The following is a 55,960-nucleotide window of genomic DNA, read 5'->3' as shown; positions in this document are numbered from 1 at the left end:
TAAAGATATGGGTAAACTGTGTGGAGCTGGGTAAATAGAAATAGGATAGGTTACATTGGCACCTGTGCCATGGCACTGATGTTGTACGGCTGTAGTATAAAAAAGATTTGTGGGCACTTTTGAGTCCTCCTGATTACCATGATCGCACTCTGTCCACACAGATTTAATTGTAAGTACAAGGCATAGTGTAATTAGATTCATGTATTAAATTAAGTGAGTACACTCTACACTTTCCTTATCTGGTGAGGTAAAAATTGACCATAAGAGCCTAAGTGTTACCCTAGGACTTGGATTGCAGGAACTACTTGAATCACAGCTTATGATTCAATGTACCAACTCAAATACAGGGCTTAGCATGTGACATCATACTCTACTCCATCTCTCACTGCCACCCAGCCTCATTTTCACTTGTTTAAAGTCCTGACCATCAGCCTTTATAGGTTCATTCAACCCATCCATCTACTTCCTCCCATTCCCATGCTCTCAGTCCTGGCACTAGAGATTAAAAAGTATTTTGAAGATATCTACTTTTATCTATTCACATAACAGAACTAAACCAGCTCAAGTTGGCCATTTCTAATCTTCTTCCCAATCCTAGCCATAGCACTACTATCCTGTTATTAAAAGAAGCCTTTGGTATATGGATAGAAAGACTGTGCCATTTAATTTCTAAACTTATTATATTCCTTTCTGTTCTCATCTCTCTTATTCTGTTCTTCACTCCAGCAATCACTATGCCACCCAAAAACCACTCCAAATCAACGGATTATTCACATCAATGGACACCATTACCCCCCTTTTAGTCCGTTGATGAGAGGTAGTACTGTACGTAAATTCTGAGCCATCTCTCATTGTCATTTTTAATTTCTCCCATTTCTTCTTCTCCATCTCCAGTTTTTCTGCCTTTCCTTTCTTTCCATTTCTCCCTCATTTGCCTTTTGTATTCCCTAGCCAGCTCATTCTTCATCCATTTTCCCTTCTCTGCATTTATGCCCAAGCTTCTTTCTCTTTCCCACTTTCAGTCCAAAGTTAACGAGTTGATAAAATCTACCCCCTCTCAACATTCTCACATCCAACATCATTCTCGTTGGCTTTTGATCAATGACGTGATTATTGATACTTTATACACCTTTATTATGCTTCCATGTATCACTACAATCAATAAATAAAGAGAAAATGTCAGGAGAGACACTATTTATTTTCATAAGCTTACAAAACTTTGTCTCCTTCAAAATAATTGCCTCTCGCATCTACACACTTCTGCATGCGTCTCTCCCAATCCTGGAAGACCTCCTCAAAGTCCTTTTTCAGTATTCCCTTCAGTTAACTTTCCAATGCCTCTTTCAGCTCCTCTGTTGACTGGAATCTGGTTCCCCTAAGGCTGTCTTTCATGCATGGGAACAGGAAGAAGTTGCAAGGGGCTAGGTCAGGGCTGTAGGGTGGGTGTTGTACCACTTTCATTCCCCCGTCGGCCATCCAGGTGGTCACCAGTGTTGTCAGTGCGACATTCCACACGAAACTGCCTCTGGTCGTCGGAGAGGATCTTTGGCACGAACTTGGCACAGAGTTTGTGGAGCTTCAGATCTTTGGTCAGAACTGTCTCTATTGTGCCAATACTAATACCAACAGCTTCAGATATCATCCTCACAAATATTCAACGGTCTTGCATCACTGACCTTTGCACCTCCTTAATGTTTTCCTCCTTGCGTGCACTTTTCAGTGCTCCAGATCTGGGTTCATCCTCAACCTGTTCATTTCCTTCAGAAAATCTGTTAAACCACCGATAGAAACTTGCTTGGCTCATCTGTTCATCCCCATAGGCCTCCTTTAACATTCCATAAGCTTCTTGCTTGGTTTTCATGAGTTTAACACAAAATTTGATGGTGTAACGTTGCTCCATGTTTCCCTGCATCTTGACAAGTGTTCACAGATCAGCAAACCGAATCAGACTGGTTTCACCACATTCACCACTGTTTCACACTAAAACTTCGTGGACTGTCGTAATCATGTATTTCAACCTGCGAGTATTACAAATATTCTTACATAAATCCACAGTATACATAACGTGAAAAGTATTGAAACCAAACAAAAAAACAACAACAACACTCGTACAATCTACATTGAAATTAAATGAACATAATTCTCTAAATAGCCATCAATAAATGTTTTGAATAATTGTAACTACAATGACAATAATAGCGTGAAATATACAGACATTAGTAACAAATAAGAAGTCCAACATTCCTCTATGGCTAATTACACGATTATAAATTTCACAACTTAAGCTATTGTAAGTATTCATCTAAATCATATTCTATACAAGCAATATATTGAAATCAGTATTATTGCGCAAACAATCTATTAACTGTAATATAACGCTCCTATCACATCTTACATAAAATTTAGAAATAACTCACATTAGTGCTCCAAGCTTTCTAGTGTGAAAACCAAACCATCACCCGGGCAGGGACCTAAGTCCTCACATTTTCACCTCGGTCGCTGGTCCCTCAGCTGCAGCCCACCTCACACCTCGAAATCACCGACGAGAATGTTGGTGTAATGAGCGTCACCTCCCTAGTAATATCCGCGTGAACAAACGCATAGCGATACGCGCAAAAATGGTTCCCTACACAAATACAGTATACAAGATCCCAAAGGAATAAACATGTGATGCATTTATTCAATAATTACAGTACATTAAATAGATACAAATAACTTTAATCAATACAAAATAAACGTACAAATGCACAAGTCATCCTAAATGGTTCGTACAAACAACTTGAACCAATATCATCGTATAGTGATGATACAACCACTACATTCAGACCTACGAATATAGAAAGTTGACAGTTATTTTATAGAATATATGTATGTGTACCTCACCATAAAGAAGCATTTTGATCATTTTCTCATTACTTACTGAACATACCTTGTATATTTGTGTACAGTATTATTACTTTTTTTTTACTTCTTTACCTTAGTGCTGCCAACAACCATACTTCTTGCAATAGTCAACACAATTAAATTTAACCCACAATCCTCAAGCAGCCTGGGCACCCCAAAACAGCCAGTCACTACCTTGATGCACTCATTACCTATTCTTTATTTATATTCCATAATTCTATGGCTTTCTTTTCCATTTTAAGAGTAATGTAAATAAAACAACAGGAACTGTATTTCAGAAGTTAAAATAAATGGTTTTCCCTTTCTTGGAGTCATTTCCTGCCAAGTTAACAGTATTATAATTAATTCTTTGTAAAGGGAAAGCAATCTGACACAAAAATTCACCTCATCACTTAGATTTATTTTTTCTACTTTCTTAAGTTAGGGTTGACGAAAGTGCTGGTTGGTGCTTTATAAAGTGGGTTGTTTTCCTGAAATTTAATGTTGTAGAAAATTAGTTTTAGTATAAGTATTCCTGAAAAGTTAGGGAAATGGTAAAGTTTATATGATTCATCCACCGTGTATATATATATATATACATACATACATATACCAAGGCTTTTTCCCCCTTACAAGGGAGGTAGCCAAAAAGGGAAAGGCATAAAAACACTCCCACCCACTTCACCCCCACACACACTCCACACCCCTCCCACCCTCCCTCTCATCTGAGCACCTCCTGGATGACGGGTCATCCCTGCACCCTGCCCACCGCCCTGGGTCAGAAGCAGTGTCGCAAGACACAGCACATCCACAGCAAGGCCGCTTCATTTAATCGGCGACCCCCCCTCTCCGTCCCCCCTTGCATATAAGGAGAGGACGGGGAGAAATCCCTTCGGGCTGCGTCAAAATTTACTCACACATACTACAACACCCCCCCGCCCATTCCTCCTCATGCAATCACAACATCATCCATATACAACCATTCTCCACTCACCTCTGTCTTCCGTCCTCTCCCTTCCTTCCTCAACAGACATTCCCCTCTTCCCCAAAGCCCCCTTCACCCCATCCATCCACCTCATCCTAGGACGTCCCCTCATGTTCACTCCCTCCACATCTGCCTTCCATACCTCTTTTACTAGTCTTTCTTCACTCATTCTTTCCATGTGTCCAAACCATCCTAATATTCTTTCATCAACCCTATCTCCCAGCTCCTTTTTCACCCCTGTTCTCCTCCTCACCTCCTCATTTCTCACTCTATCCAGCCTAGTAACCCCCACCATACTTCTCAGACACCTCATCTCAAACACATTCAAACTCCTTCTCTCTTCTTCTCTTATGTTCCACGTTTCTGCCCCATACAGTGCTGTTGGCACAATCACTCCTTCATACAGTCTCCTCTTCGCATCCATTCCCAAATGTCTATTCCTCATTACACTCTTTAATCCACCAAGGCATTTACTCGCTTCTCTCAATCTACATTCTACCTCCACCTTCACTCCACCTTTTCCTGCTACACTTGCACCCAAGTATCTAAAACTATCCACTTCCTCCAGTCGCTCTCCCTTAATGTTCACTTCCAGTCTACTGCCACCTTCACCCCTTGTACATCTCATCACCTTACTTTTACCTACATTTATCTTTAGCTTTCTTCTATCACATACTCTCCCAAACTCTGCCACCAACTTCCTCAATCCCTCCTCTGACCCTGCCACAAGCGCAGTGTCGTCCGCAAACAACAGCTGGCTCACCTCCCACTTTTCTCCATTTTCTTTAACCATCTCCAATCCCTGACCCACTACCCTAGCATTCACCTCTCGCACCACCCCATCCATGTATAAGTTGAACAGCCAGGGCGACATAACGCATCCTTGACGAAGTCCCACCTTTACCTCAAACCACTCACTCTCTCCATTTCTAATCCTGACACAAGCTCTACTACTCTCATAAAAACTCTTGACAGCTCCTAGAAGCTTTCCTCCTATCCCATAAATCTGCATAACCTCCCACAGTGCCTTTCTGTCTACCCTATCATAAGCCTTTTCCAGATCCATAAAAGCCCAAAAAACATCCTTCCCCTTTCCTATAGCTTTCTCACATATCTGTCTTACCACAAAGATCTGATCTACACAACCTCTACCTGTCCTAAATCCACACTGTTCCTCACCAATTACTCCCTCTGTTCCTCTCCTAATCCTCTCAATTAAGATCCTCCCATAAGCCTTCCCTACTACACTTAACAGGCTAATCCCTCTGAAACTACTACATTCACACTTGTCCCCTTTTCCCTTGTAAAGAGGAACTATACAGGCACTTCTCCAGTCCTCCGGTACTCTACCCTCTCTCCAGCAAACATTAAATAACCTCACCAACCAGTCCACCATCACTGAACCTCCCTTTTTCAGACATTCTGCATGGCATCCATCCAGACCAGGTGCCTTACCTGCTTTCATCATCTTTACAACTGCCTTCACCTCATCCTTCCTTATTTCTCCTCCATTCTCCTCACTCATCACTCTCATTTTCTTCGCATTTCCCACTGCAGCTATCTTTCCTTCCCTATCCTCCTTCACATTTAGCAACTCCCTAAAATATTCTGCCCATCTTCCCCTTACTGCCATCTCTATATTGTATATATATATATATATATATATGTATATATATACACATCCATACATATACCAAAGGCTTTTTTTCCCCCTTATACAGGAGGTAACCAAAAAGAAAAAGTCATAAAAACCACCCCCACCCATTCCATCCCCTACATACTCCACTCCCCTCCACCCTCTTCCCTCCCTCACATCTTGGCACCTCCTGGATGACGGGTCATCCCTGCATCCTGTCCACTACCCTGGGTCAGATGCAGTTTCACAAGACACAGCATATCCACAGCAAGACCGCTTCAGTAATTCGGCGAACCCCCCTCTCCGTCCCCTCTTGCAGAAAAGGAGAAGACGGGGAGATTTCCCTTCGGGCTGTGTCAAATCATTTCTTATACATGCTCCCTCACCCCCCCATCCCCCACCCCCTCATGCATCACAGCATCATCCATACACAACCTGTCTCCATTTACCCCGTCTTCTGTCTTCTCCCGTCTTTCCTCAACAGATATTCCTCTCTTTCGTAATGCCCCCTTTTACCCCATTCATCCATCTCATCCTAGGACACCCCCTCACATTCACTTCTTCCACCTCTGCCTTCCACACCTCTTTTACTAATCTTTCTTCACTCATTCTTTCCATGTGTCCAAACCATCCTAATATTCTTTCATCAACCCTATCTCCCAGCTCCCTTTCCACTCCTTTTCTCCTCCTTACATCCTCATTTCTCACTCTATCTAGCCTAGTAACCCCTACCATACTTCTCAGACATTTCATCTCAAACACATTCAAACTCCTTCTCTCTTCCTCTCTTATGTTCCATGTTTCTGCCCCGTACAGTGCTGTCAGCACAACCACTCCTTCATATAACCTCCTCTTAGCATCCATTTCCAAATATATATTTCTCATTACACTTTTTAATCCACCAAGGCATTTACTTGCTTCTCTCAATCTACATTCTACCTTCACCCCCACTCCTCCCTTTCCTGCCACATTCGCACCCAAGTATCTGACACAATTCACTTCCTCCAGTCTCTCTCCCTTAATACTCACTTCCAGTCTGCTGCCACTCTCTCTCCTTGTACATCTCATCACCTTACTTTTACCCACATTTATCTTCAGTTTCCTTCTTTCACACACTTTCTCAAACTCTGTCAATAACTTCCTCAATCCCTCCTCTGATCCTGCTACAAGCGCAGTGTCATCAGCAAACAACTACTGGCTTATTTCCCACTTTTCTCCATTTTCTTTAACCATCTCCAACCCCTGACCCACTACCCTTGCATTCACCTCTTGCATTACCCCATCCATGTATAGATTGAACAGCCAGGGCGACATAACACATCCCTGATGAAGTCCCACCTTTACCACCATTCACTCTCTCCATTTCTAATCCTGACACAAGCTCTACTACTCTCATAAAAACTCTTGAATGCTCTTAACAGCTTTCCTCCTATCCCATATATCTGCAATACCTCCCACAGAGCCTTCCTGTCTACCCTGCCGTAAGCCTTTTCCAGATTCATAAAAGCTCAAAATATATAATTACCTTTTCCTATAGCTTTCTCACATATCTGTCTTACCACAAAAATCTGATCTACACAACCCCTACCTGTCCTAAAACCACACTGTTCCTCACCAATTACTCCATCTGTTTCTCTCCTAATCCTCTCAATCAAGACCCTCCCATAAGCCTTCACACTCAACAAGCTGATCCCTCTAAAACTACTACACTCACACTTGTCCCCCTTTCCCTTGTAAAGTGGAACTATACAGGCACTCCTCCAGTCCTCTTGCACTCTACCCTCTCTTAAACAAACATTAAATAACCTCTCCAGCCAGTCCACCATCACTGTACCTCCTTTTTTCAGGCATTCTGCATGTCATCCATCCAACACAGGTGCCTTACCTGCTCTCATCATCTTAACAGCTACTTTCACTTCATCTCTCCCTATTTCTCCTCCATTTTCCTCACTCATCACTCTCATTTTCTTAGCGCTTCCCACTGTAACTACCTTTCCCTCCCTGTCCTCCTTCACATTTAGCAACTCCCTAAAATACTCTGCCCACCTTCCTCTCACTGCCTTCTCTTCCATTACCATCTCTCCATCTGTACCTTTTACCTTTTCTTCTCTACTTGATTCGCCTCCTCTTCCTCTTTTAATTTCTTTCCAAAACATCTTTTTTATTACATACATACATACACCAAGGCTTCTTCCCCCTTACAAGGGAGGTAGCCAAAAAGGAAAAGGCATAAAATCCCTCCCACCCATTCCATCCCTGAATACACTCCACACCCCTCCACCCTCCCTCCCATCTCAGCACCTCCTGGATGACGGGTCATCCCTGCACCCTGTCCACCACCCTGGGTCAGAAGCAGTGTTGCAAGACACAGCACATCCACAGCAAGGCCGCCCCATCAAATCGGCGACCCCCACCCTCTGTCCCCCATGCATAAAAGGAGAAGACGGGGAGAAATCCCTTCGGGCCGCGTCAAATTTTGCTCACACACACCACCTCACCCCCCATCCCCCTGCCCATTCCACTTCATGCATCACAACATCATCCATATACAACCATTCTCCATTCACCCGTCTTCTGTCCTCTCCCGTCCTTCCTCAACAGACACTCCCCTCTTCCCCAAAGCCCCCTTCACCCCATCCATCCACTTGATTTTTGAATTTTGAAATTTTGAAAGTAATAAAAAAGATTTTACTAAAAAAGTAAAATCTTTTTTATTACTTTCAAAATTTTGTCATACTCTTACCCCATTTCTCATCTGCTCTCCTCTTTGCCTCTTTTATCTTATGCTTGACCTCCCTTCTCTTTAACTTGTGCCTCTCATATGATTCCCTCATGCTAATTTGTAGCCAATCTATGAAAGCCTGATTCTTCTCTTCTACACCCTTCTTTGCTTCCTCATCCCAGCATTCACTACCCTTCCTTCTATTTCCTCCTGCCCTCCTTATTCTATATAGCATCTTTGCACACCTTATGACTTCCTCCTTGAACCTTTTGGTATTTGTATGTACACAAAAAACACACACACATATTCATTGTATTACAAAGGCACACTCATTACTGCCTCACCTGACTCCATTGGGCTTTCTTCCTTTCTTCCTCAAACTTGGCATATTCTTTGCGATCTTGAATGCTAGTTGCAATTTTCCATATAATCAAGGTCAAAAGTCCAACAATCACAATAGCTCCAATGATACCAAATACAAGGGCTAGAAAATGTATCAACAAGTAAGTCATCAGACTGATTATATTCTGTTTACAAATGCCCACCCCCCCTTTGTCACTCGAATATAAAATTATTTTCAATCTGCATACTAATAAAGAGCACTTATACTCATTGTCCAAAGATCTCATCCATTAATGATAATGATGATAAACAGTAAAATTTATTTTATCTGACCTTGGTGGGACCTGCCTTAGGTCGGATATTTGGAAAAGTCGGATGTTTGGATGTACACTAAAATACTAAAGAAAAATAAATTAACTCACTAATTTGAGGCATTTTTACTTATTTACAGTACAATAGAGCACAATAAACAATGCAGCAGAATGAAGGAGAAACAACCACCAAAGGCAAATATAAACAAACACTGAAATGCCAGCGAGAATAAGAGCTGATCTGGGCGCCATGAGTCAGTAGCGGCGATAGGAGCAAATAAACAACCACTTGATGGTCGGATGTTTGGACAAATTCAATTTTTATCCGACTTGGCATATTGAAGAGAAAAGTCGTATGTTTGGACTAGTCGGATGTTCAAAGGTCGGATAAAAGGAATTTTACTGTATTAACATAATAGTCATGATATGATAATAACTGATGGATGTTAATGTGCTTATGCAATGATGTACTAACCTAAGACATTAAAATCTGGTGGACATTCCATGAGACTTTGAGCTTTGATGCTGTATGTCTCACTGGCTGGCATGTACAAGTATGTGAATTTGAATTCACAGTTGTTTGACTCATCCACAAATGAGCACAACTGAGCACCTTTATCCACTTCACCTGTTTTGTTGAAAAAAAAAAAAAATTATATATATATCACCAGCATTTACTTGCAATGAAGTCCAACAGCATTGCTTATTACTCTGAAACTTCTGATTCTAAGTTTGTACATCAATGTGTTCAGGGATGGTGCCCCAAGGTTAGAAGAAGGCTTATGTTCATACAGGAGGAAGAAATGTGAAACACCTAAATTATATCTTCCAATCTGTCTTGTACAGTAGTTTCTTTTTCTGCTGCTCCATGATCTTGCTAAAGTTAACCACGTCCTATTGGCTAAAAAAAACAACTTTCTTAAACATCTATCAATTCACCCATCTTTTCCTCATTTGGTTTGATTCTGGCATTGTTTTCCTTTATTATAATCAGTAAATCCTTTTCATCTGCCAGAATGTTGTTTTTATTTTTAAGGTGGATTGTTTCTCATTTTCCATGTTGAAGCTTCTGCCAACGATGCACTGCTTAGCGCATTCGGAGCATCTTTTCGCATGTCCTACTTCAACCACTGCTAATATGAGTGTCTGATGGCACTTGCCTGCTCACTACCAAGTCATGTGTTTAGCAACTGTGGGTCTGTTTCTGTCACTGGCTCTTAGGAGAAGGAGTAGGGTAGGGGTTGCTGGTTGTTTCCTCTCTCTAAACAATTATAACTGATAATCTAAATGTGTATTTACCTAATTGTAGCACACAAGAAAAGAGGTATACTCATGAGGTCCTATCTCTAATTCTCTATTATAACTAGCTTTAAATACATGTATGGTTCTAGTTTGGGTTATTTCATTGTAGTAGTGCCCCTGGTGTCAGCAGACATGACTTGCCCAACATCAAAACTCTGAGGGAGGAAGGGGCCTTCCATGATAGAGCCAGATGGAGGAACATGCTGGGACCATTAACAGGCATAACCCTTACTACTGGGAGCTAAAGTAAGAAGTAAGTGCCTCTGGTAACCCTGTGAATATACAAGGGCTTACCTTGAAGTGATTCAATACCCTCAGGTATGATGGTGCAAGTGTCACAAGCTGATCCTTTTAACTTCCCCGTGCCAAAGAGCTTACACTGCACACAGTCCCGATACTTCAAACATCTTCCTGTTTGGCATGTCTGTATGGATACCCAAATCATAATTGAGAAGCTGATTTTACTCATTAATGTGAGTCACAGAAATGTTGGAATGTTTACAAAAGAGGAAAAAAAAATTATACTCAACCAAATCAGTAATACTTACACGGCACTCTTCACAATATTTGCCAGAATATAAAATGCCATTTTTCTTTATACAGGTGCATTTTCCACAGTTACACGTGCCATGTCCAGAACAAGCTTCCACCCCTCCTGTTGAAATAATGGGAGAGAGAGTCAGAATGAGGAAGAGAGAGAGAGAGAGAGAGAGAGAGAGAGAAAGAGAAAAACAGAGTGAAAGAAAAAGGGAAAATTTTACTGGAGCTTCATGTTACATATCTATGAACCAATGCCATTACATAATAAAAATATTACTAACACAGGAATGAAATTATAATGCAACTGGAATCTAAATCCTGTAAAGAGCTTTGGTGCTCCTAAATTTCATAACTCATTAATGATTGAAGAATACATAGGTGTCAAATACCATAAACTAAATCATTAGCATTAGTATGCTGACGAATTTGTTTTCCTTCTTCAATTTCTAATACAGTGAGACCTCTCATTAACAGACGTTAATTAGCTGTGTTTGCGGTGTTTTTGCTGCGTTTTTGGTGTTTTTGGTGTTGTTGTTTAGTGCATGCAATCACTATGCCACCCAAGAACCACTCCCAAACACCGAAAACACAGCAAAAACACCGCAAACACAGCTAATTAATTTCCGTTAATGAGAGATTTCATGGTATATACAACATAAATCTCAAGTACTGTTGTCATGCAATGTTGTAATGAATACTAAAAGAAAATCATAAAAACCATTATAAAAAGCAAAGATTACAAACACATGAATATATCTATACCTGTTCACAAATATCATGGTTATCTTAAGTTATTTACCTGGTGCTACACAGACCTCATCTGTCTGACATTCACAGAAGGTACTTTGCCAACCTTGGTGACATAGGCATTTGTCACAGTCACATTCACCATTACCTGAGCACACAATTTTAGTCTCTGGGTCACGGCAGCTTCCACGGTTACACTCACAGTAAACACCAGTTATATCCTGCATAATCCATGTAAGAAAAATGAATATTATGAAATATTTAAAGTAAAATATCTCAATATTTCTATTATGAATATATGTAGGTATTGATTAGGAATAATGGAGAAAAACAGGAATGCAGTATATGAATATAGTACATTTCATGGAAATGTACATACCGTATTTTTCGGACTATAGCCCGCACCGTTATATGACCCGCACCCCCTTACACCTTAGTGCAAATCCACACAAGACCCGCACCGCTGTATGACCCGCAGTCATATGGCGTGCGCGGCAGTGTAGATCCGACGATGTATACTACCCATGCATGGGTGGCCACAGGCACAGCTCACGGCGGTTGTTGTTACGGCCGGCCGTTGACATGGTGATCAAAGTAATTTCAAAGCTGAGGCTTTCTAAATTTTCTGTCTCATCAATGCTTATGTGATTTATAAAAAAAAATATATGTTTTCCGATATTAGCAGGTTTCTTGGTGATATCTTGCTTTTCAGGATTCATCACAATTTGGTTTCTGAAGCTGCCACTAGATGTAGTGGTAGCTTCGATGAAAGAGGGGTGATCCCGAAAATGTGCAACTGATCTTACGATGCCTTTGGGATGGGTCGAAGACGCGGCATTGCGATTCATGATCATGATACTAGTATTCCTCCAGTCCTATTTATTTCTGATTGTGATGAAGATGAAGAATAACCAACAAATTAATTTCAATATATTTTATTGCACTTATATATATATATATATATATATATATATATATATTACAAAGAACCTTAAAGGTCAGATATCAACAGATATACCATTCGCTAAAAATCATCATATTGCTCGAAAAAGTACTTTTTAAAAGCATACAAATAAAGTTTACCTATTACAGAAGAATTTATTCAGAAAATTCACTTTTAATTGCGCCTCGCATACCACTTTTCCGAAGTCTAGTTATTCAGAATAACAATATTGTTTGTTTGGCAACTGTGACGTCACGAACGCGGAATTCCCCGAACCTTTCCCGTAGCGCACGGGCGGAATGTTTCGAATAGCAGACGACGCAGTGAAATGAAGACAAAACTGTTTTTTGCCCAATTTGATAAGATGTAGATGGTGGAATTATATAGAATACTGTCAGTATGTTTTTTTTTATGTACATTAAACTGTAAATACAAAAAGTTATTGAAGTCTTGATATCTGGCCTTTAAAGGTCAGACATCAAGACTTCAATAACTTTTTGTATTTACAGTTTAATTTACATAGAAAAACATACTGACAGTATTCTATATAATTCCACCATCTACATCTTATCAAATTTGGCAAAAATCAGTTTTGTCTTCATTTCATTGCGTCGTCTGCTATTCGAAACATTCCGCCCGTGCGCTTCGGGAAAGGTTCGGGGAATTCCGCGTTCGTGACGTCACAGTTGCCAAACAAATAATATTGTTATTCTGAATATCTAGACTTCGGAAAAGTGGTATGCGAGGCGCAATTAAAAATGAATTTTCTGAATAAATTCTTATGTAATAGGTAAAAACTTTATTTGTATGCTTTTAAAAAGTACTTTTTCGATGATTTTTAGTGAATGGTATATCTGTTGATATCTGACCTTTAATAAATTTGTGTAAATAATGCCATAAAACCCTGTTTGATTGTTTACCAGTAATTAATCAATTGGTTTATAAATGCCATACAAACACTGATAATTAATTTTTAAACCAAACAATTTCCAATGGTTAGTTTTCAATAGAATAGAACAATAATAGAGCACATTACTGAACTGTTATGAACAGAGTCAATGGAGCACATCGTTATTACAAAAAAAAAATAGTGATCACAGACGACAGTCAATGTTTATGAAGGCGTATCATCGCTCACGAAGCCATCGAATTCCTCATCCTCTGTATCGTCATGGAAGAGGTTGTGGTATAAATCGGCCAATTCTAATGCAGTGACCTCATCCGTTTCCATTTCGATTTCGGATTCGTCCGATTCCTTTTCCGAGTCGTAGCATGCATCGAACATTGCAGAATGGCACGTTTCTGATTTACGGAAACCGTTCTGAATAGTCGATTCTTTAATTTTCTTCCATGCTTGAACGACCCACATGTAATGCACAAATTTAGCATTAAGGAATCAGGTACAGTTTGTAATTTGTAATTGCGAAAATGGCCGCCCGCTTGTTTTTGTTTGATCGCGACACAAGAGCATGTAAAGCGGGTAAGACAAATCCTACCTTCTCTTTGTCGTTTGTCTCGATCGTACGCGCTGTATTATGACTTTAATCAACTTTCATACGACGAATCCGGTCGGTCCCCCCCGCAAATCCCCGATCCGAGAGGGCACCCAGCTAAACTAATCGTTCATTTTTTTTTCACTGCGTAAGAGGGCAATTTCTAACCAGAATCCACAGATGACCCGCACCTTTATATCACCCGCACCCCCGAAATTTGGCCCTTTTCTGAGGCAAAAAGCCGCGGGTCATACACCGAAAAATACGGTACATATATATATACATACACCAAAGGCTTTATTCCCCCTTATAAGGGAGGTAGCCAAAAAGAAAAAGGCATAAAAACCACTCCCACCCATTCCATCCCTATCACACTCCACTCTCCTCCACCATCTTCCCTTCCTCTTATCTTGGCACCTCCTGGATGATGGGTCATCCCTGCATCTCACTCACTGCCTTGGGTCAGCAGTGTCACAAGACACAGCACATCCACAGCACGTCCACTTCATTAAATTGGCAACCCCCCTCTCCGTCCCCTAATGGAGAAAAGGAGAAGACAGGGAGAAATCCCTTTGGGCTGCATCAAATTATTTCTCACACATACTCCCTCACCACCATCCCCCACCCATTCCACCTCATACATCACAGAATCATCCATATACAACTATTCCCCATTCACCCCTGTCTTCTGTCCTCTCCCATCCTTCCTCAAAAGACATTCCCCTCTTTCCCAAAGCCCCTTTCACCCCCATCCATCCATCCATGGAAATGTAACTTACATTATATTTGGAAGGCTGAATGCAACTGCACTGTCCACATTGACATGTACCCTGGCCTGAACAAACCTGAGTTTCATTTTCATATCGGCGGCAGAGACGATCTTCATTGCTGGTGAGAAAAAAACAATTATAGTACAAAAGGAATGAATATATTTGTCAATGAATACAGAAAACACAAATATTTTTTATGACATGTCTAGAATAGTAAGGGATAAATGCCACACCTTGGTACAGAAATATGGTTCTTAGAGAGTATGATGTTAAGAGGCAAAATGGCTTACGCCTTTCTATTCTTGACACCTCATGTACAATATTTTTTCACAGATATTTAATCTTTCCCTTTGAATGGGAACTATATAAACACCTACTGGTGAATTATCTAGTCCTACATTTGTATGGAAAGTGGGAGGTTAGCCAATTGCTGTTTGCTTACAACACTGCACCTGTGGCAGGGTCACTGGAAGGATTAAGGGAGATAGTGATGGAGTTTGGGAATAGGAGAGAGATGAAGGTACATATGGGTAAAAGCAAGGTGATGAGATGTACAAGGGTAGAGGATGGCAGTGAGTTGGAAGTAAGTATAAAAGGAGAAAGGCTGGAGGAAGTGAATAGTTTTAGGTATTTGAGGTTGCATGTGGCAGGAAAGGGAGGAGTGGAGGTGAATTGTAGATTGAGAGAAGCAAGTAAATGCTTTGAGGGATTAAAAAGTGTTATGAGAAATAGGCAACTGAGAATGAATGCAATGAGGAGATTGTATGAAGGGGAGATTGTGCCAACGGCATTGTATTGGGCAGAGACTTGGAATTTAAAATAGGTAGATAGGAAAAATTTAAATGTGATTCACCTTGGTCTTTGGATCATGGGTTGGACTCATGATTGACAGCTATTTCCCTCCCAGAAGAGAGCTCAGAGCTCGTATGACTGATCTATGGGTAATGCTGTGACCTTACACGCACACGCACCCCCAACTTCCCACCCACGAGAGTTGGAGTAACGACTCGAAGCACAATGATACTGAAATTATTTCAGCCCTGGGCAGGATTCAAACCCGGACCGCCATAGTGACAGTCAGAGACTCTACCAACCACGCCACCAAGTCGTGTCTGAGATGAAATGTCTGAGAAGTATGATATGGGTTACTAGGTTGGAGAGAGTGAGAAACGAAGAGGTGAGGCGAGTAGGAGTGGAAAAGAAGATGGCAGATAGGGTTGATGAAAGATTATTGGGATGGTTTGGACACATGAAAAGAATGAGTGATGAGAGATTAATAAAAGATGTGTGGAAGGCAGAGGTGAAGGGAGTGAACTTGAGGGGACAACTGAGGATGAGATGGATGGAGGGGGTGAAGAGAGTATTGAGCAAGTGGGGAATGTCTGTTGAGCAAGGAAGGGAGGAGGTAGGAGATAAGGATGAGTGGAGATTGACTATGTATTGATGATACTGCTATGCAAGGAAGGGAGAGGCGATGGATGGAGGGTTAACGGGTACTTATGTCTGAATGATATTTTGATGCAGCCCAAAAGGATTTCTCCCCGTCTTCTCTTTCTCTGTATGAGGGGACATGGGGGTGGGGTTGGGGTTGGGGGGGTTGTCACTGATTAAGTGAAATGGCCTTGCCGTGGATATGCTGTGTCTAACTGCATTGCTTCTGACCCAGGACAGTGGACGGGATTCAGGGATGACCTGTCATCCAGGAGGAGCTAAGATGAAAGGGAGGAAAGGGTGGTGGATGGGAATGCAATGGGTGGGAGTGGGTTTGTACCTTTGACTTGGCTACCTCCCTTGTAAGGGGGAAAAAGTTCTCAGGATATAGGTAGATAGACATTTATAAAGAAACTTTCAGATGAGTTTAAACATCATTTATGATGTTCACAAAATAATGTTCTGTGCAAATGTATGAAAATTCAACATGTATGTCAAAAATTGTACAAAACCCCTGGCAAGCGACACCTACACAATATCAGTATCCAAGTTTTTTGTGTTACACTGACAGTGTTTACCATATGATTGATCAAGGCAATCACACACTCCACACTGATAGGTTCCAGATTTAGAACACTTCTTTGAGTGTATCATTCTACCCTGCAAAATAAAAAATTATTTTCAGTATGAAGATATGATTGTTGCTGATGCTCATAGTAGAAAACAAATAAGGAAATTTTATTAAATGTACAATGTTTTGTTTGTTGAATCTTTTTCAAGTACTTGAAAAATCTTCAACAAGCAAAATGTTGTACATTTAATAAAGGTTCTATCCTCATATGGTGTGTACTCTGACCATTCTGTTGACAATTGCCATTTTAAATCATTGTTGTTGATATTGAATATCAACATATGCCCAAACCATCTTGACACTCGTTGATCTAACCTATGTGACAGCTGCCATCATTGCCCTCTGCTTCACCTCCATATTTGTCATTCTACCCATCCTTGTAACACCTACCATAATTCTCAAACCCTTCATCTCAAGCATGTTTATGCTCTTCTTTTCTGCATCTTTCAAATTTCAAGTCTTTGCTCTATACAGTGCCTTGGGCACAATCACTTCCTTGCACAATCTTCTTTATGTGACCATCCCTAGATACCTATTTCTCGTAACACTTTTCATTTCCCCCTAGACCTTTACTTGCCTCCCTTACTCTACAATTCACCTCCACTTCCATTCCTCCATTCATTGCTTTATGTGACTCCAAAAACTTAAAGTTCTCCACTTTTTCCAGTCTTTCACCCCTTGAATTAATCATTTTAATGATCTTACATGTCTTTTAATGGTGGCATGCTTTGTTATTGACTTTATTGAAGATGGGAAGAAATTCCTTTTGATGCAGCCCAAAGGGATTTCTCACCATCTTCAATGTTTCTGCATAAGGAGATAGAGAATGGGGGTCACCAATTGAATAAAGCAGCCTTGCTGTAGATGTACTATGTCTTGCTGCATTGCTCTTGACCCAAGGTGATGGGCTAGATGCATGGATGACCAGTCATCCATGAGGAGCCAAGATGAGAGGGAGGGAGGGGTGGTGGATGGGAGTGGAGTATGTGGGGATGAAATGGGTGGTAGTGCAATTATGCTTTATGACTTTGGATACCTCGCTGGTATGGAGGAAACAACCATTGGTATATGTATGCTTTGTTATTATTAAATATTATTCTCCACTAATGTAAATTATTGAGGCAATTTTGCATCCAATTGTAATACATCAAAGTTGGAATGATTGTATACTGTATGCACATCAACTTCATATAAGAATGAAAAGAATTATAATGCTACCACTACTTACTGGGGCACCCGGCTTTTCACAATCACACTCACAATGTACATCAATATCAATGTGAACATTCTCTAAATTGGTTGTGACATCAATCCACATTTTTTCCTTATTTTCTGGACATCCTGCAGCCTGAAACAAAAAGCACTGATGAAACTTCTAAACAGTGGATAGGAGACTGGGATGACCTTTCATCCATAAGGAGCTAAAATGAGAGAGAAACAAAGGGTGGTAGATAGGAGTGAAATGGATGGGAGTGGGTGTGTGTCTTCACTGGATACCTCCTTTATAAGGAGGATGAAGCCCTTGGTACAATAATTTGTATTTTTCACCCAGCACCATTCCGCTTCTATGATGGGAACTGTCAGTTATCCTTTATGAGAAAAAGGAGTATGGAATAAATGTCTTTATCAACAATACTATTTTTGTAACGAAAAACTAAGCAGGCAGTGTCCATGAATGACAACGGGGTGCAATTATATAATCTCATCACAACTGTAAACATCTGGCACAAATAATTGTACACATATTGATACAGGAACAATGCAGAAATACTGCAATATATCTATGAATGGATAAAGACAATAGGAATTATTTTGATTTTTAAATTAGAAATATCCAAAATATTAACTATATCTGTATCTTGTGAATTTTAAGTATTGGTAATTTCTACCATAACCTTCTTACTCAGATACCAATCCCCTTCAATGTGACATTATATTAAATGCTTTATTCTGCATACTGCCTCACATCTTTGTTCTGGTTCACAGAAATGAAAAACATTCCTTTCAACCAAGTTGCTTATTATACATATTTTAGTTTGGTTAGTGCAAGATTATTTTATTTATATGAAAGGCAGTTGAGAGTCATTTCTCACTATTCAGTGATAACACAACCAGTGTCTTCCACTTACTGTGAAAACTGAAAGACAATACATTGCTGTATGCCAAACCCCGTGATATCCCTCCCTCTGAATCCTCTCTCCCCTAAAAGGACAGAGTCCACCAGGTCAGACTACAGTACTGCCACCATCCAGCTCTTCTAAACTCCCAGAAGAGGCTTGATGACCACATTACAGATAACTGTCCAGGATGTAACACTTCACCCCACACTATACAACACATTATGGAACACTACATGATTACAGGAAGGTTCCCCGCCATCAATTTACCTCAGGAAAATTCACCGACACCAGTTCACCATATGGAAAGTTCGCTGTGGTGAAAATTGACATTCAGGAAAGTTCAATGCAAAGCATTTTGTAAGAAAGATAGGGTAATAGAAAAAAACATGAAATGTAATGAATATTTTCAAAACAATGATGGCAACCTTTTATTCATTCTTCATTATCATTCTTGTGTTTTACACATATATATATATATATATATATATATATATAAATATATATATGTATACATACATATATATATTTATATATACATATATATATATATATATATATATATACATATATAAAAATATATACATATATATGTATGTATATATATATATATATATATATATATATATATATGTACGAAAAAAGCTGGAGTCCGGGAACCATAATGGTGGAAACGTAGAAAACACCAGACTCAGGAGTAGGTAATTTATTCCCGACGTTTCGAGTCCTGTCCGGGACTCGTCCTCAGGGGATACAATGGGATACAGTGAATTACATGGTCTTAATATACTAATAGCTACGCCCGCCGGGGGGGGGGGATGCGGTAACCTGTCATAGGAGGGGGGGAGAGAGAAGGCAGGCGCTATGATCTGGTTCATGCGAGAGTGTGTGGTGGTGGAGGGGGAGAAGGTAGGCGCTGTGACCTGGGTCAAGCGAGACCTGGGTCAAGCGAGAGTGTGTGGTGGTGGAGGGGGAGAAGGTAGGCGCCGTGACCTGGGTCAAGCGGGAGTGTGTGGTGGCGGAGGGACAGGGGGGGAGGAGGGGGAGGGAGAGAACCTGCTCCTTCCCCCCCTGTCCCTCCGCCACCACACACTCCCGCTTGACCCAGGTCACGGCGCCTACCTTCACCCCCTCCACCACCACACACTCTCACTTGAGCCAGGTCTCGCTTGACCCAGGTCACAGCGCCTACCTTCTCCCCCTCCACCACCACACACTCTCGCATGAACCAGATCATAGCGCCTGCCTTCTCTCTCCCCCCCCCATGACAGGTTACCGCGTCCCCCCCCCCCCCGCGGCAGGCGTAGCTATTACTATATTAAGACCATGTAATTCACTGTATCCCATTGTATCCCCTGAGGACGAGTCCCGGACAGGACTCGAAACGTCGGGAATAAATTACCTACCGGTACTCCTGAGTCTGGTGTTTTCTACGTTTCCACCATATATATGTGTATATATATATATATATATATATATCTATATATTATATATATATATAGATATAGATATATATATATATATATAGTATATTTCAAACCCATGAATGTATATGTAGGATCATTATATAGGAACAATATTTTAGTCATACATATTAAAACCATGAGAAATAAGAGAAATAACAAAATTTCATAAGAATTTGATAATACATAATAAAAGAATGCAAAATATAACACCTACAATGTAAACATTTAAATTTTGTGTTAACTATAATAAAATATTATAATCTTCCCTTCCCTTTTTAGGTGTATGTCCAGTGACATACTGCTCAATCTTGACCTTTGTTAACCACTGCTCATTCTTTATACATTCCAAAAATGTCCAAATATTGGGTTGAAAAGACACCATTTGCTGCTCAAAGGCCCTATGCCATCCTTCTACATTACTATTAGTTTTTGGTGTGTTATTCAAGGCAGAATTATATACAGTGAGTCCTTATTATACGGTACATATGTGTTCCTGAAAACCTTACCACAAATTGAAATTACCGTATACCGAACCCAAGTTTCGACTTATGGCAATCTTACCTTCTCCCTGCTCTTTCCTCTTCAAAATATCTAATTTTACCTCCAAAACATAAACGCATACCGTATCTATGAATTTTTCTTACCGTAAATAGAATCGAGGGTAGTAATTACCAAATAGTGTAACTGTGAATTTACCGGATAAAGAATTGCCATATAAGGAGGACTCATTGTATTCCACATTTCACGAGGGAGTTTAGGGAGGTGACAATGACAATTTCTATCTGGTCTCCCTATCCATGTATCTTCAGAGTATTCAATAATATCTTGAGATTCAGAGAGGAAAAGTTCATTGTCACACAGAGCTTTGAATGCGTCGACTGCACTTTGCACTGGCACAAATGCACCCAACATTCAAAAGCTTATAATACTTGTGCGGAGAGAATTTGAAGACTTGTTTTAAATTACAACAAAGATGATTGCATAATTGAATTTTTGAGAGGACTAGCTCATAATTTTAGTATTTATACTTTTAATGATACTAGTTAGCACAAAATTTAAAATCTTGCATTGTCAATATTAGATACATTCTCAGGAAATTTCTTTATTTCTCTTATTTTTCATAGTTTTAAAATATATAACTAAATTTTTTTTTCTATAATGATACTGCATATATATACATTCATGGGTTTGAGATATACAGTATATATATGACATTAGTGTCCTAAAATCCCTGGACAGTGTAAGAAGGAGGGGGTGGTTGAGGGGCATGAGAATTCTCATATACAGTAAGTAATCGATCCTCTTCATACGGTACATATGAATTCCTGAAAACCTTACCGCAAATTGAAATTACCGTATACTGAACCCATCATAACACGTAATAATAGGATATGGCAGACATATCTTCTCCTGGCTCTTTCCTCTTCAAAATATCTAGCAGATACCGTACCTGTGAATTTTTCTTACTGTAAATAGAATCGAGGATAGTAATTACCAAATACCGTAACTGTAAATTTACCGGATAAAGAATTACTGTATAAGGAGGACTCACTGTACTAGGAAACTGGTGAAGGGGGATAGCTACAGTTGGGAGTCAAAGTCCAGGAAATTTGGGATGCCAGCTGGGACCACGCAAATTCCCTTCAAGTCGAGCATGTAATTTCGAAGGACCAGAGAAATGTTTCTCAAAAGAGGGGAGCAAACTCATTTAAATCACAGTCCTAGGACTAATTAAACAGAACATACTACGCTGATTTTAATATGATTTAAGATATTTCTATGATCAGTGGCATGCAATAGATTCAACAAATTTTATCTTTGTATCATGAACATTATTTCAGTAATTCACTTATCAACTAACTGGGCAAGATATGATGTATGTATTTGGTTAGAGACTTCCTACCTGGCTAGCCCTGCGCGCTCTATGGCCTAGCTAAACGTAAAGATAAATCCTCTGATTATTCTCTCCTGTAGTAGTGCACTGACTGGTGATGTCTTCAAATGAGTGGATGCCCTCAGTTGAACAGGATGCTGTTGATATTCATAGATCCATGCATTGCATAGGGGTGGCTGGAACCATGCCTGTCCTCAGTCAATAGGGGAGGAAAGCCCGCCCAAGGAATTCATTTCCCTGATTTTGTCAATCATTCTGCTTCGTACACTATCTGGAAGTCTGTTTTCCTGAACACGTAAGTTCCATGTATTGAATCACTGGAGTGGGGTTGATAATGAACCCCGACTGATCTTGTAGATTCTGATTTCGAGGCACATCATGAAGCACATTTTCTTGGTTCTGTAAATTTCTAGGACACTTTAAACATGTGTCATTGCAACATGATTGGCAATGGCCAACAACAAGAATAAATGTTCATGTTGATTTATTCACTTTCGAAGAAGTGAGGTCCTCAGACGTGTTCTCTTGGAGAGTGTGCCATGCCTACTGCCTACTGCATGGCATCAGCAGTGTCAAGCATGAGGATATGCTTTTTTCGGTGGGCACTTTTCCAATCTTTAAATCGCAAAATGAATCTGATGCAATGTCTGGGCAGAAGCTGAGGCAATTCTAAAATTTTTGTGAGGTAGCTACTAGTTACAAGAAAGGTACACATGATCCTAAGTAGCCTAATTAAAACAAGTCTAGACGAGTAGTGGCAAGCACGCAGGGAGGGGGGAAAGCAGCAGACCCTCCAATCAAAACAATTGAGAAACACAAATGATAATACATAGGTAAAATATACCAATCGTAATCACAAAGTTAATTCCTCACATCGGTAAAGTTATCTGGATCAATGATGGCTCTTTGATATTGAGCCAATTCATTTTAGTATTTTTTCTGTAATCTGCTCTAATGCTGGGCGCTCACCGTAGGGCCAATTTATTATAACATCATATTCCTTAATCCATAATAGTACTGGGAGATTTATGCAGGGCCAATTTACTTCAAACAGTGTTTCCCATAATCCGCATTGATACTGGGAGTTCAGTGTAGGACCAATTTATTATAACATCATATTCCATAATCTGTAATAATATTGGGAGTTTTATGCAGGGCCAATTTACTTAAAATATTGTTTCCCGTAATCCATAATAATACTGGGAGTTATGTGTAGGGCCAATTTACTATAACATCATATTCTATAATATATAATAATATTGGGAGTTTTATGCAGGGCCAATTTATTTAAGATATTGTTTTCCGTAATCTGTAATATAATATTGGGAGTTTTGTAGAGGGTAATTTATCTAAAACACTGTTTTCCCTAAGAAAATTCACTGCCATATGGTGGTGAATTTTCCCGAGGTGAATTTATGGCAGTGAACTTTCTGTAGATGCACTACATTGTATACAATCATGCATGTCAACAACACAATATACACTCTATAAGGAATATGTGGTATAATTCTATTCCAGCCATGGCATTCCTCAGGGAGGTAGGATTGCTTGGCCAAACAGTCTAGGAAATGACAACAACTTACTGTAATTTCCACCAGAAACTCCACTTCATCTCCTTCTTTGATTCCAGGACATGAACTAGCTTGCTCAAGAGGCATATCCTTATTCTTGCAGGAGGTGAAATAACGAACAGAAAGTAGATGTTGTGGATCATGTATCTCATGTGTGAGGTTGAGGGTGGAGCTGATTGTCTGGTATATAGGAACACAAAATAATAAATAAATATATATATATATATATATATATATATATATATATATATATATATATATATATATATATATATACATATAATAAGTAATATACCATATCCTGTACATTTTGCTTTTGCTTATTTTCTACTTGTGATAATAATAATTGCTGCCTCAATTTTCATTAAATAGAAACCTAGAAAGAGCATAAGACAAAAAAAAAAAAAAAAAAAAAAAAGTAAACTGCTGTCAATTGATTGATTCATATATTGCACACTCTACTCTGGGTGGAAGTACAGATCATCCAAGCCCATAACAGATGGAAATTTACTAACTTGAGGTGCAAAAAGAAATAATGTGTTGTCTAAGCAAAATGTGCTGTATGACCAACTGGACTGTGAAAAAAAAATCCCTCCACAATAAGAGTTGGTGCAACAACTATCATGAATATCTCAGATGATTCCTCTTGTGTAGATTCTTCTCACAACTTACAGATCAATTCTGAACCCAAAATGGAAAAGATAAAAAATAAACACTTACTACAACACTTTAAACTCACCTCATATTGTTCTTTGATCCTTTCCACAACATCTGAGGAGTCTTTATTCAGCAGAGCCCATGAAGAATAGTCAACCATCTTAGACAATGTTTTATAGACATGCTGTACCACTTTTTTCACAGCAAATATGATATTGACTTGATATTCCTTGGCTACTGCATTGATCTTGACACACAGTTGGATACAAAAATTAATGCATTTGGAAATACTTAATAACTGCTATGTTTGAGTTTTATGAATATGATTTAAAACTAATTACTTTTATTTCTAAACAAAATCACAGGTAACCATAAAGTATGAATCAAACAAAAAAATACAAGGGAAATTAAGTGTAAAAGTAACCTAGATGAAGGAATAGGATTGACTATAGGGCTTATGTATTAATGTCAAGATCTGAACTATACCTGTGCAACAGAAGGGTAGTCAAGGAGTGTGCCACTTGTATACGAGCCATTCAAGTCTAAATGGCATTTCATGTCATGTGGCTCAAGAATACCTGCAATCTGGAAAAGGTACAAAGAAAGTCAGTACAATCTGTCTTCTGCACAACTTGTCTGGTGTCTATGGTCACTTATTATGTTTGTTCTGAACATGAAAGATATCAAGGGAGAACTACCAAACCTCATCTTGTGGTCCACAATGACTTTTTTGGTGATCCACAGAATGTTCACTATATTTGATAAATTGGAAATTGGTGCACATATTTTTCAAATTTACTGAAAATGCAGTGTCCATTTCCAGAAGTTTACATTTTTTCATACTAAACTCTATTTCCAATTCCTGTCTCCAACCATATAACTTATATAGATCTTCCTGTAGTAATTTGTATGACTACTGAACTGTTTTGATATCACTAAATAGTAAGATGGTATTATTCCCTAACTGTCAGCTCTCCTTATGTGAAAAAATTATGCAAAAGTATTGAATGAAAAAATTATGCTAAAGTGTTGAAAGTTGACAGAGATAGTTTAGGCATACATTACATATCTTTGCTAATGTAGGGTTTTGTAACCACACTGCAACTGGGTAAGCATATTGCTGTGGTCGTCTGAGACCATGTGCTTTGTTATTAGTTTGTTGCCCCATTGCACAGTCCTATTAAAGATAAGCTAAAGACCTAGTGACTTTAATTTATAAACTCTCGTTCAACCCCTGAACTTTATCAGCTAACCTTTCCCTCACTGCTGTAATCTCCTTTTGAATAAAGTATTATCCAACATTATTAAATACTCACCTTTCCAATTCCTGCATAATTATACTTGGCATCTGTAGACAGTACTATTATTTTCCTGGATATATTCCTCCAACCAATATCAGGACATACAATAGCCTGCATAAGGGCATCAAATCCACCTTCAGGAGGATCCAAGCTTTGAGACACACCTACTTTCTTTACCATATCCTGAACAAAAGAGAACAAAAGAGGAAATTTGTGTGGACTGGGTATTAGTATCGTTTTCCTCTAATGTCTATTTTTGGTGCAACTACTCAAAAATATCAATACTTTACAATTTGGTGGGCTTACTGTGAAAATAATATCATCCTCAGTGAGGGGAAGGTCGTTTCTATATGTGTATGAAGGTTCGCAATCAAGACATGGATGCTTCAATCTGTAAAAATATATCAATACCTTTATTGACAAACACATTCAAATATTGTACCTAAAAAAGAAAGAAAAATTTGAGGGGGGGGGCAGTAGGCCCATATAGATTGATGTGTTTACATAACTGTATCTACCTACTTGTAGTATACAGGAAAAGAGCAATGCTCATTGGGTCCCATCTCCTATCTATCTCTCTATCTATATATGATAAAGAGCTTTTCCTCCATTATAAGGGAGGTAGCGAAGTCAAAAGACATGCACCTATTCCCACCCATTCCACTCTCATCCACTACCCTTTCTTCCCTCTCATCTTAGCTTCTCATGGATGATGGGTCATCCCTGTATCCTGCCCACTGCCCTGGGTCAGAAGGAATGTAGCAAAACACAGTACATCAACAGCAAGGCCACTTCACATAATCAGTGACCTCCCTTTTCCATCCCTTCATGCAGAAAATAGAGAAGAGGAGAAATCCCTTCAGGCTGCATCAAAAGATCTCTCACACATAATCATTCATTACTCCCACCCATCCCCTGCCCCCTCCCTTCTTTGTATCATAGCATCATCTATACACAAAGAAAAACACAAAGAAATTAGAAAGAATCCAAAGAGCGCGACTAAGATGGCACCTACACTATCAAATTTGACATACAAACAAAGATTAGAGAAATTACATCTGACAATGTTAGAGCAGAGAAGGGAGAGAGGTGACTTGTTGACCATTTTCAGAATTATGAAAGGAATGGAAGTTCTTGATGGAGATGATCTATTAAAAGGGGACCAAAGAGAAACAAGAGGACATGCAAAGAAACTAAAGAAAGACAGCTACAGAAGAGATCTGAAAAAGAACAGCTTCCCACACAGAGTGATTGATGTCTGGAACAAACTGAACAGTGAAACAGTTAATGCCAGAACTATACATGAATTCAAAAGCAAACTGGATGTGGAGAGATACAAAAACAGGTCAAAACAAGCATAGCTTTAGTCCCGTAAAATACAACTACGTAAATACTAGGTAAATACACAGCCATTCTTCACTCACCCCTATCTCCTGCCTTCTCCCTTCCTTGCTCAACAGACATTACCCTCTTGCTCAAAGACCCTCTCACCCCATCTATCCATCATATCCTTGGTCACCCCCTCAAGTTCACTTATTTCCTTCACCTCTGTCCTCCACACCTCTTACTCATCTTTCTTTACTCATTCTTTCCATGTGTCCAAACCACGCTAATACTCTTCCATCAGCCCTATCTGCCATATTCTTTTCCACCCCTGTTCTCCTCCTCACTTCCTCATTTGTTACTCTATCTACCCCTGTAACTCCTACCATAGTTCTCAGATATTTAATCTCAAGCACATTTAAACTTTTCCTCTGTCTCTCTTAAATTCCAAGTCTCTGCCTCATACAGTACCACTGGCAAAATCACCCCTTTATATAATCTCCTCTTTGCATCCATTCTCGGATGTATATTTCTCATGACACTTTTTAATTCCCCAAGGCAATTATTTGGTTCCCTCAATCTACAATTCACCTCCACCTCCACTCCCTTTCCTGTCACATATGACCCCAAATACCTAAAGAAACATCAATCTCCTACTCTCCAATTTATCAAACCTAGACTCAAGTTCCTATGTGGTTACAATTTGGTTTATATATTTAATTTCCAATTATCATATATACTGTAGATCTGAATTCATGTATTGTTCCAGCTTGATGTGCACTACACTGACAAGAATGGGCTTTCCATTAGCAGCAAATGCAAGTGTGCAGGTTCAAATCCTGGTCACAGTTCAAAGAAGGTCCCAAAAATCATTCACTGTGAATACTGATCCCCAGCTGCCAAAACCAAAGTCACTTTGTAAGGCATTGTCCTGGACCTGAACAAGGAAGTTGGTGAAGTAAAACTGGTAAAAAAATGTGGATAACGTGAAAAAGGCAGGGAAAACCATGATTACTTTTAACAATAAGATATTCTTGAAGGAGTATTGATAATGAACTTAGTAGGTCAATCAAATGTAGTAAATAGATTAAATGAGAATAGTTGGAGACACAGAAACAGGATTTCATGAGGATGATTCCTGTCCTATATACCACAATTAGCTAAATACATGTATAGATGCATAAATACTTGTAATAGCTTAGAAAGTGATAAAACCCAAGCTGAAACAATACTGTACATGAATTTAAATCTCAATGTGATAATTAGAAATTAAGGAACCTGGTCAGGGGCATCCACAGGAATTTTTGTAGGCAGGGGTAAAATCAAAGATATCATACATATATGGTTAATGTTATAAAGAAACCTGAGAAATAGAATAATTACAGTAATAAACAGTTGATAAATGTACATGGTATCTTATTCATTTTGCATTTTCCATATAATTTCTTATTCATTTTGTATTTTCCTTGCATTTATTCATTTTCCATAAAAAAAAATTGGGGGGGCAAATACCCCCCTGCAGATGCCCATGCACCTTGTTGTAGCCTGTTTGGAACCATACATGAACTTGAGGCTAGGTATAATAAATTGGAAACTAGGAGATAGGACCCAATGAGCATCACTTTTCTGTATACCTGAACTGTACTCCAATTAAGTAAATACACAGATACATGAAAGTGATTCAAGGTCCCTTTGAACAACAGATATTTTGAAATATGAGGAGTGCAAGGGCTGACATCATTTGAACATAAAAAAAGGGATGATAGTGTGTTTTGTCTATATCTAGTACAGAGAGTGACAAGCAAACATTACAGAGGTAAATACTCACTTTTCCGTGGCCATGCTCATAAAGGGGAGAGCAAGCTTGTCAACAAAGGACCCAAAACCCAAGCGGAACTGTGATGTCATTTTTCTCATAGTTTGAGCAAGCTTAGATCCCAATGCCGCAATGTTCTTCTTGTCACGCTTCATTGATCTGGATAAGTCCATAAGGAAGTACAAGTCCACTGGGTAGTCTTTGATTCGGCGATACTTCAAAGAAATGTTGAATGGTTTGCCTGCAAAGAGGGTGTCATTCAAATATGGTGATATAAGCCCTTTTGCAGGTGTATTTGACCCTCATGGTTATTCTGACTGCTGTCAGATCATTTTAGTCAGCAATGGGAACCTGTGTATGTATATACAGATTGACCTTTCATTAACAGACTAAAAGGGGGGTAACGTTGTCTGTTGATGTGAATAATCCGTTGATTTAGAGTGGTTTTTGGGTGCCATAGTGATTGCACAGCACTAAACAACAGCACAAAAAACACCGAAAACACTGCGAAAACACCGCAAACACAGCTAATTAACATCCGTTAATGAGAGGTCAATCTGTAAATAGGTTAAACTAATAAACTTTATTTATTTATTATCTATTTTTATTTATGCATTTATTTTTCTAATTCTCTTTAGTTGGTGTCTGAGCTGAGACTTCATTGCATGTCAAACATCCCACCTCCCCCTCCTAGAAAAAGGATGACCTTTCTAGAGGCAGACATCATTTCTCTCATGTCATTAAAATTGTTTCACATTGACAAAAACTAAAACCTTAAGAGGTGACTCTTTGGCAGTTATCTAATGCCTCACCACAACACCACCAATTCCCCTGGGGACACACCTGCATCCACCCGGCTGCGCCAGGATGGACAGCGGTTCTTTGAGGAATGCACATGCAGTACTCAGCTCCGTACATTCCATTCCGGCTAGATCAGCAGCCTGAGAACGTATTGCATCTGGCTTCCCAGGCATCGACACTTTTCTCTAGTGTCCCATTAGAGCTCAGGTCATGACCTGACCCAGTATATAGCTGGAGGAAACCACCAAAGATGGAGATCACCTCGGACCATCACGCTCGCTGCGACCCTAGTTCGCTGCCTTTGTCGGCGTCTCCTCTCACCACACCCATTGACTGACCGCCTTGAGATATGACTTGAAACTACAGTATTGTCATCACCTCCCTCGCTGTCTCGCTACCTCTCCCTTCTTGCTGATAGCAGAGTGAACCATTATTATTCTTTTGGCATCTTACTTTCTAATAAAACTGTCTCCCGTCAGTGTTTGCCTTCTAGCCACCGTCCTGACAATGATTTATTTATTCATTTATTTATTTATTTGTTTATTTAATAGAAGGATCAAGACAGAACTGGAAAGGGAGCTGTTCTCCTTTGAGATTCTGTACCACTAGAACTCAGTAAGAGAGAAAAAAGAATGCTCCTAGCTCTTCCTTTGGGTAGTGGAGGATTACGGGTTGTTTCAGTGCCAGATAGTCATGAATGGAAAAAGAAAGTTGAACAGAAAATGAAATGTCCACCACACTCACCTTTCTTTAGCTGAAGATGAACATGCTGAGGTCTCAGTTGAACAAAATCAGCGTTCCCAGTCTCCGACGACTTATCGGTGTTCACATCTGTCCAAAAATTAATAGATAGATAAATAGATAAATAAAAAAACACATAAATAAATAAATGAATTGATTAATATATAAAATACATTAAAAGTAGATGAACAAACAAGTAAATAAATAAGATAAATCAATAAATAAACACATAAATAGATAAGTAAATAAATACATAAAATAAATAAACGAAGACTATGGCAAAACCATAATATTTCATTTAATATAATTAAGATGAACATCAAAATTCTATGGTTTGAGACTATTTCAATATAATCAGGTTTCTCTTACCTGGATATGATTGTACATGCTATTAGCCATAAGAAAACAATCTCAAGTTTAGAAAAAATATATAAAAAGAAAAGGAAAATAGTCTACACTAAAAAATATAAAAAGGAAGAAGAAAAAAGAAGAAAAAAAAGGAAAGAAAATTAAAGAAAACAAAAGAAATCGCTATAATGGATCTACCTGACAGTGGCTCATCCTTCATCTTCCTCATGGAGTTGCAAGGGTTCATGGCCTGACCTTCCTGGCAAAGGGAGGTCAGGTTCAAAGAGGTAGGGAAGCAGTGCTGGTTGCCATCTGCTTTCTACCAGGTTGAAAAAAATATAATAATTATAATAATAATGATAATAATAATGATGATAATAATAATGATGATAACAATAATAATGATAATAATAATAATGATGATAATAATAATGATAATAATAATGATAATAATAATGATAATAATGATAATGATGATAATAATAATAATAATAATAATAATAGTTATAATAATAATGATAACAATAACAACAGCAATAATAATAATGATGATAATAATAATAATAATAATAACAATAATAATAATAATAATAATAATAATAATAATAATAATAATAATAATAATAATAATAATAATAACAATAATAATAATAACAATAATAATAATGATAATAAAAATAACAATAATAATAATAATAATAATAATAATAACATAATAACAATAATAATATAACAATGATGATGATGATGATAATGATAATAATGATGATAATAATAATACATACATACATATACCAATGGCTTTTCCTCCATTACAAGGGAGGTACCCCATTTCATCCCCACATACTCCACTCCCATTCACCACCCCTCCCTCCCTCCCTCTTTTCCTGGCTCCTCTTGGATGAAGGGTCATCCCTGCATCTGACCTACTGCCCTAGGTCAGAAGCAATGTAGCAAGACACAGCACATCCACAGCAAGGTCACTTCATTCAATCGGCGACCCCCCCCCCTTTCTCCATCCCCTCATGCAGAAAAAAGAGAGAACAGGGGGAATTCCCTTCGGGCTGTGTCAAAATATCATTCGCACATAATCCCTCACCCCCCATCCCTCACACACTCCCTTCCATGTATCACAGCATCATCCATACACAACCATTCTCCACTTACCCCTATCTTCTGTCTTCTCTCTTATTTCCTCAACAGACATTCCCCTCTTTCCCAATGCCCCTTTTATCCCATCCATCTCATCCTAGGTAGCCCCCTCATGTTCACTCCTTCCACCTCTGCCTTCCTCACATATTTTACTAATCTTCACTCATACTTTCCATGTGTCCAAACCATCCCAATACTCTTTCATCAACCCTATCTTCCAACTCCCTTTCCACCCCCGCTCTTCTCCTCACCTCTTGTTTCTCACTCTATCCAGCTTAGTAACCCCTATCATACTTCTCAGGCATTTCATCTCAACCACACTTATGTTTCATGTTTCTGCCTCATACAGTGATGTTGGCACAATCACCCCTTGATTCAATCTCCTCTTAGCATCCATTCCCAAATGTCTATTTCTCATTACACTTTTGAACCCACCAAGGCATTTACTTGCTTCTCTCAATCTACAGTCTACCTCCACCTCCTCTCCATTTGCCCCCACATTTGTACCCAAGCATCTAAAGCTATCCACTTCCTTCAGTCTCTCTCCCTTAATACCCACTTCCAATTTGCTGCCGTCCTCTCACTTTGTACATCTTATCACCTTACTTTTACCCACTTTTATCTTCAACTTCCTTCTTTCACATACCTTCCCAACCTCCGTCACCAACTTCCATAATCCCTCTTCTGATCCTCCTACAAGTGCAATATCATCAGCAAACAACAACTTGCTCATCTCCCATTTTTCTCCATTTTCTTTAACCATCTCTAATCCTCGGCCCATTACCTTTGCGCTTACCTCTTGCACCACTCTCATCCATGTATAAATTGAACAGCCAAGGCGACATAGCACATCCCTGGTGAAGTCCCATCTCTACCTCAAACCACTTACTCACTCCATTTATTATAATAATAATAATAATAGTAATAATAATAATAATGATAATAATGATAATGATAATAATAATAATAATAATAATAATAATAATAATAATAATAATAATAATAATAATAATAATAATAATAATAGTAATAATAACAATAATAATAATAAATAAGAGGAAATAAGATAAGACAAAATAAATGTGTGGGCGGAATATATTATAAGATGTTTTCATGATAGTGGCAGTTGCCGACAAGACTGACGAGTTAAACACCATATGAGGACGGAGCCTTTATTTGAACGATGTTTCGCTTATTACAGCTTATATATATATATATATATATATGTATATATATATATATATATATATATATATATATATATATATATATGGTGAAGGTGGGTGAGGAAGGCATAAATTGAAATCCAAGTTTATTTCTGACTAGTTTCGCACAAATAGGCTTCTTCAGAGAAATAATGTATTAAGGAGAAAAAGCAAACATATATATACGGGGCACTGTGAGGAGCTTCGGAGAGCTCACCCAGGGTCATCTCTGTATATTGGGGATTTTGTCCTATTGTCCGTTACTGAGGGGTCTTTGTTCCGGTGGCGTAATGTCCTAATTGCTGTTGCTGTGGCTGCGGTGGATTTTGTCCATTTAATGTCGCCCGTTCTTTGGTTTGTATTTTCATTGGTAGCAATATACAGTGCTTCCAGTACTTTTCTTTTCTGTTTGGTTAAGTTTTTTTTTTTTTCTAGTATTTCTGCTGCCTCCCATTTCGGTAAATGACTCTTTTCTTTAATGTGATTGACTAAAGCACTAGTGTCGCGATGGTATCTGACATCCGCTCTTTGTTCGCTGAGCCTTTTCTCTAACCCTCTGTGTGTTTCTCCAAAGTAAGAAAGTTCACAACTACTACATGTAATTTTGTACACAATACTTCCATTTTCATGTTGATCTTCTATTTTCTTTTTCGTTAAGTCACCTATCTTTTTACCTGCGTCACTCACGATGGTTAAGCCAGCGGATCTTAATGCTAGTCCGAACTAGTCTGTGAATTTGGAAAGGGGGACTACTAGGTAACGATTGTTCAGTTTGTCTTTTTCTTTTTCATTTCTTCCTCTGATCGTTTTAGCTTTAGGTAGTAAAGACGTTAATAAACCTTTAGGGCAACCCAGTTTTGTGAACGCGTCAGTCACATAATTGATTTCTTCCTCGAGGAATTCTGGGCTACATATTCTCAGAGCTCGTAGAAAGAATCCTTTTACTACACCCCTTTTTGTTTTTCTATCATGCGCACTTAGGAAGTGAATGAAATCGTCCTTATTTGTAGGTTTTCTGTATACCTTGAATTTCACGCTCTCGTCTGTTCTCATGATGACCGTGTCGAGAAATGGTAAAGAATCATATACTTCTTTTTCTGTGGTGAACTGTATTTTGTTATGGACTTCATTCAGCTTCTGTAGTAGAAGGTCCGTGTTTGTATCTTTGTGTGTAACGATGAGACAGTCGTCAACGTAACGATACCACTTTGATTCACTATCGATTACACAGGGGAACACTTTTTCAGTAACTTTGAGTTGCATTGGATATTTTAACGGATTTTGAAAGAGTGTTAGGCGCTGATTTCAAATCTGAAATTAGTTTTTCTCTACAAGCTCTAGTTTGTATGCAATTTGAGGTTAATGAAATTGTACATATGTGAACTTGCGTAAACCATGTATAAGCATTTTAACGTCCATATATATAGATAGCTTCTAATATTTTGATCATTCTTCTTTTGTTTCAGTTCAAACATGGCTTCCAGAATGAGACATCATTGCAGAAACAAGCCTGATGCCTTCTGCTACATATGTGGATGCTACACACTCAATCGTCAGAGACGTAACATATCCTCGTTCGTCAAGCGTGCCTACAAGGCATATTTTGAAGTTCATCTTGGTGATCAAGACAAGCAATGGGCTCCTCATGTTGTGTGCCACAATTGTGAGGAAATGCTTCGAGACTGGACCAAAGGAAAACGCAAAGGTCTGCCTTTTGGAGTTCCAATGATTTGGCGCGAACCCACCAACCATGTAACTGACTGTTATTTCTGCATGGTAAACACAACGGGTGTTGGGAAGAAAAACCGACATAAGATTACGTATCCGAACATTCCCTCAGCTATTCGGCCTGTTCCGCACTCTGAAGAAGTACCTGTTCCAGTTTTCAAAGGCTTGCCTTCATTGGACGATAAAGACATTGGACATGATACAAGCCAGCAAGACAGTTGTGACAGTGAATTGTCAGAAAAGTGTTCACAATCGGAGGACTGTTCTTCAGACACTGAACCTTTCCCCGTCCCTAAGCCTCTTCCCCAGGCTGAACTGAATGATTTAGTGCGGGATTTAGGTCTTTCAAAGAAAGCAGCAGAGCTTTTGGCATCAAGATTACAAGGCAGAAATCTTGTTGATCACTCTGTTAAAGTATCATATTTCAGAAAGCGTGACCAGCTTTTTGTGACCTTCTTTTCAAAAGACAGACAGTTTGTTTACTGCCATGACATCCCAGGGCTTCTCAAAGAACTGGGTGTACCTTACTATAGTCCTGCTGAATGGAGACTCTTTTTAGACAGTTCAAAACGCAGTCTAAAGTGTGTTCTTTTACATAATGGCAATGTTTATGGAGCAGTACCTGTCGGTCACTCAGTGCATTTGCGGGAAGACTATGATGATATGAGAATGGTCATGGACTTATTAAAGTATCATGAGCACAATTGGATAATTTGTGTAGACTTAAAGATGGTCAACTTTCTTCTTGGACAACAGAAAGGTTTCACCAAGTTTCCATGTTTCCTCTGTATGTGGGACAGCCGAGCACGAGACAGACATTGGGTCCAGAAGGACTGGCCTATTCGTGACACCCTTGAAGCAGGCATGCCAAATATCATACAAGACCCAATTGTAAACAGAGATAAGATCATCTTTCCTCCTCTTCACATCAAATTAGGTTTGATGAAACAATTTGTCAAGGCACTGGAAACCGAAGGTGAATGTTTCCAACACATCATCACAGCTTTACCAGGGTTATCATTTGAGAAGATCAAAGCAGGCGTGTTTGATGGCCCACAGATTCGAACCCTAATTCGTGATGATCAGTTTGTTGCTAAGATGACCGCTTTAGAAAGGGCAGCATGGTTATCCTTTGTGGCAGTCGTTCAGAACTTCCTTGGAAACAATAAGGCGGAGAACTACAGTGAACTTGTGAACAGAATGCTCCTCGCTTTTCGTGATCTCGGGTGCAACATGAGCATCAAGCTTCATTTTTTGAACAGCCACCTTGATCAGTTCCCTGACAACCTGGGGGCTGTGAGTGACGAACAAGGAGAACGATTCCACCAAGACCTAAAGATCATGGAAGAACGCTACCAAGGGCGCTGGGACAAAAGTATGATGGCTGACTACTGCTGGAGCATTAAACGAAATTGCCCAGATGAAATGTACAAACGCAAAAGTTACAAACGCAAATTCCTGCCTGAAAAAAATACACAAAGAAATTGATAAGCTTCCATCAGCTGTGGTGATGTTCTGAAGGATGCTAATCTAACTTTGGGATAGATGTTCTGTTAATGTTCTGTTTCTTTTGCCTTAATAAATGTACAGAAATGGCTTTCATACTGTTTTAAGATTCAAGTGAACAAAAGAATTGTGGCTGATATTGCAATTTCCTATAATAACGAAAATTTAAAAAATAAATAAAAATGTCAAATTGCATAAAATCTGTAGCTTGCAGACAAAACCCGACTTCAGATTTGAAATCAGCACACTCAAGTTGACTATAGAAAAGTCTTTATTTAAATGCAACAAAATGAGTGTTCCCCAGTGTTATCTTACTGTAATGATCCTTTTCTAGGGCCTCCATAAACAATGAAGCTGCCACAGCACTCAATGGTGAATCCATAGGAAGACCTTCATGTTGTCGAAACTCTTGTTGGTTGAAACTAAATGAGCCGAAATTAAAGCACAATTCAATGTGTTTTATATAGTCTCTCTTGTTCAATGGAAGGTCACTCTCATCTATATAGTCAAGCACTTCTTTCACTGCATTAATGGCACCAGATATTGGAACGTGTGTAAATAAGGATATGGCATCTGCACTTACCAAGATTTTATCTTTGAAGTTTACTGCTTTTAGTCTATCAATTAGGTCTGGAGTGTAGTCCTGGCTTCTATCAAGTATGTCCTAGCGGTGTTGGTGAACGGATTTTGCGGATGGTGTAGGTGTTTGGGGGCCGATCTGGGTAGAACTTGTTCCTCTAAACAGCCAAGAAGAAACCTGTCTCTATTGTATATGCTGGCCGAAGAAATAAAAAGTAAAATACTGAGTTCCCAACTGCCTGAATACCTTGTTGTTAAGGGTAAGTTTTCCTCCAATGGGTTCGAAGACAGACTGTGGGGCCGGCCATCTCAGTAGCTTACGACTTTGGTGTAGGTGACGCTATCTCGGTGGAGTTTTTCTAGTATAGTGCATCCTCACAAAGTGCTTTTGTCTGGAGAAGGAGTTTTGGTGTTTTATTGTTATCAATTGTCGGCCGGACATGTGTGCTTCGCGCAATGTCAAGTTGCCACCTTTGTAGTTTTTCTTTCTTGTAACCCTTTCTACGTTCTTTGTGATTAGTATTAAGGTTTTTATTTTTGTTACGTGCATTTCTTGTGTGTGTAATTCTAAGTTTTATAACTGGGTTAGACTTGTTAGCTACCAGTTGAAGTAGGATAGGAAAACACTTCCTGTTGACCTTTCGGCCTCTGGCTCCAGTGAGCATCAAGTCAATTGGCGAGCCTATATAGAGAGGGTCAACCCGTTTCTCGTGTTTTTTTTTCCATCTTTCACCGAAGAGGAAGCTGCCTGTCACAATTTTTGAAATCGTGACACCCGGCTCGCTGTCTCTCCTTCCCATTTTCTCACGTCCGATTTCTCACCGCTTCGGCCCTTCATTCCCTATACTCGGGGGAATTACCAGAGTCCTTAAGACTTCTAGTAGCTACATCCTGTCCTTTCTCCTTCTCTTTATCCTCTTCAACTGTCGTGCCATTTTGACAATCAATTTCAGTGCCTTAACGAAGGGAGAGACTTCTAATTATCTAGAAACCCCCGCCTTTTGATTCGTGTTCCCATAGCCTAACCCAACGGTTTTTACGCGCCCAGGCCGTCACACCCCCTCCCCCCCCCCTGCGCTCTGCCACATATTTGTTTTAAGCTAGGCAATTAGAATAATTAGGATTGTATCTAACACGCTCGTGAACAGTGTCTACCTCATGGAACAATTGGAACTGTGTCACCTCCCACATGAACATTATTCATAGTACCCTTCACAACTAGGGACGGAGACGTAGAACTAATGGCAACGTCGGAAGCCGGCTAGCGGGCATTTTGGCCTGACATGCCGCAGGACACAGGTCAGTCTAAACATCGAGTTCATCAAAGGAGGTCGGACCGCTCATTCTCGGAAGTCCAATCGTGTCCTTTCCTCCCTCATGTGACTGTTGGGGATTTTCATCCTTGAGAGCCAATCGAGTGTCGATTATTTGGGTACAACCCCTCCCGCAAGAACTCTAAGGGTTGATTCACACTATCGGTCCGGTCGCGCTCCAGTCTCGCTACGCTCTCGGTCCGGTCCAATATTGTCTCATTAATTTCAATGGAAGCATTCACACTGGCGCTCTCGCTCCAGTCTCGCTCCGGTCAAGGTTCCGTCAAAAGATATTTTTACTGGAGCGAGACTGGACCGTGAGCGCCAGTGTGAACTCAGTTGCCACGGTCCTGCTCCACTCCAGTCGAGATTCAGCCTTCATATAAGCAAGTAGTGTTACCCTCTGTCGTACCAAACCATGGATAATCCAAAGGAAACACCACAATGGGATCATGAGAAAGTTAGAAAAATGATAAAAATACATTTTCTTTTTATTTATCACTGATACAATGACAATGCGTACAGCGAGGATATTCATAAGCACCAACTGAATACAATATAACCTACAAAACTTACTTTAATTTTGTGGATTTAGATGAAATGCTAATAGAATTAGTCAAAAGGTAAACCAGAGCTGTATGACCTGACTTCGCTGCACTACAGTGATAATGTTTGCATACTTATCATATTGCCAAGGTACCGAGAGAAAAAAATACACATTATTAACCGAAGAAAGAAATTCCATATGGATAATAACAACCTATTATCCACTGCGGAAATGTATCTCCTTAGCTCACTCAACAAATATTCCTACACAAGTTTGTTTGTCTACTTATATTTTATCATTTTGCCAAGGCATTGAACCAGCTGGGGAACTGAAATAATCTTTCAGTGTTTCTCTCGCGCCAAAAGCCTCCTTTGTAGCATTTCCCCCTCTTCCTTTCATTGGACGTACTGTGTTTGATGGAGGCATGACAACAGTATCTGGTAATGCAACAGCATTTGGGTGTATCAGATTGTGAAGTATGCATGTTGTTGTAATGATTGCATTAGCGTTAGAAGGCATAGCTTTAAGTTTCCTTAAATATATTCTGAAGGTTTGCACTAGAATACCAAATGTGCACTCAACTATTCTCCTGGCTCTAGATAATCTATAATTAAAAATCCTCTTCTCTATCTTATGTTCAGTCTGTGAACCTGGGTAGGGCCTCATCAAATTTCTCTTCAGCGGGAAAGCCTCATCTCCCACTATAACGTATGGTGCAAGCACATCAGTGCCAGGAAGTGCAGCATCTTCTTGTACATTTCAAGTCATCCTCAATTTTGGATAGTATTTTCTCAAATGTTCCTTTGTTCATTCTGAAATAGCTGTGGAATTTACTCTCATCATCAATAAGACGAGGATACAGAGTATGAAATTCTCCTTCAGTCTTCCTATCTTGCAACATAGGATGAACCCACAATCTCTTTCTTTTTCTATTTTGTTTTCCTTCTTCTTCTTCTTCATCAAGTGCAATAGCGAATATTGCCAACTCGGCGTCAGAAAAGTCACACTTCCTTCGTAACTGATGGTAAGACTTCTACTGGTATCGAGGGAGGGGCGATGACGGGAGCGAGAGCGGACCGTACGTGTGAATGCCTCAGAACCGAGAGCAGACCGAGAGTGGAGCGTGACCGGACCGATAGTGTGAATCAACCCTAAGAGTGCAGTGCGATTGACCGGGACTACGTCGGTGAAGTGTATTACTTGCAAGACCATCTCAGCGCCCGCCCAGGCCGTCACCCCCCGCCCCCACCAAAAGCGGAGCAGCGCCGGTCGGAGCTCAGCAGGAGACCGCGCTAATTGAAGACGTCTCCACAAGCAAGACACATATTAAGTACAGATACTTTAACAATTTCATAAGCTAGGAACGCGCGCAGGAAATAGATAGGATGTATGTATGAAACCCAACTGTTAAAACCCTTATTTAATGTCAAGTAGCATATTTCTAGTGTTTAATTATTTAATTTATTAAAACTCACAATAGGAGTTCTGGGTTTCATTAGCCTAGGACGGTTCACTTAATGAGTTGTCCCATCATACCCCTCCCCCCTCTTTGATCTACTCTCACGCTTGCCTTGGAGGGAAGGCGAGTGGTCCCGAGATGTGATACAAATCGCCCGGACTTCGGTTCCCCAACTGTAGCTATCTTCCCCCTCCCTTCATCAATCACTTAAGGTACGTGTTACCCACACCACTTCATCTACCACCTTCTTCCACTGTCCAGGAATTTGCGTCACTGCCGCCTTCCGTAAGTTTAAGGTAAACCCCTTTGTTTAAGTGTTGTTCTAGGTAACCTTTTGTTGTACTACAGTGCTAGCGTGGCAAGCAGGGGCCGTATACACAAAACTTTTTTGTTAGCCTTAACAATCTCTGCTAGCTAACAGAAAACCACTAAAAGTTATACACCAATGCTTAACTAACAACTGTTAGCTAGCAAACAGTTGTTTGTCAAGTACCGCTAAACAGCGCTGAAGTTAGCAGCTTATGAACATGTAAATGGACGTATTATAAAAAATTGCACACATAAAACAGTGTTATTAATGCAGTTGTTCAGAATTTATTAATAAAGTATCATGATAGCACATAGATATCGTATGTATGGGTTTTTAGAAGTACTTATTAACCAACGACAGATATTTTTGGACGAGGGCGCATTGTACAGGCGGCCGTGCCACAGACAAATCTTCCGACAGAAGACTCAACAATAATTTCAGAGGACATAGACATGGCAGAAGAAACACAGAAAAAGAAAAGGAAGCCAAACTGGTCACAAGAGGAAACACTCCTCTTGATCAACGTGATTATGGAGAAAAAATAATAATAAATGGGCGATTCGAGCCAAGTTTAAACCACAAGGATAAGAGGGAGGCATGACAAAGCACGTTGATGCTATGGTATTGTTTTCTGTTTACATATAAATGTTCATCGACACTTGGAGCCCCAATTCTAATGTTTTGTGCCATCTATGGTACCCACAACACCGGGAAACCTACAGTTTTTCATGAACTCTGCTTGTTTTACTTGCACTTCTTGGCGAGTCAATAGGAATTTTACAAACTGAGTTACAATATCTGGTTCTGATAGTGCATCAATTGTTTGAGTAATGACACGGCTGATTGATGCTTGCGAGGTCCCAAATTCGTCACTGCTGCATTTTACCTGTGGCTAAATATCATAGGGTAATTGCTTGCCACCTTCGTCTCAGGACTCAGTGGTCGATTCCGTTCTGTTCGGGATTGAAGTTTGTCCCTCACTAAATGAGCCATTTTTATTATACCAGCACGGTTCATTCTGAAGCGTTTGATGAGTTCGTTGTCATTGTACTCGTTAAATATGTCCCGTCGCTGTCGATAAACTCGCAGTCATCTTTTTAGTTGTTGTTGCTCCGCCATCTTCTCTACTAACAGGAACTTGTTAAGAGCTTAATAGTCCTCCTCAGCACTTTTATCTTAACAGTACTTTTAAGGCCCTAACAAGTTTTCTGTATCACTGTTAGTGCTTAACAGCTAAATGTTAGCCTTAACAGGAATTTGTTACCCTTAACAGCTATTTGTTAGTGCTAACAAGTTTTGTGTATACGGCCCCAGACTTTTTAGCTTAAACTTAGGTTTAGCAATAAGTAAATGCGCGGAGTTTTTAATCCGCTTTTCGAAATATTTAGATTTGTATTTTCCTTTTACTGTACCATTGATTTGCATATTCTCATCTTTCGTAATTCCGTTTCCGTTGTTTAAATAGGCCAAAAATAAATTTATAGTTTATTGTTAAATTTATAGTTTAATAAAGTGTATAAATGTTTCATTTTAACTTTTTCTGTCACCGTGCTACGCCGTACCTGGCAAATAACACGACATTGTCCGTAGATATTCAATCTTTTTTTAATACGCCAAGGTCATATTATTGACAATATATATATATATATATATATATATATATATATACACATACATCTATGTATATATACACATAAATATATATATATACATATATATATATATATATATATATATATATATATACACATACATATATGTATATATATATATATACCCTTACATATATATATACATTACTGGGAACACTGCTCACATAAGGAAAATTTAAAAGATACACAGAACTGAATTCGTAAATAAAGTAGATTTTTATGTCAACACTTCATTAACAAGGCCTATGTAGTGTTAATATTAATCTAGCATATCTTAACCCCCTTGTAGTGTTTCTCAGCGGAGTTAAATTGCCTGCGATATTTATGGGCATCCTGTTGGCAACACTTACACCGGATGGGTGTGTTTAGATAATACGTTTTCCTATACACCAGCTGAATAAAAACCCTTGATGACAGCTAGAATAAGCCCTTTGGTCGTAACAAGATAAACCAGAAGGTTAAATAAGTTAAACTAGGTAACTAAGTAAAATTATCTACCTGTAAAAATTCCCTGTATATAAGCCAGAGAAGCGAAAGATAAATAAAATTAGATAGATAGATAAGACAACTAAGATAGCTGGGGGATAAATGATACTTTCTAGTGATAGAAAGCGTTCGTCAGGACTAGCAAAACGCTTGATAAGTTTTAGAAGTACAGTACTCACGGTCTGGACAAGAAAGGAACACCACTGACATCCTAAGGCCTGAATGCAGGAGGAGCATTTGGTGTCGTGACGCCCACAGCGAATCATGTCTGCGTCAGTAGAGTACCCGAGAGGCACGTCACACTTCTGCAGGAGTTCCTGGTCAGCAGCAACGCTAAGGAGGACCTCCTGCAGGAGGAAGAAGACCACAGTAAGATGGTCAGTGATGAGCGCCGCCTTCCACGGGAAGAACATTATGGCGTCGGTCGGGACTCCAGGAGCGTTCGAGTTTGGGTGAAAAAATAAATAAAAAATTAAAACAAAGAGCTCTTCACCAGCTTTAGACACCCTTGCCCTTGGGAGTAGGGTGTTCGACTGGCAGAAAGTTCGCTTCTTCTGCCCTGGATTAGAGAGGAAAGCCTGGATTGAGTAATATGATGACGTCTTATCCTGTGTGAATCCAAATTTGGGACGCGCTTGCACGCGCACGCATGAACTGGTCAAACTACTTGTTCTACCCCTCCTCCCCGACTTCTCTCCCCCACACCCGAATAGAATCGTCTAGCAACATGGGAACCAGTGAGGTAAAGTGGTACAGTTCCAACTTGGGGTAAATTATTCCACGTACAAATATGAGACATTTATGTAGAGTAGACATTACGAACATACCTACACACACACATACGCATACACACACCTCGTGGCGCTGTGGTTAGAGTTGTCGCCTGCCACAACGGCAGTCCGGGTTCGACTCCTGCCCAGGGTTGAAGTAATTTCAATATCGCTGCGCTGCGTGGTGTTACTCCAACTCTCGTGGGCGGGGAGTTGGGGGCGTGTGTGTGTGTGTAAGGTCACAGTATTACCCATAAATCGGTCATACGAGCTTTGAGCTCTCTTCTGAGAGGGAAATAACTGTCGGTCACTAGTCCAACACGTGATCCAAAGAGCAAGGTGAATACACGATAGATTCGAAGGAAACACATAATTGTATTTACGTTCGGGAGAGGGAGTTATGTTAATCGAGTGACCGAAATGATAAAATTGAGTATTCAACATTAGTGTTTAATACATATAATGAAAAATTATAAAGGAGAAAGACGAAAAAGTGAACTAATGAAAGAAATAACTGTGACACAGAAGGAAATAAGGGACCAAATAAAAAACCTTGACGTCAAAAAATCGCACGGTGCGGATGTAATTGCAAATTGGATATTAAAAGAATGTATAGATGAACTAACGAACAAAATATATAAGATAATTGATTACTCACTCGAAGAAGGAAAGGTACCACAAGATTGGAAAAATGCAAATGTTGTACCAATATATAAAGGAGGGGACAAGGAAAATCCAACTATAGACTTCACTCGAAGAAGGAAAGGTACCACAAGATTGGAAAAATGTAAATGTTGTACCAATATATAAAGGAGGGGACAAGAAAAATCCAACTATAGACCAGTCGATGTTACTATAGCGTGAGGTCTACCGCCATAATGTCGCCTCCCCAGGTGCAACCTGAGGTCTACCGCATGACCCGCTTTCCTCCGGGACGCTCCCCGCATCTGTCCATTAAACATGTGACCTGCCCAAATACATAAAGAACGTGACCTGTCCATGTGACCTAACCTAACCTAACCTGTGTCATTCTAGAATAAATGTATGGAAATATATGATAACATGTTTATTTCTTTCTTCCTTTAATATGAATGTAATTAGAAATCCAATTATCTACCTAAGTCATTCCTAGGATATGTGCAAAATATGTGTTTATCGCTAAAATAAATGTATGGAAATGGTAGACCTCACACTATAGTGCTAACGGGAGGTAGATCTCACGCTATAGTGTTAACGGGAGGTAGATCTCACGCTATAGTGTTAACGGGAGGTAGATCTCACGCTATATTGCTAACGGGAGGTAGATCTCACGCTATAGTGCTAACGGGAGGTAGATCTCACGCTATAGTGCTAACGGGAGGTAGATCTCACGCTATAGTGCTAACGGGAGGTAGATCTCACGCTGTAGTGTGGTAGACCTCACGCTCTGACCGATCTCCCTTTCAAGCACAATAGCAAAAATATGTGCAAAAAGTTATCAAAAGTAGATGGATTAAACATCTGGAAGAAAATAATATACTGAATCCAAAACAATTTGGGTTTACTGAATCCAAAACAATTTGGATTTAGACACGGAAGATCATGTGCCAGTAACTTGATTAGCTTTTACTCGAGGCTAATAGAAATAATGCAAGGAAGGGACGGATGGGCGGATTGTGCTTTCCTAGATCTACAAAAAGCATTTTATAAAGTACCACACAAAAAGCTAAGAAAAATTGAAACAATAGGTGGTGAACAAGAAAAATTACTGGAATGGATTCAAGATTTCTTGAGCAGGAGAAAAATGAGGGTGGTACTTAGAAACAAGAACTCAACCTGGGAAGAAATGAATATAAGTGGAGTTCCACAAGGCTCGGTATCTGCACCGATAATGTTTGCCATATATATAAATGACATGAATGAAGGTGTGGAATGTTACATGAACTTCTTTGCAAATGATGCAAAACTACTAAAGAAAGTAAGTACAGAGGAAGAATGTGAATCACTACAGAAAGATCTGGATAAAGTCTGGGAATGGAGTCAAAAGTGGGAGGTGATCTTCAACATCATGAAATGTAGTATAATGGAGTTTGGAAAAAAGCAAAAATAGAATATCAGAGCAATATAAAATTGGTACAAAGGAGGTAAAAACAGTCAGCTCAGAAAGGGACCTAGGAGTAATTATCAGCAAAGACATGTCATCAGACAAGCATATCAACAAAATAGTCGGAGAAACCTTCAATTTACTAAGATCAATTAAAGTGGCCTTTGACTACTTGGACGAGGAAATGCCAAATAAAATATTAGTCACACTGATAAGACCAAGATTGGAGTACACTGCGACAATATGAAGGCCCAGTATTAAAAAGAATATAAAGAAATTAGAAAGGATCCAAAGAGCAGTTACAAAGATGGCAACAACATTCTCTAAATTGACATACGAACAAAGATTGTCCAAACTAGAACTACCAACCCTGGAACAAAGAAGAGAAAGAGGAGATCTACTGACCATTTACAGAATTATGAAAGGGGTAGAAGTCCTCAACAGATATGATTTATTAAAGTGGGATAAAAGAAAAGCAAGAGGACATGAAAAGAAACCCAAAAAGGATAGTTATAGAAGAGATCTGAAAAAGAATAGTTTCCCACACAGAGTGGTGGATATTTGGAACAAATTGGATGAGACAAGTATGAAAAAACTATGCAAGAAATGGAGAACAAACTAGATGCTGAAAGATACAAAGACGGGTCTCTACGAGCATAGCTCTCTTCCCGTATAATACAACTAGGTAAATACACACACACAGACACACACACACATGGCATAGTGGTAGCGTCCGCGGCCGCCACTACGGCGGTCCTAGTTCGAATCCCGCCCAGGGCTGAAATAATTTCAGTATCACTGCGTTGCAAGTCGCTACTCCAACTTTCGTGAGCGGGGAGCTGGGTGTGTGTGTGTGTGTGTGCGTGTAAGGTCACAGCCTTACCCATAGATCAGTCATATATGAGCTTACTTCTGGGAGGGAAATAGCTGTCAATCACGAGTCCAACACGTGATCCAAGACCATGGTGAATTACATACACCCACACAGACAGCGGATGTGTTTCGACTACCGTAAGATAAGATTGTAATATGACATTAACTTAACCTTTATATGGCGCTTGATCTCTGGCTGCGAGGGGGACAAGATGGTTTGGGTTGGAAATTCCCCTCATTTCTCCTTCGCTTTCCTTCCAGCTGTTCACATCGGTTTGTCTCAAATGTTGTTCCTTCGTGAATGGTCGATTTTAGGAGGTTTCGTCCTCTTGTATTTTCTTTCCAGTTGTTAAGGAATGTTTTCAGTACTCACCAATAATATGTAAACTCCTTTATTACCGGGTTATCAAAGTAGGTTCTTGTGTTCTCCGGGACGTAGCCTCCTGCCAAATGGTCCTCTAGTTAATGGAGAATATATTCCCTCTACAAGTGATGCAAGTCGAAGTTATTGCTGCATGTTGACGATCCTGATTGAGGCTAGGCAACCCAAGATGAGCCTCATTGCCTGGTTTGGAAAATTCCGAATGGCTGCAAAGTAGTTTTGGAAAGCTGACAAAGTGCTGGAGAGAGATAATCAACTACGGATCGAATAAATGCTATGTATATCGTTCTGATGACAGGAATGGAAACTCCAGCAACACTATTGGCTAACAACCTGAGAGGAGTCAGTTGTTTCTGCAGCCGAGTTAGTAAGTCTTGGACAATAAGATGCACGCGCAGTGTCCGTTCTGCGGAAACTCGTCATCAAAACGGATAGATACGTCATGCTGCGGACATGACGTCATCAGCGGAATTATGTCCGTAACGTCCCTTTTCTTCTTAAATTCATAAGTATATGGTAGAAAAAGATAAAATTACAATTCGGTATGTCTTGTTATTGTATTCCCTAAATTAAAATAGGTTTAATCACGTACGAATATTACTATGAATGGTGGTACGAGGTGATTACCTGCACTGGACTACGGAAATGTCCAGCTCAGTACTTATTACTAGACTTCCTCGTTGCATTTACCTCTGTGACATATCACAAAACTACCATCCTCCCTCACCTACACTTATCCAGAGTGCAATGTAACCCGGGTTGGCCAGATACAAGTCCATATGTCACATCATTACATTACAATCAAATCACTGGGCAAATCGACAGCTTTCTCAGATACAGCAGTAGCCCCTGTAATTAGACTCTAGTACGTTTTCTTTCACTAAATGATGAGAAAACGACGGAAATTGGAGCTACGGACAAACGGCAACACTGTGCACGCGTTGTCTTGCTGGGATGGAAGGTGTTATGCGAACTGGCGGCCCTAGGTAGAGATACTCGTACTGTGTGTACAATATCACGATGGTGTTACCTATGGTGAAAACCTGGTAGAGCGCTTGCTGGGCGAAAAGATAAAGTTCTGCTCTTTTCTGGCGAGATAACAATCCCACATGAGGGGGAGGACAAGTGGAATGAATGAAGGAAACGTTGCACGTCTTGCGGAGATCTTGAATGAATGCATATGTCATCTGCATAGTAAGTGAGTGTTGTTCCGTCGATGTATGAAAGCAGAGAGAGAAAGTAATTCATAAGGATATTGAACAAAAAGGGACTGAGTACACCTCCTTGTGGAATAGAGAGTTCAAACTCCCTGTCATGGCTGTACGCTCCCTTAAACTGTACACGCGAATTTCTGGTCCGCAGGTATCTTCTCTTATCCACCTCAGTAAATTTCCTTTGATACCAAAGTCAACAAGTTGGTCGAGGATAACGTCCCTGTTGGCGATGTCGAATGCGTTCTTCAAATCAATGAAAGCCACTACATTGGTTGGAGAGAGGCGAGTGTGGAGTTCCATGAGGCAGTGGTGCGTTCCTCGTTGGGGCAGGAAGCCATACAATCTGTGAGAGAGAGAGACTTATATCTGGAACATCGGGCGTGATAGGAGAATGCGTTCCATTATCTTGCAAAAGCACAGGTCGGAATTTGTCAGTGCCATATTTAGGAATCGGTACTATTATGCTGTGCAGTTGGAGGAGAGAGTTTCCAAGTATCCCCATGAGCACTCGGAGGACGGCATACGTGATGCCATCATCGTCATGAGCTCTCGCCTCAACCTTAGCGTGGGCTCGTCGCAGTTCTTGTTCGGTTATAGTCTCCTTGTGTTCTTCTTGTGGGTGGAGAGAGCGTTGTGTATGCTGGGAGGTTGCTGGTTCGCGATTGTGCTGAACATCAACAAGGTCCTGTGTAAATTGTTCAGGACTATGATGGAGGGCATTGTAATGTTTTTCCTTCACCACCTTGTTGATGAAGTTCTCCATAATGCCAACGCTCGGCTAACGCTGTCCGTTAATCTGTTCCAGGAATCAGGGCTGCGCGAGGAAAAATTTTCTACTTATTAGCGGGCTGTTCAAAACATTTAAAAACTCAAGCTGTTGTTTAAAAATCATATAATTGGTTATCAAATAAAAAATGGTACATCAATATATATGACTTTTATTGGTAATTATGTTACTCATGAAATATTGTACCCCGAAATATACGTTTTTACGGTGTAGAAAAAAATTCTATGCTAAAGTTTCAGCTTTGTGATATAATAATGTAAAAATATATATTTTACTGAATATGTTAGGGCATGAGGGCATTATAGACATTCAAGAATATATACAGGAAAACTAGAACCAACATTTTGTCAAAGTTTGACGAGTATATCTTGCTATGAAAATCGGCACACGCCCGAGGAAAATGTATGCCTCGGTATGGCAACACTCTCCCATTCTACACGGTAGTGTAGAAAACGCGGCAAACCTGCCAGGAATCCGTTGGAACACAACGATTTGATTTGATAAATTTATTACGCCTAATGGCGGCAAGCAATTTACAAACTGAAGTAGTTACATAGAGATGAATGTCGCGCAGGACATAATGGAAGCTGAATAAATCAATAATCATCAAGATATAGAAATCTCATGAGGAATGAATCCAAATTATTCTGTAAGAGGTATTTGCAGATAAACATACATAGTACACATGCAACACAACGCGGCAGAGCAACCAACTCATCTCTTGATAGTTGGTACTGGTATAGAGCTTCAGGACTTTGTCTTTTCTGAAAGGCAAGGCCATCCACCACTGCTTCCGCTCCGCCTGAACGTTGCGATTGTCTTGTGTCCAAGTGTGTGTATCAGGACGACACGCGATGTGTTTTTTGACGTTTTGGATGTAGAAAGCATGTGTGGCGTTTACGAGCTCAGCACAGGGGTGATCATATGTGGGAAGGAGTAGTCATGTATCCAATATATGTGGGACGGTACTTGAGTGGGAGTACGATGCGTGTACGGGTGTGCAATGGGGATGGTGTGATAGGGAGGGTGTAATGAATCTTGAGTGAACACCGGACTTGGGAGGCTACGAGTCCAGCCGTAAGGATGTGATCCAAGATATCACCCCGAGCATGCGTGGCACCAACAATGTCCCAGCGAATTACTCTGTTCCGTTGGATATATACCAGAAGTCGAGCCCCGTTGCGATATTTGTCGCATGTGAGAGCTCCTATAGTAGGGTATCGGCTATTAAAATCTTAATAAATTATACCGCGCGTAGTGGGAGAAGGGAGTGTAGCTGGATTCAATCCGCCAAACCGCATAACTTCATGGTACCGGAGCCAACTGTTATCTCTAGAAGGTGATAAGTTGCGTCATTGTCGCTACCCGAATCTTAAAGGTCAACTAAGGTTTTCAAAGAGGTGGTGAATATTTGCTAGATGTATAGTTTAGTCATTTTTTGATAAAATAATCCAAGAATAAATCCTCGTTATTACGCATTGTGATAAAAAGTCAAATCAAAATATCGGTAGTAGACGAACTTTTCCTTTGCCAAATTTCGGCTGTTCTCATAAGGCTCTATCGCAGGGGTTCCCAAACTTTTCAGTTCATCGACCTCCTAGTAAAGTTTAAGATTTTCTATAGACCCCCAAACTATTAATTCACGAATTATGTCAGTTTATTAATATTATTGGTGTTGTTATTGTTTTTAATGCTAGTAATATTATCATTATTATTATATTTGTTGTTGTTGTTATTATTATTATTATTATTACTAATATTATTATTATTATTATTATTATTATTATTATTATTAATTATTATTATTATTATTATTATTATTATTATTATTATTATTATTATTATTATTATTATTATTATTATTATTATTATTATTATTATTATTATTATTATTATTAATTATTATTATTATTATTATTATTATTATTATTATTATTATTATTATTATTATTATTATTATTATTATCATTATTATTATTATTATTATTATTGTTGTTGTTGTTGTTGGAGGGGGTTTTGGTGGAAAAACGCGTTTTGGTTCTTCTCTTTATTTTGGTCTGCCTAGTTCTGTCTACAAACATGGCTGGTAGCTTCGAAGAAACTTCGTAAATACCAGATTTTCCTAGCTAACTTAATCTAATTACGAAAATGAGCGTGCCCACAAGAAGGCAGCCAATTATATGAAAAAATGGGCGTGCCCCCCGAGAAGGGTAGCCAATAGAATGTCTTGAGGTGCAAGAGGGAGCCAGAGCCGTAGGTGTGAACTCTGACCCTGGATTGAGCGCAAAGTCTTGTTGTTTGGGTGATTTGACACATGAATGTAGGGGAGGTCACTTCATGACCTCTGATAGCGCAGCTGAGGTCCACGCGGTGAATGGGTCGTTCTTCGATGGGCCTCTCGTAATGAAAGGCCTCTCTTCTTGGAAGAGGAGGTAAGTCCACGCGATGAATGGGCCGTTCTTCGATGGGGCCTCGCGTGAAAGAAATCATCTGCCGCATCTGCCGCTAACAATGCTCGGCCACGCTATTGTCACCGTCCTGGTGACTGTACACACAGAGAAACAAGAACAAAACACAAGGTAAGGTCCTTAACACGGCCTTGGCATTAGGATTATATACAAGAATAAAATATATGAAAAACATGAAAGCTTAAAATTAAGAATATTGGAAAGTAGATATTGTTTCCGTTCACCTATACAAAGAATATACATTTATGAAGGTGTGGCTCTGTTACGTAGATTATAATGGAAAAATAGTACTGGCGGGGTTTGCGAGACGGTTCGTGAGCTGTCGTCTCTATCCTGAATTGAGGTAGTTGGGGAATTAACATCTTCTATGTCTAAGCCACGAGGAACCTTTTTTATGTGATCTTTATGCAACAGAGTCTCTGTCCTAGTTTGCAAACTGAGTGCCTTTACTTTATTGTTGGATTCGTGGTCAAGGATACGATATGGACCCGAGAATTTTGCTGAAAGCTTAGAGGTAGGTGTGTGGTTAAGAGTGTAAACAATGTCTCCAATATCAAAGGTGTCAGTTCTGGCTGATTTGTTGTGCAAACGGTCCATTTCGTCCTTCGTTAGATGGAGAGAATTATGTATTCTTTTGAAAAGGTGATTAAAATTTGCTACTTTAACTTTCACAAGGTCATTGAAATTATAGATTGGAGGAAGATTTGAAAGGAGAAGATCATAAGGGAGCTGTTTGTCTGAACCAAAAAGAACAAAATGGGGTGACTCTGATATTGATTTATTTATTGCAGAATTTAGACACGCTTGAACAGTAAGTACGATTACAAGTTATTTGGAAATTCGTTAACAAAAGTGGATAGTGAAAAAGATCTCGGCGTAATCATCAGTAACGACCTCAAATCATCCAAGCAGTGTATTTCAGCCTCTGAGAAAGCAAATAAGATTCTGGGATTGATTGCGCGATCTTTTGATTTCAAAAGTCCATCACTCATTAACAAGCTATATAAATCGTTAGTTCGTCCACATTTGGAATATGCTGTTTCCGTATGGTCACCGAATCTCATTAAAGACATTGACAGACTGGAAAAAGTACAACGGCGAGCCACAAAACTGATTCCAAATATCAAAAATAAATCATACGAAAATCGACTTAAGCACATGAATCCGTTTTCCCTAAAAAAGCGTAGACTCAGAGGTGACTTGATACAGGTCTTTAAGATTTTAAAGGGAATTGACAACATCAAAAGTGACCAAATTTTCACATTGAATGAGAATCAGACAAGAAACAATGGTCTCAAACTGTCCGGAAATAGATTCAATTTGGAAGTAGGTAGAAACAACTTTGCCAACCGTGTAGTTAATGAATGGAATAAACTTCCTGCACAGGTAGTGCAATGTAGTTCAGTTCGAAGCTTTAAGAATCATTTAGATAAATACCTAAGATGCTGTAATTATTAAAATTTATGTTATATTATTTGTTTTTGTTTTGTTATAATTTGTCTGTCTGATTTTCATTTATTATTAGTTATATGTCAATTTATTATCATTTACTATTTACCTATTTGTTTGTTATTCAACTATACCAATGCATTTATTTATGTATTTTAATTTTTATTTACATTATTATAGTTTTAATTTATTATTAATATGATTTTTTTTTTTTTTTTTTTTTTTTGCATCCGACCTAGATATGGATCAAAAGGTCTCCTGTCGGCATGCTTTGCCTTTGTAATCCTTTGTAATCCCAGGAGGGTTGAATGTCAGAAGCAAGATGTCTGATAACATTGAGAATCTTTCTATTTTGGCGCTCAACGAGGCCATTTGAACTAGGATGATAAGCAGTAGTATTACATTTATTGATTTGGAAATACTCGCAAATGGTCGAAAGAATCTCATTGTTGAACTCGCTGCCGTTGTCAGAGATTAGAGTTTTGGGTGTCGTAAATGGGCATATGAGGTTGTCAATAATTGTCTTTGCAACGTGCTGTGCTGTCTTGTCTGGTAAGGGTGCAAGAATACAGAATCTAGAAAAATGGTCGACACAGACAAAAAGGTATTTGTTTCCATTGGGTGTAAGAGGTAACTTAAGAAGATCGACAGCTACTGTGTCGAAGGGTTTTGAAGGTGTAGGGTAATTTAGAATTGGAACATGACCGCTAATGTGACCTTTGTGACTCGCACAAGAATGACAGGAGTCGATGTGGTTGTGTATGTCCTTACGCATAGTTAACCAAAAATAATGTAGTCTAGCCTGAGTAACACATTTGTCTTTGCCAGGATGTGCAGCAATCGGGGAATCGTGTATAAGTTTTAAAACTTCTGGAATGAGCTCTGTAGGAACTACTAGTTGGAGGACCGATCTGTTGGGTTCCTGTTTGTTTGTTAATGTTGTTTTATGATAGAGAATGTCATCAACTAGTGTGTAGTTGTCAATGTCTGGGGGGAAATTGTCAGTGTCACCTGTGTCTGCAGATTCGAGGAAATATATGACACGTTTCCAAAGAGGGTCTGATCTCTGAGCTGCTGCTATGCGTGCTTGTGTAATGTTAGTTGAAATAGGGACTGGAATAACGGTTGCAATGTGTCGACTAAGAGCGTCTGCCACCGGATTTGCTTTTCCATGTACAAAATGGCATGTACTCTTGGATGGTGAGAAACCATCGGGCAAGTTTTCCTGATAGATTTTTCCCTTTAAACAAATGTAAGATTGGTTGATGGTCTGTGTATATGTGTATTTCGTATCCGAGGATAATGTCTTTGAAATGCTTGAGGGCGTATATCACTGCTAAGGCTTCTATTTCTGTGACTGAGTAATTACGTTCGTGCTTGTTAAGAGTGCGGCTCGCATAAGCAATAGGTCTGAGTTTTGAGTTGTGTTCTTGCATGAGAACAGTGCCTAAACCGGAATATGAGGCATCTGTGTAAATTGTGAAGGGAAGCTTGTGGTCTGGGAATGCAAGGACAGGAGCCGTGGTTAAGGCTTTCTTTAAGTCCGTAAAGGCTTTCTCTTGGTCAGGTGTCCAAGTGAAGGGTATGTCTTTCTTAAGAAGTGACGTCAAAGGTGCCGCTACACTAACGTAACCTTGAATGTAACGTCTGTAAAATCCTGATAGACCAAGGAATGAACGTACGTGATCTACGGAAGTAGGACGTGGGAATTCAGTGACTGCCTTGACCTTGTCTTGTGAAGTTAATATTCCTTTGGAATTTAGGACGTGTCCTAAGAAACGTATTTCCTTCTGAAGGAAGGAACACTTCTTAAGCTTCAATTTGAGACCTGCTTGTTCTAGCCGCGAGAACACATTGTGTAGTGTGTGTAGATGTTCGTCAATGGATTTGGAAGCTATTATGACATCGTCAAGATACATGAAAACAGAATCACCAATGAGACCATTAAGTACTTGATGCATGAGGCGTGTGAATACTGAAGGGGCTGAAATGAGACCCATGGCGAGTCGTTTAAATTGATAGTGTCCTGTGGGTGTGCTAAAAGCTGTCAGAGGCCTCGACTCTGGAGCAAGGGGGATCTGGAAATATCCCGACATAAGGTCTAAGGTGGTGAAAACTACATTGTTTTCACCAACAGAGTGGAGGAGGTTGTTTAGCAGGGGAATAGGGTGTCGGTCAGGAATGATGAGTTTATTTAACTCTCTGAAATCCACTACAGGTCGAAAAGACCCGTCCTGCTTTGGCACTACAAAGAGTGGAAAATTCCATTCGCTAATTGACGTTTCAATCAAGTCCTGTGCAATCATGTCTTTAATCAGTGAATCCACTATCATGCGTTTAGAGTGCGGTAGTCTGTATGCGGGAATGTAACAAGGTTTAGAGTTCTCACGAAGGGGTATATGATGTTGAATTCTATTAGTGACTCCAAGGGGTTCACCTTCCGTTGCAATGGTCTGTCTGAACTTGTTGCAAAGTGCAAGCAAGTCTGCTTGTGCATCAGGGAAATCAATTGAGTTAAGGTGAGATGCGTTAATAGGTTCCTGTGCTGCTTGCACATTGGGAACTGTGGCACAAACTTGAGAAGTTGGGAGCTCGTTATCCATTATTTTGATACGTGAAGGGTAAATTTGGAAATCACAGATGTTTGTGCCAACTGTGAGGTGGAGGGGGGCGTTACTATTATTTGCAATAACAATGCAAGTGTGACCTCTTCTGGAAGTAGAGCTGATGGCTGAGAACAGAGAGATACCCTTTACGCGGCAAGTTTCTGGCATACAGAGTACATCGGTGTCGGGTGCTTGGAAAACTCGTATATGTATGCGTGTGTACTCACGAGGGAACAGTGTCTTTGGACTGATAAGTACTGCGTGAGAATGTCGGAAAGTCGATAACACTTGAGAGACTGGTGCGGATTGTGTGTTGAATTCCTCTAAGAGGGGCAAGAAATTTGCTTCCGCTGGTAAAAGATCACTGGCTTTCACTTGTTGTTTTGTCTGTCTCTTAGCAGATTTAGACCTATGAGAGGATAGCGCGCGCCTGTTACGCTTAGAACATCTTCCTACCGTTGGTAATGGAATGGAGGGTTGAGAGTCATGTGCATGTGTCTGTTTGTAGGTGTCGTCATTAACAGAGTTGGTTTGACTATTTTGGCTAAAATTACTTGAAATTAACTTGGGCTTTTCCTGTTCGGTCACCTTGAGGTGGTTGACTGTAGGGGAAATTGCTG

At 39.6% G+C, this 55,960-nt stretch overlaps 1 protein-coding gene across 2 annotated transcripts; it reads right to left on the bottom strand.

Moving 5' to 3' along the window:
- Positions 1-3,171: 3,171 nt before the first annotated feature.
- On the bottom strand, positions 3,172-43,221 carry LOC143037981 (integrin beta-PS-like). Of its 2 annotated transcripts, XM_076206743.1 has the most exons (18): positions 42,888-43,221; positions 30,970-31,090; positions 30,427-30,513; positions 28,894-29,122; positions 26,049-26,133; positions 25,758-25,925; positions 24,928-25,026; positions 24,524-24,688; positions 23,797-23,964; positions 17,965-18,084; positions 16,638-16,765; positions 14,684-14,792; positions 11,521-11,689; positions 10,730-10,836; positions 10,476-10,605; positions 9,355-9,507; positions 8,571-8,710; positions 3,172-3,374 (listed from the first exon to the last, which is right to left on the bottom strand). In XM_076206743.1, exons 1-18 carry the CDS (start codon positions 43,119-43,121, stop codon positions 3,312-3,314), a joined length of 2,475 nt encoding a protein of 824 aa, XP_076062858.1. In that variant the 5' UTR covers positions 43,122-43,221; the 3' UTR covers positions 3,172-3,311. The 2 variants fall into 2 exon arrangements, with proteins under 2 accessions (XP_076062858.1, XP_076062859.1); XM_076206744.1 differs by lacking the exon at positions 23,797-23,964.
- Between the last annotated feature and the right edge of the window lie 12,739 nt (positions 43,222-55,960).

The sequence above is a fragment of the Oratosquilla oratoria genome, chromosome 23 (assembly GCF_046742065.1).
Source record: "Oratosquilla oratoria isolate Oo_2021 chromosome 23, ASM4674206v1, whole genome shotgun sequence".
In the NCBI taxonomy this organism is placed as follows: domain Eukaryota; kingdom Metazoa; phylum Arthropoda; class Malacostraca; order Stomatopoda; family Squillidae; genus Oratosquilla; species Oratosquilla oratoria.
Note: the sequence above shows the minus strand (reverse complement) of the source record. Positions and strands in the feature narration are given on the sequence as shown.

Coding starts and splice junctions, on each gene's coding strand:
- LOC143037981 (XM_076206743.1), bottom strand. CDS start 43,121: ATGTTCTTCCCGTGGAAGGCGGCGCTCATCACTGACCATCTTACTGTG. Junction 29,123..30,426: donor TCATCTTCAGCTAAAGAAAG/GTGAGTGTGGTG, acceptor CCCTCTTTGCAG/GCAAACCATTCAACATTTCT. Junction 24,689..24,927: donor ACTACCCTTCTGTTGCACAG/GTATAGTTCAGA, acceptor CTGTGTGTCAAG/ATCAATGCAGTAGCCAAGGA.